At 45.9% G+C, this 72,089-nt stretch overlaps 1 protein-coding gene across 1 annotated transcript; it reads right to left on the bottom strand.

Moving 5' to 3' along the window:
• Nucleotides 1-22,876: 22,876 nt before the first annotated feature.
• On the bottom strand, nt 22,877-39,558 carry LOC129696762 (gastrula zinc finger protein XlCGF8.2DB-like). Its single transcript, XM_055634912.1, has 2 exons — nt 39,466-39,558; nt 22,877-24,810 (listed from the first exon to the last, which is right to left on the bottom strand). The coding sequence occupies exon 2, from the start codon at nt 24,679-24,681 to the stop codon at nt 23,572-23,574; it is 1,110 nt and encodes a 369-aa protein (XP_055490887.1). The 5' UTR covers nt 24,682-24,810; nt 39,466-39,558; the 3' UTR covers nt 22,877-23,571.
• Nucleotides 39,559-72,089: the final 32,531 nt, after the last annotated feature.

The raw sequence follows: 72,089 nt of genomic DNA, 5'->3' as shown, positions 1-72,089 counted from the left end.
TAAGGGGATCAGGGGGTATGGAGAGAAGGCAGGTACGGGATACTGAGTTGGATGATCAGCCATGATCATATTGAATGGCGGTGCAGGCTCGAAGGGACTATTCTGCACCTATTTTCTATGTTTCTATGTCAAGACTTATTTCTACTCACAAGCGTTTCTTGGCATCCTCTGAGGGAGCGCTGTGTGTATGTATTGTTAGATCTATGTACCAATGTATGTAGCACGTTAGTACCTGCACCAATGTAAAGCACATTGGTCAACGAGAGTTGTTTTTAAATGTGTTATAGAAATAAAATGGACTTGACTTGACTTGACTTGTGATTTTAGATTAATACGAGCATTAGGATCCTGCGTACTCTTTCCATCTCGTGCAACAAGGAGCGTTTCCATTCAGTGTTGCCCAGAGAGTGTCTGCATCGGGTGGGCGGCACGACCGATGTTGCAGCGGCCTCTGCAGTCTGTCTGTGTTTTTTAATATATTTTTTGTCCCGTTGAGGGTATAGTTTGTAGTGGGCTTTTAAATGTGTATGTGTGGGGGGTGGGTGGGGGAAACTTTTAAATCTCTTCCCTGCACGGGGACCCGACCTTTCCCCTGTCGGGTCTCCGTTGTCGTTGGGGCCTAGCACAGTGGAGCGGCCTCCAACGGAAGGACCTGGGGGCTCAGGTCACGGAGCTGGCGGAGCTGCGGACCTACCATCATGGAGCTGGCCAGCTTCGGAGCGTGGAGAGTTCGGAGCGTGGAGAGCTGCGGTGGCGAGCTGCTGCGACCCGACTCCGGTGGATGGTGACACCGGGAGCTCGCGGGTCCCCGGTGGGAGACCGCTTTGCGGGGCACCGGCAAAGGCGACTTCTCCCGCTTGAATTGTGGGGTTGAGAGTGACCTGGAGCGGGGCCTCACATCGCCCGGCGCGGCTTTAAATTGCCGCGGACTTGCTAGTGCCCGCCGGGGGCTTTGACTTTGACATCGGGAGAGGAATGGAGAGTAGGGGAGAGACAAGACTTTGCCTTCCATCACAGTGAGATGGAGATTCACTGTGATGGATGTTTGTGTAAATTGTGTTGGTGTGTGTCTTGGTTCTTTTCTTGTATGACTGCAGAAACCAAATTTTGTTTGAACCTCATGTGAGGTTCAAATGACAAATAAATGGTATTGTATTGTATCTGCTGCCATCTCCTGGTGCATATGTTTATTGCAGATTTTGGATTTTAGATTGAATTTCGAACATTACCTGTGACCAGAGGATGGTGCTAGTGAGCACTCGGTTGCCACTGATACAGATATTTTTTTCGTTAGCATAGTTTAGCTTCCTTTATTGTCACGTTCACAGAGGAATAGTGAAAAGCTTTTGTGGATAAAGCCCAGTAAACTCCACTTAAATATAGTCCAAGGGTCCCCAATAAGGGAGAGAGTAGCTCAGGCCCACACTCTTGTTGCTGATAGAATCATTCAGATCCCTGATAACAGCCGGAAATAAATTGTTCCTGAATCTGGAGTCTTGCGTTTTCTCACGTCTGTACCTCTTGCCTGATGGGGGAGGGGAGACGATATGTCGCCATACATTTTTATTCATATTTATTACACGGGATCACGTGTTACCTCACAATTGTACCTACATATGTCTCTTTTCTCCCAGGCAGCCATTCACGTTCGAGATTACCTTGCTTCCACTCTCGGCCTAGAATTATTGATCATGCCAATGTGGGAACGGGGGGATCTTTTCCAGAGGAGGCTGGAGGTGTCTGAAGGAGTGGGTAGATAGGATGTTAGTGATGTGATGTACTCCAGACAGTGCTTAAAATATATTGTCCCTGTATTTTAACGCTCAATACAGTCGCATTCCGTAGCGTGCCAGGCCCTGTGCATCCTGACGCAAACTCAAGAATTATCTTGTAAACAGTATTATCCCTGTCACCTGACATACTTGGTTTCACACATTTATGTTACAATACATATTGGTAATATTGAAACTCTCTCTGCCCGGATTAAACGAGGCTGTCAACTATTTATACGGGATTAATCCTATTCTTGTTATACTACAAACTGGTAACGTTGAGATGTCACGCTGACGGGCCCACTGCTCTTTGTGTAACATTAAGTCCCGTCTGTTTTCGTAGTCAGGATGTTAAGGGACAATTATGCCTGACAAATCTATTGGAATTCATTCAGGAAGTACCAAGCAGGATAGACAAAGAAGAGTCAGGGGATGTTGCCTGTTTGGATTTTCAGAAGTACTTTGATAAGGGGTGCACTAGAGGCTGCTAGATAAGATAGGACCCTGTGGTATGGAGGGAGGTACCGGTGTGGATCGGCTTATTGGTAGAAAGCAGAGTGAGAAAGCAATGAAGGGAGCCTTTACTGGATGGCTGCTGGTGAGTGGTGGCGTTCCGCAGGTGTCTATGTTGCGGCTAGTCTGCACATCATATGTCATTGAACTGGATGATGGAATTGGTGGCTTATTCGTCAGGTTTACAAATGATACACAGTTACGTGGAGGGGTAGGTAACTTTTAGCAAGCCGTCAATCTGCAGAAGGACCTGGACACTTGGGTCTGTGGGAATAGAAGTGGCAAATGGAATTGGGCTTTGCAACATACACGGTCTGTTCTGGATGTCAGATGTGGGAGGTCATGGAGTCTGATGGCCTTCCAGACGTCCACATCTGCGGCAGGTGCGTCGAGATGGGGCTCCTAAGGGACCGTATTAGGAACCTGGAGCAGCAGCTCGATGACCTCCGTCTGGTCAGGGAGAGTGAGGAAGTCATAGAGAGGAGTTACAGAGAGGTGGTCACTCCAAGACCACGGGAGAGAGACATGTGGGTCACAGTTAGGAAGTGCAAGGGGCAGAGACAGGGACTAGAGAGTACCCCAGTGGCTGTACACCTTGACAATAAGTACTCCAGTTTGAGTACTGTTGGGGGGACAGCCTACCTGGGAGTAGCAACAGCGGCCGGGCCTCTGGTACAGAGACCGGCCCTACTGCTCAGAAGGGTAAGGAAAAGAAGGGGAGGGCAATTGTAATAGGGGACTCTATAGTCAGGGGGTCAGACAGACGATTCTGTGGACGCAGACAGGAGTCCCGGATGGTAGTTTGCCTCCCTGGTGCCAGGGTCCGGGATGTGTCTGAATGTGTCCAAGAAATCCTGAAATGGGAGGGAGAGGAGCCTGAGGTTGTGGTGCATATAGGTACCAACGACATAGGTAAAAAAAGAGAAGAGGTACTGACAGGAGAATTTAGGGAGTTAGGAAGAGAGTTAAGGAGAAGGACTGGAAAGGTAACAATCTCAGGATTACTGCCTGTGCCACGCGACAGTGAGAGTAGGAATGGAGTGAGGTGGAGGATAAATGTGTGGATGAGGGACTGGTGCAGTGGGTATGGATTCAAGTTTCTGGATCATTGGGACCTCTTTTGGGGAAGGTGTGACCTGTACAAAAAGGACGGGTTGCACTTGAACCCGAGGGGAACCAATATCCTGGCGGGGAGATTTGCAAAGGCTACTGGGGAGACTTTAAACTAGTATGGTTGGGGGGAGGGACTCGAATTGGGAAAGCTAGCAGTCAGTGTGTGAAGCAGGGGGCAGAGAATGGTAGCACACTGACCCAAAATGTAGGGGAGAGAGAAGAAAAAGAAAATAATCAGAGAATAAGAGAGGGTGGGTTTCAGATTCAGATTCAGATTCAGATTCAATTTTAATTGTCATTGTCAGTGTACAGTACAGAGACAACGAAATGAATTTAGCATCTCCCTTGAAGAGCGACATAGCAAACGATTTGAATAAAAAAATAATAATAAGTGTCCGGGGGGGGGGGGGGGGGGGGGGGGGGTGATTGGCAGTCACCGAGGTACGTTGTTGAGTAGAGTGACAGCCGCCGGAAAGAAGCTGTTCCTCGACCTGCTGGTTCGGCAACGGAGAGACCTGTAGCGCCTCCCGGATGGTAGGAGGGTAAACAGTCCATGGTTGGGGTGAGAGCAGTCCTTGGCAATGCTGAGCGCCCTCCGCAGACAGCGCTTGCTTTGGACAGACTCAATGGAGGGGAGCGAGGAACCGGTGATGCGTTGGGCAATTTTCACCACCCTCTGCAATGCCTTCCGGTCGGAGACAGAGCAGTTGCCATACCATACTGTGATGCAGTTGGTAAGGATGCTCTCGATGGTGCAGCGGTAGAAGTTCACCAGGATCTGAGGAGACAGATGGACCTTTTTCAGTCTCCTCAGGAAGAAGAGACGCTGATGAGCCTACTTGATCAGAGTAGAGGTATTGTGGGTCCAAGAGAGGTCATCGGAGATGTTGACTCCCAGGAACCTGAAGCTAGAAACACGTTCCACCTCCGTCCCGTTAATGTGGATGGGGGTGTGCGTGCCGCCTCTGGACTTCCTGAAGTCTACAATGAGCTCCTTGGTCTTCTTGGAGTTAAGGGCCAGGTTGTTGTCAGCGCACCATGCTGCTAAGTGCAGGACCTCCTCCCTGTAGGCCAGCTCATCGTTGTTGCTGATGAGGCCAATCACCGTTGTATCATCTGCATACTTGATGATGGTGTTAGTACCATGTACAAGTGTGCAGTCATAGGTGAAGAGGGAGTAGAGGAGGGGGCTCAGCACACAGCCCTGAGGAACGCCGGTGTTCAGGGTGAGGGTTGAAGAGGTGTGCTTGTCTAACCTCACAGACTGGGGTCTGTTGGTTAGAAAGTCCACTATCCAGTTGCAGAGGGAGGGGTCGATGCCCAGGTTACCGAGTTTGGTGATCAGTTTTGATGGAATAATGGTGTTGAATGCTGAGCTGTAATCGATGAACAGCATTCTTACATAAGTGTCTCTGTTGTCGAGGTGGGAGAGGGCGGAGTGAAGTGCCGTTGAGATGGCATCCTCCGTACGCCTGTTCTTGCGGTAGGCAAACTGATAGGGATCCAGTGTGGGGGGTAGGCAGCTTTTGAGGTGTGCCAGGACCAGCCTCTCGAAGCACTTGGTGATGATGGGGGTAAGTGCAACTGGGCGGAAGTCGTTGAGGCTTGCCGCAGTGGAGTGTTTTGGCACTGGCACGATGGAGGTGGCTTTAAGGCACGTGGGGACAACTGCTTGGGCAAGTGACAGGTTGAAGATGTCAGTCCAGACGTCTGTCAGCTGCGCAGCACAGGCACTGAGCACGCGCCCGGGGATGCCGTCAGGGCCAGCAGCCTTACGTGCATTAGTCCTACTCAGTGCCACGTACACGTCGTAGGGGGTGAGTGTGAGGGGCTGGAGATTGGCAGGTAGCACAGCCTTGATGGCTGTCTCTAGATTGTCCCTGTCGAAGCGGCCATAGAAGTGATTAAGCTCCTCAAGGAAGGAGGCGTCGCTGGATGTGGGGGTGATGTTGGAGGGTCTGTAGTCCGTGATGGCCTGGATGCCTTGCCACATGCGTCGGGGGTCGGAGTTGTTGTTGAAGTGCTCCTCAATCCTGAGCTTATGGCAGTGCTTGGCCTTCCTGATGCCCCTCTTCAGGTTAGCCCTGGATGAACTGTAGGCTCGAGCATCGCCTGACCTGAAAGCGGTGTCCCGTGCTTTCAGCAGTAGCCTGACCTCGCTGTTCATCCATGGCTTCTGATTCGGGAATATGGTCACCCGTTTGAGGGAGGTGACACTGTTGATGGTGGAGTTTATAAAGTCCAGAACAGAGGATGTGTAGGAATCAATGTCCGTGTGAGAGTCAAGGGTGGCCTGGGCTGCAAACGCCTTCCAGTCAGTGTTTCTAAAACACTGCTGAAGTGTGAAGTCCGCTTCCTCTGACCAGACTTTAACTGTCCTTACAGTTGGTTTAACCCGTCTGATGAGTGGGGAGTACTTAGAGTCAGAGTCAGAGTCAATTTAATTGTCATTTGGACCCCTGGAGGTCCAAACGAAATGCCGTTTCTGCAGCCATACATTACACACAAATAGACCCAAGACACAACATAATTACATTTTACATAAACATCCATCACAATAGCTGTGATGGAAGGCCAAAAAAACTTATCTCTCCACTGCACTCTCCCCCCCCCGGTGTCAGAGTCAAAGTCAAAGCCCCCGGCTGGCGATGGCGATTGTCCCGCGGCCATTAAAGCCACACCGGGTGGTGCGAGGTCGCACACCGGGTCTTGGTGTTGGAGCCCCCGGTGTGCGCTCGCAGAGTCCGCGGCCATTCCAGCCGCGCGGGGCGGTGATGTAGGCCCCGCTCCAGGAGCTCTTCGACCCCGCAACTCGGGCGGGAGAAGTCGCCGTTGCAGAAGCCCCGAAAAGCGGTCTCTCTCCAGGGAGCCGCGGGCTCCCGATGCCGTCGTCCGCAGACCCACAGCAGCCTCCGACTCTCCGGTAGCAGCAGCAGCAGCAGCAGCAGCAGCAGCAGCAGCAGCAGCAGCAGCAGCGCTCCTCCACCGCTCCGGACTCGGCCAGCTCCGCGACGGCAACGGTGAGTAGCACCTGAGTCCCCGGCTTCTTCCTGTTGGAGGCCGCTCCTCGTTGCGGCCTCAACGACACCTGAGACCCGACGAGAAAAGGTCGGGTCTCCAGTGCAGTTAGAGATTCAAAAAGTTTCCCCCCCCCCCCCCCACCCCACCCCCGTCCCCCCACACACACACCCCAACATAAAATAACAAAAACTACATAAAAACACAGACAAAAAATAATAAAAACGCGGACAGGCTGCAGAGGTCGCTGCTGACCAGAGCCGTGCCACCTACCGGAAGGGAGCAGGAACAATGAGACGTGATCAGACTGACCAAGGTGGGGGAGGGGGATGGCTTTGCAAGCTTCAGCCATATTGGTGTAGACTTTGTCCAGTGTCTTGTCTACTCTAGTGGGGAAGGATACATGTTGGTGGAATTTGGGGAGTACAGTCTTCAGGTTGGAGTGATTGAAGTCACCCGCAACAATGAAGGCTGCCTCGGGGTTGTGCGTCTGTTGTTTGCTAATGGCAGTATGCAGCTCTTTCATTGCAAGCTTGGCATTAGCATCAGGAGGGATATAGGCTGCAGTCACAACAGTGGAGGTGAACTCTCTGGGCAGATAGAACGGTCTGCATCTAACCAAGAGGAACTCAAGGTTAGCTGAGCAGTGACTCTCGATGATGGTGGAGTCCGTGCACCATGCTTTGTTTACATAAATGCACAGACCCCCCCCCTCTGGTCTTACCAGAGTCTGATGTCCTGTCCGCTCGGAGTAAATGACGCCCCGATAGCTGGATGGCGCTGTCAGGAACGTCAGTGTTGAGCCAAGTTTCAGTGAAGATCAAGATGTTGCAGTCCTTGATCCGGTTGTGGGAGGTGATCCTTAGCCGGTTCATCCATTTTGTTTGCCAGTGAGCGCACGTTGGTGAGGAAAAGGCTAGGAATCGCTGCCCTGTGTGGGGCTAGATCTAACCTGGCCTTTAACCCACCTCTGCGTCCCCGGCGGTGTTTTCTTACCCGTCGCCGTCTGTTGGTGCTTCTGGTGGGCCGAGCTGGCTTGGTGCTCGCTGGTGTTCTGTCGCTCCGTTGCTCCGCGGCAGAACACCAGCCCGTTTCTTAAATGTGCATATTTTAATGCTAGGAGCATTGTAAGAAAGGTGGATGAACTTAGAGCCTGGATTGTCACCTGGAAGTATGATGTTGTGGCGATCAGTGAAACATGGTTGCAGGAGGGCTGTGATTGGAAACTAAATATTCCAGGATTTCGTTGCTTCAGGTGTGATAGAATTGGAGGGGCAAGAGGTGGAGATGTTGCATTGCTTTTCAGGGAAGATATTACAGCAGTGCTTTGGCAGGATAGATTAGAGGGCTCGTCTAGGGAGGCTATTTGGGTGGAACTGAGAAATGGGAAAGGGGTAGCAACACTTATAGGGGTGTATTATAGACTGCCAAATGGGGAGCGAGAATTGGAAGAGAAAATATGTAAGCAGATAGCAGATATTAGTAGTAAGCAAAAGGTAGTGATTGTGGGAGATTTCAACTTTCCACACATAGACTGGGAAACACATTCTGTAAATGGGCTGGATGGGTTGGAGTTTGTAAAATGTGTGCAGGATAGTTTTTTGCAGCAATACGTAGAGGTACCTACTAGAGAAGGGGCAGTGCTGGACCTCCTGTTAGGAAATGAGACTGGACAGGTGGCGGAGGTATGCGTTGGGGAGCACTTCGGGTCCAGTGATCACAATACCATTAGTTTCAATATAATTATGGAGAGGGTCAGAACTGGACCTAGGGTTGAGATTTTTGATTGGAGAAAGGCTAACTTTGAGGAGATGCGAAAGGATTTAAAAGGAGTGAACTGGGACATTTTGTTTTATGGTATGGGAAAGATGCAACACCTCCGTACCGTTTCGATTAAAGCTTCTGGAAAAAAGGATCAAAACGGATCATTAAACATACTCACCGGCAGAGGCTCAGCAGACCGGTCGGTAACCATATGTGGTCGCATTGTTTCTAAAATCAAAACACAGTGCAAACAGGAAGTGGTCAAGATGAGACTATTAATTATATAGATAGTCAGAATTTTCAGCTCACACCTGGTAAGGTAGGCCAAGTCCAAGATGTTCCAGACTCAGTGAAAGATGATGCCAAAACATAGATCTACTGTAACAGGCGTTGGTTTGTGGACAGAATTATCACAAGAGAACGTATCCTATTGGGTACAAAGGGGCCCCTCTAAAGTTCAGCATCGTTGTGGACCATTTTCAAATTCTAATCAGTCTACGTTTTGCACCAAAACTCTTTTTTATTCAACAAAGGTCAATGGAGAAACAATATAGCCGAGAGTGGCTTGTGTATTCTCCCTCAAAAGGCCGGATGTATTGCTTTGTTTGTAAACTCTTTCTAAACATTGCATCTTCTGCTACATATTTAGCTTCTGAAGGGAAAAACCCCTGTCTTATCCAAACTCATGAAAACTCAGAGAAGCACAGGAATGCCATGTTGACTTACTTAACAAGAAAGCGAGGGCAAACGTTAACGTCAAAGCTGCAGGAACAAATAAAAGCAGAACAGCAGTACTGGCGGCATGTCTTGGAGAGAATTATTGCTGTAATATGCACTCTTGCAGAACGAGGCTTACCATTCAGAGAAGACAATGAACAATTTGGATCTCCAAATAATGACAATTATCTTTGCCTTTCAGAGCTAGTTGCAAAATTTGATCCATTTTTACTGGCTCATATCAATCGGTATGGAAATTCCAGATCAGGAAATCCCTCTTATTTGTCAAAAACTGTATGTGAGGAAATAATTCAACTCATGACAAAAAAAGTTAAGGATGCAATTCTGGCTGACTTGGAAAAAGGCTGGATATTTCAGCTTGTTAGTGGATTCAATCAATCAATCAATCAATCAATCAACCTTTATTGTCATCTTGTACAGCAACAAGTACAGTGCAAAATGAAAAGACGTTTCCCAGTGAATAGCGGAGCCTCGCACATGAAATTTAAAACACTTCTCACATAATAACACTAAAAAACAATCCAGTCCCTGATGGAACAGAATAAATAGTTAAAATCAGGTAAAAAACACAATGTTAAAAACAGTAAACCAATCATAAAAAAATGTCCGGGGCCGCTGATTTGAGTGGCCAGTGCCAGTTATTAAAGTGTCCGTGCCAGCCGCAGAGTCAAGTCAAGTGACTGTGAGTGCAGAGTGACTGTTTAGCAGCCTCACAGCCTGTGGTAGGAAGCTGTTTAGCAGCCTCGTAGTCCGGGCTTTGATGCTTCGATATCTCTTGCCTGATGGCAAGAGATCCAGGTGTGTGTGGAGGGGGTGCAGTTTGTCCTTGGCAATTCTCTGTGCTTTCTTCAGACAGCGGCTCTGGAACAGTTCTTGTACCGAGGGTAGGGAGACGCCAATAATCCTCTCTGCTCCCCTCACTACCCTCTGCAGAGCCTTCCTGTCTGAGCAGTTGCAGGTGCAGTACCACGTATTGATGCAGTACGTGAGTACAGACTCCACCGTGCCCCTGTAGAAAGTCCTGAGGATGTTGGTGGGGAGTGAGGCCTGTTTTAGTTTCCTCAGGAAGTGCAGTCGCTGATGGGCCCGTTTGACGGTCCCAGTGGTGTTCCTGGACCAGGTGAGGTTGTCCGTTATCTGCACACCGAGGAACTTTATGCTCTCCACTCTCTCCACTGCAGTGCCACTAATGTTGAGCGGTGTATGCTCTGGCTGCGCCCTCCTGAAGTCGACAACCATCTCCTTAGTTTTTTCGACATTCAATTCCAGGTTATTTTTGCCGCACCAGTCCACCAGTTGTTCTACTTCCTCCCTGTACCTTGTTTCGTCATCTCCACTGATGAGTCCCACCACTGTAGTGTCGTCCGCGAACTTTATGATTTTATTGTCCCTGAATCTGGCAGCACAGTCATGTGTGAGCAGTGTGAACAACAGCGGGCTGAGCACACAGCCTTGAGGGGAGCCGGTGCTCAGCGTGATCGAGCCTGAAGTGTTCTTGCCAACACGGACTGACTGCGGTCTCTCTGTCAGAAAGTCCAAGATCCAGTGACACAGGGTGGTGTTGAGGCCCAGCAGGGTTAGTTTCTCCACAAGTCTCTGTGGGATGATGGTATTAAACGCTGAGCTGAAGTCAATGTACAGGATTCTGGCGTATGTGTTCTTGTGTTCCAGATGCGCGATTACTGTGTGCAGCGTGGTGGAGATGGCATCCTCTGTAGAGCGGTTGGGGCGATAGGCAAACTGTAGGGGGTCTAACGATGAGGGGAGGCTAGCAGTAATGTGGGGTTTCACCAGGCGTTCAAAACACTTCATTATTATTGGGGTCAAGGCGACAGGGCGGTAGTCATTAAGGCAGGCAACCACTGGTTTCTTCGCGATGGGGATTATCGTGGAAGTTTTGAGGCATGTGGGGACAATGGCCTGACTAAGGGAGATGTTAAAGATGTCTGTTAGCACATCTGCTAACTCCTCAGCACATTCCTTTAGCACACGTCCTGGGATGTTGTCGGGTCCGACTGCTTTCCACGGGTTGACCTTAGACAGGATTCTCCGTGTGTCCATTTTGTCTATGGTCAGGACTGGCTGGTCGGTTTGTAGGCAGGGGCTGGCTCTCCTCTTGGGTGTGGTGTTTGCTGCATCAAAACGAGCAAAGAAGTTGTTTAATTTATCTGGGAGAGAAGTGTCCGTGTCGGTTACCTGCTGCCTTGCCTTGTACCCCGTCAATGTTTTGATTCCCTTCCACATCCTCCTGGTGTCTCCTGTGTCGCAGAGGTGTCCCTGGATTTTCCCCGCGAAGGCACGTTTCGCTGCCCTGATTCCTTTTCCCAGTGCAGTCCTGGTGGATCGGAGAGCGGCTGTGTTACCGGCTCTGTAGGCTGCATCACGAGCCCTCAGCAGCGAGCGCACCTCTGCTGTCATCCATGGCTTTTCGTTACCACGTGCAGTGAAAGTTTTCATGATAGTGACATCCTCAGTGCACTTGGCAATGTAGCCGATTACAGTCTCTGTGTACTCCTCGATGTTGATGAGGTCATCATAGGATGCTGCTGTCCTGAACACATCCCAGTCAGTGTGCAGGAAGCAATCCTGCAGTGCTGAGGCTGCTCCCTCTGGCCAGACCCTGGTGTGTTTTCTCTCCGCTCTGACTTGTTTTTGCAGAGGTCTGTAGGCTGGTGTTAAAAGCACTGAAATGTGGTCCGAGTGGCCCAGGTGAGGGCGTGGGGCTGCCTTGTAAGCCTCTGGGGTGTTGGTGTAAACCAAGTCCAAGATGTTCTCTCCCCTGGTCTCAAAATCCACATATTGCTTGAATTTTGGGAGCACAGTCTTAAGGCTGGTGTGATTAAAATCACCGGCCACCACAATGAAGCTATCAGGATGTTTGGTCTGGAACTCACTGACGGCGTCATGCAGGGCTCCCAGTGCTTCGTTGGCCTTGGAGTTTACATTTGCACTTGGTGCAACATATACAGCCACAACAAAAACAACGGAGAATTCCCTCGGCAGATAGAAAGGCCGACATTTCACGATGAGGAATTCTATCAGCGGAGAGCAGTGTTTCCCGGCTATCGTAGCGTTCACACACCAGTCCTTGTTTATGTACAAGCACAGGCCTCCACCTCGGCTCTTACCAGAGCTAGCTGCCTCTCTGTCCGCATGGAACGATGTCATTCCCTCCAGCTGTATTGCCGTGTCCGGTATATTGCCGTGGAGCCATGATTCAGTGAAGACAAACGCACAGCAGTTTCGTATATCCTTGTATGTTGTCCTGAGAAGACGCAGTTCGTCAAGTTTGTTGTCCAGGGAGCGGACATTAGAGAGGAGAAGCGAGGGCACTGCAGGTCGGGTGGGGTTGGCTGTTAGCCTAGCGTGAATGCCTGCTCTTTTCCCCCGTCTCCGCCTCACGTAAGAGCCTGCTCTTTTACCCCGTTTCTGCCTCCTCTCACACCGCTTGCGTCTTCTCCTCCTCCTCTCTCTCCTCTCTCACCTCCTCTCTCCGGTCGTAGTCACATCTGCGGCCGATATGCTCGGCCTCGCAGCCGGTAGTAAAAGTCCATAGCGGCGTATTTGGTCTAAATCGCACCAAAACGCGCCTTTACTACTCCCGCGGTTTGCCCCGATGTTTAGGAGCATGTTCCTGCAGTACATATATCTTGGACAGACAGGACAAGACACACAACACTCACTTTTAAAAGCTCCGACTATCTCCCGAGGGGCCGCTGCGACTGTGCGCGCCGCCATCTTGGACACCCAACATTTCACATTCTGATCAGTTGACTTTAATTATCAGATATGTATCACCTGAAGACGGTTTACCAAGTGAGAGATTTTTAACATTCCTTGAGCTGAAAGACCACTCAGGAGAAAGCATGGTTGATTTTGTGTTTAATTATCTCACCACTGAGCTTGAAATTGCCTATAAAATGCCGAGGGCAGTCTTATGACAATGCTGCCAACATGGCTGGTAGGTACAAGGGTATGCAGCAAAAAATCATTGAAGAAAACCAATTTGCAAGATTTATTCCATGTGCTGCTCACTCATTAAATTTGGTGGGCCGTTCGGCTGTTGATTGCTGCCTTGGTGCAGTGAAGTATTTTGGAATTATCAATGAAATTTATACCTTCTTTTCATCCTCCACATAGTTCTAAAATCATTTTTGTAACCTCAGTCAAAAGTGCCTCAATATTTGTCAGACACTAGGTGGGAGGCACATGCAAAAGCCACAGAAGCTATTTTGGAAAGTTACAGCGCTATTGAGGAAATATTATACAAATAGAACCACTTGGATAGTGACTTTTATATAAGCTAGGTAATTTGCAAAAGAAAAGCTAAAAGTTTTCCTGAACCGAAATAAAGTGCAAACAGACACATACACACAGGCAAAGATGAATCAAAACATGGAGGCCTGAACCAGAACCTGCTTAGCTTAGGTTATTGTTTGGGGCAATTATAGCACTGGTGGAAATTGTATTTGATATGGCTTTGTGTTGAAGATTGAGAAGCTGAATAAGGGGCCTCTTCTTTGGTCATCTGCTCTGTCTCTGTGGCACATTTTTGAGCTCTGAATGTGACATAAAGGTGAAGAGTTATGGCTTGTTTTGCTAGGTTTGAGAGAATTCAAGGCTGAGAGATGATAGACTGCAGTTAGCTTTGGCTTTGTAAAATAATAATGTGTGATAAGGAATAAGATGTAAGTGAAAGAATAGTTGCTTTGAGAAATAATTAGATTGAGGGAGTAGTTTATAGAAGGTTGAAGCAGATGGAATTCTGACGTAATGGTCTGAGATGTAGTCTCTTGTGTTCTGCCTGGTACATGAGATTGGAAATCCTACTTCCCGATAACAGGAAAGGCACCAAACTCATATTAAGTAAATTGACAGATTTACAACCCATGTATCTTTGGATGGGAGATGGAAATGTGCGTTTTGAACTTAGAAACTGTAATTCAGCAAACTTATATAATTAATGTTTTAAAGACATAGGTAATGGTATTTCAAAATGTGTGAAATTATAGTGAAACAATTTATGAAATGTATTGGCTTAATAGAAAGGTACACTTTAGACTTATAGAAATTGTTTAGATTTATAGAAATATATTTTCTCTTGGTATAGAAAGTGTGTATGACTTGTGTGATCATTGTGTTATATATGTATCTTGTATTTTGAGGAATGGTCTTTCATAAGAGCCTACTGGGGTTTTGCTGTGTTGAAATAAAATAATTCTAAAACAGTTATAAAGCACAGGCAAACAAAGGCTGTAATGAGGCCAGGGAAGGGGGATCACGTGACTGATGTTGTAAATCACCAGAAGGACTCAGATGATTGGTTACTAGCTTGTCATACCCTCTGTATCTAAAATGTCTAATACCTATATAAATGCCATGAGTTTGTATCAAAGTTACTCCTCTCTGGACCCGCCCCAGAGCATCAGCTCTGTGTGGAAGGTTCAAGAGACTAGTCTCAGCTGAATAAAGAATTGATTTCAACAGCAACAAGTGTTTGAGTCAAGTTGACTTTAGATTGACAGAACTCAGTTTAACACATTCACTGTTGCCCTCGGTCACTTGTACTCTGGTGTTAATGTGGAGGGTGATACCAGGCTTCAAGCTAACAATCTTTTGCAGAAAAAGGAAGAACTAGAATTTGTGTTTATGCTGCATTTTTGGACCCGTCTGCTAGGTCATTTCCACAAGGTCAACAAAGCCATTCAGAAATCCTTGCTGTTATTGAGTACTTGTGCAAGTTTGTACAGTTCACTTCAGGATTTTTTATGCAAAATTAGAAAAGACTTTGATGAGCTTGAGCACCAAGCAAAGGCCACCTTGCCAGATGTTAACTACAGAACTGTCACAGGGAGACAAGAGTAAAGAAACGGCATGGAAATGATGGAAGTGCACCTGGTCCTGATGCTTTAGATAAACTCTCTTCAAGAGATAAGTTTCGGATAAAAAAAAATTTCCTATACCAGATGCACTTGAAACCAATTTAAAAAGAAGAGCTGCTGTGTACAGTGAAGTTGCACAAATATTTTCCTTTCTTGCTAATCTGACTGCATCTAAGCAGGAAATTCAGCAAGGTGTTGAACTGTTGATGGAAGCATACCCAGAATATGTTGACCTGAAACTTACTGATGGACTTTTGCACTTTCACTCGTACGAGAGACAAAGCCGTAGACATACAGAAGAGTATTCTCTGTCTCATACAGACCTTTATCAAATAATATACAAGGAAACAATTCAGATGGCCTTCCCTAATGTGGAAGCAATCTAGCAGCTCTTTCTTAGCTTAATGAGAGAGAGAGGTCTTTTTCAAGTCAAAAAAATTAAAAATGAATTAAGGGCCACAATGTCTCAAGAGAGGACATCTAGACACCTCAGACACTCTCCGCCGCCTCCATGCATTCCACTCTCTAGGCCCTCACCCCCTCATCTTCACCATGGATGTCAAGTCACTCTACACCTCCATCCCCCACCAGGATGGCCTCAAAGCCCTCCGGTTCTTCCTCGACCAGAGGAGCAACCTATACCCAGCCACTGACACTCTCCTCCGCCTAGCGGAGCTGGTCCTCACCCTCAACAACTTTACATTTGACTCCTCCCATTTCCTCCAAATACAAGGCGTAGCTATGGGCACACGCATGGGCCCCAGCTACGCCTGCCTCTTTGTCAGGTACGTCGAACAATCCTTGTTCAAAACGTACCAGGGCCCCATCCCCGACCTCTACCTCCGTTACATCGACAACTGTTTTGGTGCCACCTCCTGCGCCCACACACAACTGACTGACTTCATCCACTTCACCACCAACTTCCATCCGGCACTCAAATACACCTGGACTATTTCCGACACTTCCCTACCAATCCTTGACCTCACTATCTCCATCGCAGGGGACAGACTCCTGACCGACATACACTACAAACCCACTGACTCCCATGGCTATCTGGACTACACTTCTTCCCACCCTGCTTCCTGTAAAGACTCCATCCCCTACTCCCAATTCCTCCGCCTACGCTGCATCTGTTCCCAGGATGAGACGTTCCACACCAGGGCATCAGAAATGTCCTCGTTCTTCAGGGGATTCCCCTCCTCCACCATAGATGAGGCTCGCACCAGGGTCTCATCCAGACCCCGCAACACTGCTCTCTCTCCCCATCCGTGCACTCGCAACAAGGGCAGAGTCCCCCTAGTCCTCACCTTTCACTCCACCAGCCGTCACATACAACAAGTAATCCTCCGCCATTTCCGCCACCTCCAACATGACCCCACCACTCGCCACATCTTCCCATCTCCCCCCATGTCTGTCTTCCGCAAAGACCGCTCCCTCCGCAACTCCCTTGTCAATTCTTCCCTTCCCTCCCGCACCACCCCCTCCCCGGGTACTTTCTGTTGCAACCGCAACACCCTTCACCTCCCCCCTCGACTCCATTCAAGGACCCAAGCAATCGTTCCAGGTGCGACAAAGATTCACCTGCATCTCCTCCAACCTCATCTACTGCATCCTCTGCTCAGTCCGCAATAACCAACCTGACCTCCCGGTGGCTCAGCACTTCAACTCCCCCCTCCCATTCCCAATCCGACCTCTCTGTCCTGGGTCTCCTCCATTGCCAGAGTGAGCAACAGCGGAAATTGGAGGAACAGCACTTCATATTCCGCCTGGGGACCTTGCGTCCAGATGGCATTAACATTGAATTCTCCCAATTTTGTTAGCCCTTGCTGTCTCCTCCCCTTCCTTGACCCTCTAGCTGTCCCATCCTCCTATCCGCCCGCCCTCGAGCTCCTCCCCCTCCCTTTTCCTTCCTTCCTTCCCCCCCCCCACCCCCCATCAGTCTGAAGAAGGGTTTCGGCCTGAAACGTTTCCTTCTTTGCTCCATAGATGCTGCTGCACCCGCTGAGTTTCTCCAGCAATTTTTTGTACCTTCGATCTTCCAGCATCTGCAGTTCCTTCTTGAACTCTCAAGAGAGGTTGTCTGCACTGAGAATTTTGTGCATTGAGAGTGACAAACTTAGACAAACAAATTTGGATGAATTTCTGGATGATTTTATAATGAGGAGGCGAGAGAAAAGTGTATTTACTGATTGTAGTTTCTTTATTTCTTAATATGTATTTTAAAACCAACTGTTTAATGAGAACATACGGTGGGATCAAAGTGTCACACTGTCACTGTCAGGTGGCCATGGTCAACTTATTAACACTTCCCAGGCAATAACATTTTTAAAGCTCATGTTTTTATTTGTTGTTTTTTTTTAAATATAACAGTAAACTTACAATTTTACTCTCCTAAAAATTCCTGCTTATTCCACAAAATGTTTATAAAGTTTGGTCATAGCAAAAGCTTTTCACAGTGGTAATTTTAACATTTATGGGTGTTTTTCCCCCAATCACTACGATATTTAACATTAACATTTTATGTCCTTTAGGGAAGGAATTGCAAATTGCGGAATTTTGAACACCAGTCATCATCCTTGGCTTTACTCAAATTATTTAAAATGCTCTTCCATCTTTCTCCAGTCGTGGGGGTGGGGGATTGGGAGGTGCCTCACAAGTGGAATAGCCTAGGGCCTCTCTTCAACTAAATCCGGCACTGCCCATATTCCCTGACTCCGCTCTTTAAGAACTCTATCTAGCTCTCCCTTGAAACTATCCAGAGAACTTGCCTCCACTGGCCTCTGAGGCAGAGAATTCCACAGACTCACAACTCTCTCTGTGAGAAATTGTTTCCTCATCTCAGTTCTAAATGGCTTATTCCTTATTCTTAAACACTTGTGTACAACACTCCCACCGTGTGGTGATCCACCACATTGCAGGCCCGGCTGATATGTGGACAAAGTACTGGTTTGACGTATTCCAATACACAGCAGACAAATTGTGCAAAATAACTGGGTTCACACTAAAAATGCCCCTCAGGTCCCTATCGACCCAATATTCTACATTATATCTGCATCTGTTCCATCTCCTTGTCCACATTGTGCCTCAATCATTAATAATTATCACTGATGAACATTGTACCGCAGATAGACACAGAGTGCTGGAGTAACGCAGCGGGTCAGGCAGCATCTCTGGAGGAAAATATTTGATATTTTGTGTAAGAACTCTCCTGTTCCATCCCATCTTGTTTGTCCAGAGATGACACAGTGCCCTCTGATCCGAGACTCTCCCATTACTCCAGCCCTGTTTAGTCCTGTTGAGCCTTGAAAACCAACGGTGTAGAGACACTGCATTTAAATTCTTCTCTGTACTGTACACTTGTCATTGACACGTGGAAAGTCCAAAAGTTGACCTCTGAATCTGCGGAGCCTGTTCCTCACCATCCACAGTTTACATCAGCCAGATTCAATTTCAGTTGTGTTAAGGTTAGGACATCACAGCTTTAATAGAAGATACATCCTCTTATTCTCACACAGTGCCCTCTGATCCGAGACCATCTCCCATTATGTGGAAACACCTGTTTAGTCCTTCCCGTTTTGAGCCATTTGTTTGTGGAGACATTGAGGTGTTGCAACGGCCTCTCCAGTGTAAATCTCTTCCCCCATGTACTGTCTCTGTCGCCCCCCCCCCCCCTTTCCCCTGTTGGGTCTCCACTGCCCATGTCTACCCTAGCAACGTGGAGCGGCCTCCAACCGGAACGACCTGGGGGCTCCAGTCACGGAGCCTGCGGACTCACCATCGTGGAGCTGGCCAGCTTCAGCGGGTCAGCAACTGTGGAGAACATGGATAGGTGACGTTTCACAGAGTGCTGGAGTAACTCAGCGGGTCAGGCAGCATCTGTGGAGAGAAGGAATGGGCGACGTTTCAGGTCGAGACCCTCCTTCAGACTAGGAGTCGGGGAGAGGGGAACGAGAGATATAGATGGTGATGTAGAGAGTTTGGTTTAGGGTTAGCAGGGAGAGATAGATCAGCCATGATGATGGAGTAGACTTGATGGACCGAATGACCTAAACTGCAGCTGCATGCAAACTATAAACTTGCAACTGTGCAGTGTAGAAACAGGCCTCTGTACAAGCTCACCAATGCCTCTACTTCCCGAGACCATGGAAGTTCAACATGTCCCCTACAACTCCCACCAACTTGTACAGATGCGCCGTGGAAATCAGTTTACCGGGATGCATCCCAGCACGGTTAGGGAACAGCCCCGTCCAAGACCCACAAGAAATCGCAGAGTTGTGACACAGGCCAGACCGTGATGCACACCAACCATCCTCCCTTCCATCGCCTCCATCTATATGACACGCTACCTCGGCAAGGCCAGCAGCATAATCAAGGACCAGTCTCACCCCCTGGTCACTCCCTCTTCTCCTCTCCAATCGGGCAAGAGGTACAGAAGTGTGAAAATGCACACCTCCAGATTTAGGGAGTTTCTTCCCAGCTGTTATCAGACGGGGAGAGGGGGTCACAGGGCTGTAAGGTCGTCCCCTCCCACATCGCTCCATCGGACCGTTCCAGAGAGGGGAGGTCACCTCTCACGCAACCGACCCTCGAGGGTGAGATTCCATCCTCTCCCATCACCAGCCACTCCCACACCCTCAGGTACAGCCCCTCCAGACTCGAGTAATTGCCGAGCGAGTCTCCCCCTCCTCTTCCTCCCACTCTCCGCCCCTCAGCCTGGTCCCTCCGTCCCCCCCTCCCCCTCAGGAACCCCCTTGCACCGTGCCACCACCCCTCCACTCCCCTTCCGAGGGTCGAGTTCAGTCCAAGCTCCGGCCAAGAGGGGCGCCAAGGTCAGGAAGACTAAGAGGAGCAGGAATGGGGTTACGATGCGGTCGCTGACCCCTCACGGCAGCCATCTTCCTCTGGGGTCATCCTCCATCTTTGTCCGGGGTCCGGTGGCTGGGGTCAGAGGGCAGGGCCTGGATTAGGCTGAAGCCCAAGGTGAGAATGAGGAAGGTGAGTGGCCACGAGACTCGGACAAACAACATCGTCCGCTACCTGGGGGGAGAGCAGGGTCAGTGGAGGTACACCTCACGCTGCCTCAGCAAGGCCAGCATCATCATCGAGGACCAGTCTCACCCAGCCCACTCCCTCTTCTCCCTTCTCCCAAGAGGCATACAAGTGTGAAAACGAAGAACGCACACCTCCAGATTCAGGGAGTTTCTTCCCAGCTGTTATCAGGCAACTGAACCGTCCTCTCACCAACTAGAGCGGTCCTGACCTCCCATCTACCTCATTGGAGACCCTCGCACTATCTTTAATTGGTCTTTACCTTGTACTAAACGTTATTCCCTTTATCCTGTATCTGTACACTGTGGACGGGTCGATTGTATTCATGTAGTCTTTCTGCTGACTGGATAGCACGCAACAAAAACGTTTTACACTAACTCGGTACACAGGACAATAAACAAAACTCTCCCTCTCTCAAAGCAAGCTCAATGCTAGCATTTCTATCAAGAGGGCTTGCATACAAACACAGGGATATAACGCTGAGGCTCGATAAGGCGCCGGTCAGGCTGCATTTGGAATATTGTGAGCAGAGTTGGGCCCCGTATCTGAGGAAGAATGTGCCGGCCTGGAGAGGGTCCAGAGGTTTACAAGAATGATCCCTGGAATGAGTAGGTTAATATACAATGAGAGTTTCTCGGCACTGGGCCTGTACTCGCTGGAGTTTAGAAGGATGAGTGGGTACCTCATTGAAACTTCCCGAATAGTGAAAGGCTTGGATCGAGTGGATGTGGAGAGGATGTTTCCACCAGTGGGAGAGTCTAGGACCAGAGGCCACAGCCCCCAAAATTAAAGGACGTTCCTTTCTGTTTCTTTAGGTAGGAGATGAGGATGAATTTTTTTAGCCAGAGGGTGGTGAATCTGTGGGATTCATTGCCACAGACGGCGGTGGAGGCCAAGTCGGTGGATATATTTAAGGCAGATTGTTGATTAGTACGGGTGTCAGGGGTTATGGGGAGAAGGCAGGAGATTGGTGTTAGGAGGGAGAGATAGATCAGCCATGATAAAATGGTGGAATAGACTCGATGGGCCGAATGGCCTAATTCTGTTCCTATCACTGATGGCCTTCTGGTGAGTCCGGAATTCACAGTGCAGCTTTATAGGACTTTGATCAGGCAACATTTGAAGCATTATGGGCGGTTCTGGTCGCCCCCATTACAGGATGTGGAGGCTTTGGAGACGGTGCAGAGTAGCCTCAATGGGCCGAATGGCCTAGTTCTGCTCCTGTGTTTAGTGAAGGTCTACATTCTACAACAAGTTGTTAAGTTCCAGTAGGCGGCGCGACTCTCGTCAGCAGTGGCCTCTGCAGCCCGTCCGCGTTTTTATTATTTTTTGTGTTTCTGTGTTTTTGTTGTTTTTTGTTGGGGTGTGCGTGTGGGGGTGGGGTAACTTTTAAATCTCTCCCTGCACGGGAGACCTGACCTTTTCTTGTCGAGTCTCCGTTGTCGTTGGGGCTGCAACGAGGAGCGGCCTCCAACAGGAGAAGACCGGGGACTCTGGTGCCGAAGACTCACCTCACCGTCGCGGAGCTGGCCAAGTCCAGAGCGGGTGGAGCGGTGGTGGAGCGCTGCTGCTGCTGCAGCCCGACCTCCGGAGATTCGGAGGCTGCAAATGCGGGTCTGGCGGACGGCGGCACCGGGAGCCCGTGGGTCCCTGGAGGGAGACCGCTTTTCAGGGCTCCTGCAACGGCGACTTCTCCCGCCCGAGTTGCGGGCTCGAAGAGCTCCTGGAGCGGGGCCTGACATCACCGCCCCACGCGGCTTGGAATGGCTGCGGGACTCTGCGAGCGCACGCCGGGGGCTCTAACACCAAGACCCAGTGTGCGACCTCACACCACCCAGCATGGCTTTAATGGCCGCGGGACAATCGCCATCGCCAGCCGGGGGCTTTGACTTTGACATCGGAGGGGGGGAGAGAGTGCAGTGGTGAGATAAGTCTATTTGGCCTTCCATCACAGCGAATGTGATGGATGTTTATGTAAATTATGTTGTGTCTTGGGTCTATTTGTTTGTAATGTATGGCTGCAGAAACGGCATTTCGTTTGGACCTCAAGGGGTTCAAATGACAATTAAATTGAATCTTGAAACGGCCAGAGGCAGAGAGCGCAGCGCGGTCAATGAGAAAAAACTTGTTCTGTATGAGTGTGAATGAGAGAGATGGAGAGAGAGGGACAGAGAGAAAGATGGAGAGGGAGAGAGATGGAGAGGGAGGGATAGGTCACAGAGAGAGGGAGGGAGAGGGGAGAGATACACAGAGACAGAGAAACTCGATGGGAATGAGTGTGTGTGAGCAGGGACAGGATGTGGTCAGTACAGGTTAGAGGGAGAGAGAGATTTTGTGAGAAGCTTTGCAACTGCAGAGAGGGAGGGAGAGAGGAGGGGAGAGTCAAAGTATCCTTTATTGTCATTCAGGCCTTTCAGTCCGAACGAAAGCTCGTGCCTTGCAGTCATAACATAGAATAAAATAACAAAACACATAATACAGATTTAACATCCACCAGAGTCTACCAGGCACCTCCTCACTGTGATGGAAGGCAAAAGTCTTAAAGTCCTTGTCTCTCCCTCCTCTTTCTCCCTCTGCGTTGAGGCGATCCAGGCTTTCGATGTTGAAGCCCCCGCCGGGTGATGGTATGTCCCGCAGCTGAATCCGAGTTCCGCGAACGGGCCGGTTCAAACTCCGCGGCCCGGGGCGGATGAAGTTCCCAGTCCAGCGGACAAAGCTGTTGCCGCGGGAGCTCCGGGGAACCGGTCACCAACCTGGGACCTGCGAGCTCCCGATGTTATCGTCCTCTGGGCCCGCGGGCGAGCCTCCGAAGTCGGGTCACTGCCACCTCGGCCACAAAGTCGGGGGGGGGGGGGGAGAGTCGGGGGGGGGACAGAGGGGGGGGGGGGGGGGACAGGGGGGGGGGGGGGGGGGAGGGGACAGGGGGGGGGGGGAGGGACAGGGGGGGGGGGGGAGGGACAGAGAGGGGAGGGAGAGAGAGAGAGAGAGAGAGAGAGAGAAATGCAGAGTGTGGAGTTTCTTCCGTGCTGTTATCAGGCAACTGAACCGTCCTCTCACCAACTAGAGAGCAGTCCTGACCTCCCATTTACAAAACTGAATGAGTCAGTCACCCAGCATGGAAACAGGTCCTTCCTTCAACCCAACCTGCCCACACCGGCCAACATGCCCCATCTGCACTAGTCACCTGGCACAGAAACAGGCCCTTTAGCCCAACTTACATCGAAGGAATGGGCATCGCGACTGAAGAGGGTCTCGACCCGAAACATTACCCATCCCATCCAACATTTTGTGTCTACCTAAACAGTGCCTATCTATCCATGTTGCGATGTGCCAGCGGGCTGGAGGAGCGGGCAAAGGCCTTGCCACAGGGCGGGCGGGTGAAGGGGCGCTGGCCGGTGTGGACTCGCCGGTGCTCCAGGCAGGTAAAGCCCTTACCACAGGACGGGCAGGGGAAGGGACTCACTGAGTACGAGCAGCTTTCAATTTCACTGTACATGTATAGTGACAATAAATGGCATATCTATCTATCTATGGGTACGCCGGTGCTGCCACACTAAGGGTCTCTCTCCGGTGTGTATCCGCTGGTTCTCCCGCAGCCTCTGTGCTCTCTTGAAACGCTGCCGCAGTGGGAGCAGCCTTCGCTGGCATGGACCCGCCGGTGCTGCTGCAACCCCCGCGAGCTGTCAACCGCCTCACAACCGTAAGGGCAATCGTAGGGCTGGCTACTGGTGAGACAGGGCCTGGGAGGCCATGGTAAATCGCTCTCCACACACTGGGCTCGGGACGGGACGGTCACCGGCGTGCACCCGCTGGTGGGACAGCAGCCTGGTGGAGCTGGTGAAGCCCTTGCCGCACTGGGCACAGGTGTAGGGGCGTTCGGTGATGTGGGTGCGTTTGTGCTGCAGCAGCCTGGTGGAGCGGGTGAAGCCCTTGCCGCAGTCGCTGCAGGTGAAGGGGCGCTCCCCGGTGTGCACGTGCCTGTGTATCTTCAGGTACTTTAATGACTTGAAGCCTTTGCCACAGTCGGAGCAGCCAAAGGGCTTCTCATCTGTGTGGGTGTGCTGGTGCATCAGCAGGGTGCTGCATTGGGTGAAGCCTTTGCCACACTGGGTGCAGATGAAGGGGCGCTCGCCGGTGTGGGTGCGCTGGTGGGACATCAGGTTGCAGGACTGGGTGAAGCCCATGCCGCAGTCGCTGCAGGTGAAGGGGCGCTCCCCGGTGTGGGTGCGCTGGTGCTGCAGCAGGTGGCTGGACTGGGTGTAGCTTTTACTGCACTGGGTGCAACTGAAGGGGCGCTCGTCGGTGTGGGTGCGCTGGTGCTGCTGCAGGTGGCTGGACTGGGTGTAGCCTTTGCCACAATGGATGCAGGTGAAGGGGCGCTCATCGGTGTGGCTGCGCTGGTGCAGCAGCAGGTGGCTGGAGTCGGTAAAGCCCTTGCCGCAGTCGCTGCAGGTGAAGGGGCGCTCCCCGGTGTGCTGGAGCCTGTGCCTCTTCAGGTTCGCGGACCACTTGTAGCATTTGCCGCAGTCGGAGCAGGTGAAGGGCCGCTCACTGCTGTGCACCTGCCGGTGATACAGCAGCCCCGATAACCGTGCAAAGCTCTTGCCACAGGTGGAGCAGCCATAGGGCTTCTCGCCCGTGTGCACCTGCCGCTGCAACTTCAGGTCCTTTGCCGTCTTGAAGAGCGTGCTGCAGTCGGAGCTGTCGAAGGGGCGTTCACCCGTGTGAACCCTCCGGTGGATCTCCAGTTCGTTCAGGCACTGCCAGGCCTTGCCACACACGTCGCACTCATAACGCTTCTCCTTGTTGTGCCCAGACATGTGGTCCTCCATCGAAGCTCAGCCCCTCGAAGCTCAGCCCGCACACCAAGCAGATGGGGTGGGGGGTTCACATGCACCCTAGCCACCCTCAATGGCCGCTCACGTCCCCGTCTTTCTGTCCCCAGCAACGGCTCCTAAACCCTGCAAAAGGGAACACAGAGGGTCAACAAGCTGGAAAACAAGACATTACTAACACGTGAACATTACTAGTGTTTGGGGATCAGGACAGAAGCCTCCTCGTGGCGATCCCTGGAAGCGACAATGCGATGCACTCTGTGACGCATCGGGTGACAATTCTGTCAACATGTTGGACGATGACAGAAGCCAACAGCTCCATCGTCTGACACAAGATCAAATTAGTGCTTGGGGGGGGGGGGGGGGGGGGGGGGGGGGGGGGGGGGGGTGAGGGGGTCATGGGAAGGTGACGGAGGAGGGGATGGAGTGAGGGGAAAAAATCACCCGTTCACATGCGGCCGCGCTAGAACAAACAGTGTACATACGGTGATAACAAACGCAACAAATGCAATATCCAGGGCAGAACAGTGCAAGATTGTGTTGCAGAAAGTCCAGGGTAGCACGGACGAGAAGGGCCTGATTCCGGGAAGAATGACCGACGCTGACTGTGTGGAGCTTGCACGATTCCCCCCCCTCACGTGTAGTGCCGACCGCGTCATGGCAACGTGCTGCTCCGATTGGCGGAGAGCGGTGTCTGCCCGAGGGGCGGGGCTACGTATCAACCAATAGACCATGCTGCAGCGTCTCTGGTCCTCCGAGTGCAGTGCCACCCTGGCAGCGGGAGGCCACTGTGCAGCGCTCCGCGACTTTCCCCCCCCCCCCCGCCCCCCACTCACCCCTCTTTCACGCACTCGTAATGTTCTGTTTGCCAGCTTGTTGACTCTCTGTGTTCCCCTCCTGCAGGGTTTTGGAGCATTAGCTGTGGATGGGGAGACGGGAACGCGAGTGGCCATTGAGGGCTGCCAGGGTGCCGGTGAGCCCCCCCCGCCCCATCAACTCGGTGCGCGGGCTGAGATTCGAGGGGCTGAGATTCAGTGGAGGACAACATGACGGGGTACAACAAGGAGAAGCGTTATGAGTGCGACGTGTGTGGCAAGGCCTGGCAGTACCCGAGCGAGCCGGAGCCGGAGGTGCACACGGGCGAGAAGCCCTATGACTGCTCCTCCTGCGCTGTTATCACCGGCAGGTGCACAGCGGTGATCGGCCCTTCACCTGCTCCGAATGCGGAAAAGGCTTCAAGTCGTCCCGCACACCGGGGAGCTGCCCTTCACTTGTAGCAACTGAGGCAAGTGCTTCACCCTCTCCACCAGCTTGCAGGAGCACCAGCGCACCCACACCGGCGAGCGCTCCTACATCTGCACCCAGTGCGGCAACGGCTTCACTGGCTACACCTATCTGCTGCCCCACCAGCGGGTTCACACCGGTCACCGTCCCGTCCCTAGCTCGTTGTGTGGTGAGCGCTTTGCCATGGCGGGTACACACTGGAGACCCTTTGTGTGCTCTCAGTATGGCAAGGGTTTCACCCGCATGTCCAGCCTATGGCAGCACCGGCGTACCCACAGCGGTGAGCGTCCCTTCCCCTGCCCGTCCTGTAATAAGGGCTTCACCCGCCATGACCCGCTGGAGCACCGGCGAGTCCACACCGGCCATCGCCCCTTCACCTACCCACTCTGTGGCAAGGCCTTTGCCCACTCCTCCAGCCTGTTGGCACACCACAGCATGGATAGGCACTGTTCATGTGGACACAAAATGCTGGAGGGAATGGGTAACATTTCAGGTCGAGACCCTCTTCAGTCTCGACCTGAAATGTCACCATTTCTTCTCTCCAGAGATGTTGCCTGTCCTGCTGAGTTTGTCCAGGTACACTTCATCCACCGGCTCTCCCTTGACCATTTTCCTAGTTACTTCCTCAAAAAAATCCAGATTAATCAAACATGATTTTCCCTTCGCAAATCTTCCTGATGTAGTAGTGGCCATAGGATCTGGGGTGATGGAGGAACTGAAGGAAATCCACATTAGGCAGGAAATGGTGTTGGGTAGACTGATGGGACTGAAGGCTGATAAATCCCCAGGGCCTGATGGTCTGCATCCCAGGGTACTTAAGGAAATGTCTCTAGAAATCGTGGATGCATTGGTGATAATTTTGCAATGTTCTATAGACTCAGGATCAGTTCCTGTGGATTGGAGGGTAGCTAATGTTATCCCACTTTTTAAGAAAGGCGGGAGAGAGAAAACAAGGAATTATAGACCAGTTAGCCTAACACCGGTGGTGGGGAAGATGCTGGAGTCAATTATAAAAAGATCGGTCCGAGTCAACATGGATTTACGAAGGGGAAATCATGTTTGACTAATCTTCTGGAATTTTTTTAAGATAGACAATAGGTGTATTCCATTCAGCCATTTGAGCCGGCACCCCCATACAATGTGATCATCCCCAATCAGTACCCCGTTCCTGCCTTCTCCCCACATCCCTTGACTCCGCTATTTTTAATAGCCCTATTTAGCTCTCTCTGTAAAGCATCCAGGGATCCCGCCTCAACTGCCCTCCGAGGCAGAGAATTCCACAGACTCACCCCTCTCTGTGAGAAAAAGTGTTTCCCCGTTTCCGTTCTAAATTGCTTACTCCTTATTCTTAAACTGTGGCCCCTGGTTCTGGACTCCCCCAACATCGGGAACATGTTTCCTGCCTCTGATGTAACTAGGAAGATGGACTTTAGCTGTAACTTGGAAAATGGACAAGGGAGAGCCAGTGGATGTCGTGCACCTGGGCTTTCAGAAAGCATTTGATAAGGTCCCACATAGGAGATTAGTGGGCAAAATTAGGGCACATGGTATTGGGGGTAGAGTGCTGACATGGATAGAGAATTGGTTGGCAGGCAGGAAACAAAGAGTATGGATTAATGGGTCCCTTTCTGAATGGCAGGCAGTGACTAGTGGGGTACCGCAAGGCTCGGTGCTGGGACCGCAGCTATTTACAATATACGTCAATGATTTGGATGAAGGGATTAAAAGTAACATTAGCAAATTTGCAGATGACACAAAGCTGGGTGGCAATGTGAACTGTGAGGAGGATGCTATGAGAACTGACACTTTGGAAAAATATAAAAGCGGATAAGTCTCCAGGTCCTGACAGGATACTCCCTATGACATTGAGGGAAGTTAGTGTAGAAATAGCAGGGGCTACGACAGAAATATTTCAAATGTCATTAGAAACGGGAATGGTGTCCGGTGGCGCCATGGAGCTGTGAGAGGCGCAGCATTCAGCTCCGCTCCCGCTAATGCACTAAATCGTTAAAAAAGACGTGCTGGAAGACGGGGCCGATCCAAAAATACTTACCGGAGATGCTTGCCGTCGAGTAAGTGACGTCATCAGAAATTGCTGCTAAATAATGGGGAATAACAGTACTTTTAAATGCAAAAGAGGAATCTTCCCCATAGACCTACTACAAGACCACATACAAGACAACGTGTTAAAGAGCTGGGTAAAACTACAAACAACATCAGAAAGTTATGAAGAAGAAACTGAAGCTCAAAGATTAGCTACTGAAATGGCTAAAACGGAAAAAGCAATGGAACAATCTATAAAAGCTGCGGTAATGAAAGACTTTGCTGATATGCTACATGAGGAGATTTCTGCACTGGATACCAGCCTGAGTAAAATATGAAACTTGGGAATCGAGAAATCATTGACGAAATCGGTACTCTGAGGAAATGTATTGAAGGGGTTGAGACCGATTTAAGTGCAGAAATCGGACGGATGGGACTGCAACGAAAAGCTGGAACATGTTCTCCATACCACAAAAACATACAGCAATGCTATGAAAGAAATGGAAACTGCGATGAATGAAATGTCTGAAGAAATGAAGAGAATGAGAAAAGACCAATAGAGTGTCTCAGGGCAAATGTCCAAAATGACTGATAAATGCCTGGATTTGGAAGCCAGATCAAAAGGATAGTTGGAGTGAGAGAAGGAAAGGAGACCGGAATGGATTCCCGGGAATTCACTGCCAACTTACTTAAAAAAGTATTCAAGCTGCCTGATAAACCGAAAATAGATGTTGCACACCGGGTTCAAAGAGCTCAATCGAGGCCAGGAGCCCCCTTCAAGAGAGATTATAGTGAAATTTCATGACATTTCTGTTCTGGAAGACATTATGAAAAAAATTCCACATGGATCGAATTTGATGTTTAAAGATGAAATTGTTAGATTTTTCAGAAATTACCCAGCAGAAGTAGCTAAGAAACACGACCTGTTTACAAAGACAAGACTAATCCTGAAAGGTATTAAGGACCTAAAAATGGCATAATGTACCCTGCAAATGGTACATTATGGAAAGGATTACATAAGAATTGAGAACGTGTCTTTATTGATCCCGAAGAAGCATACAAATATGCACAAGAACTAACAAAGGAGATCAATGGATAAGTAAAACAACACGGCTATCAGGATGTTGTTTTGTCATAAATATCGGGAGAGGGGAACCTGAGAAAATATGACTTCTTAAATAACTGAAACTATAAAGGATCTCGTTAAGATGGAGGAATATTACATGTGGCAAAGTCTAGACACTTTATCTACTCTGGAATGTTAACCCAAGGTCGAACTCACTCTTTGAATGAAAGACTCAAAAACAAAAGGCAGTCGCGGAACATGAAAAAATTAAATTAAAGGGAGTTGAAAGTAACAATTTACTAAAAAAATAAAAAAACTTTCATGATTGTATACCAACACATAAATAACTGAACTAACCTAGTTATATCAATCTAAAATGAATTAGTATAACCGAACAAGGATTCACTCCTCCGGAGAGGGGGGGTTTATCTTAATTTATCAATGAATTTGTGGATCACTGATGGTGTGTTAAATACATTGATATATGTTAATACCATACTAATATACTAAAACATGTGTAACCGGTTTGGGAATGTAAATCCTCGTTATGTATAATATAATAGAAGAATTAAATTAGAGGAAGCGATTTGAACAACTGGCAATTGGCCAACAGCCAAGAGTGTAATTTTGGTTAACCCCTTCCAACCAGCAGGTTATTATTTTAAGACACTGGGTTATGATCGTGAAGTTTAATACTATAACTTTCATTATATAGTAAATATATGTTTATAGGAAGACTTAAGTAGATCTATATGTTTGATCTTTCTCTATATACCATCTGGTCTCGAACTGACTCTTCTTCCTTCCTATAATATTTGTTCAAGGGAGCGACGCTTAATGTGAATTAACATTGACGCAAGTTCACAAAACATCGACCCAAGTTCAAAATGTGATCATCGGGGGAGACTTCAACTGCGTCCTGGATCATTATCTGGATAAATCAGCACAACAAAAGAGGCTACATATAAAATCAAAATCCAATGAACTTTTAAATACATACATACATAAAAAACACAAATATAACAGACGTATGGAAGATTGCAAACCCAGCTGGAAGGGAATATTCCATCTACTCAATGGTATATAAAGCCTACTCAAGCATTAATTATTTCCTAGTGGACACGAATTCCGTTTACAACCAATCCTAAATACCACAATAGTATCATCTCGGATCACGGTTAACTTATTTTTTTAAACTAGAAGGAATGCCCAATAAAAAATCGTTCTGGAGGGTCAACCCTCAAATTTTAAACATGTACATGTCTAAAACAACAGATGGAATTTTTCTTTGAGACTAATGATACCCCAGGTATATCACCCTCCTTACTATGGGAATGGTTTAAGGCATTTATTCGAGGATCGATAATTTCATATCAAGCTTTTCAAAATAAAAAGGATAAGACTGAACAATTGCAATTGGAAGAACAAATTAGACAATTGGATTTAGACAATGCGAAAGACCCAACTATAGACAAACACAATAAGATAACAATACTGAACTTTAAATTGAACAGAATTTTATCCGCAAGAGTTATCAGACTATTTCAAATCACAAAACAGGAAAACTTTGAATTCGGGAATAAACCACATAAACTCTTGGCACGACAATTGAAAAAACGGGAAAAGGATCATACGATTCCAAAAATTAAATCAGATAAAGAGGAACTGATAATGTTACCTAAAGATATTGATAAAAGATTCGCTCAATTTTATCAAAACTTATATACATCCAAAACATCAACAGACAGCATTTACCTCAAAATTTTTTTGGATAACTGCAACCTCCCAAAACTCAATTTGCAGGAACAAGAAGAATTAGGAGCTCAAGTTTCAATTAAAGAAATAGAAGAGACAATAAACTCAATGAAGAATGGTAAAACACCAGGACCGGATGGATTTAGTAATGAATTCTATAAAAGATTTTGTGAAATAATCTCACCACGTTTACACAAACTTTACACATACGCATTCAAAGAACAGACATTACCAGAATCATTAGCGGAATCAACTATTACACTTATACCTAAAAAGGATAAACATTTAGACGATCCTGGTTCATATAGAGCTATTGCACTGTTAAATACAGATCAGAAAATACTAGCGAAAACTTTAGCAAGAAGATTAAGCAAATACGTTAGTAAATTAATAAATCCGGATCAAACTGGATTTATACCCAAGAGACACTCATTCAATAATCTGAGACGTCTTTTCAATATAATGTATTTGAGGGAATGAGGAAATATTATATAAATAGAACTGCTCGGATAGTGACTTTTATATAAATTAGCTAGGTAATTTGCGAAAGAAAAGCATAAGGTTTTCCTGAACCGAAATAAAGTGCAAACAGACATACACACAGGCAAAGATGAATCAAAACATGGAGGCCTGAACCTGAACCTGCTTAGCTGAGTTTATTGATTTGAGGCAATTATAGCACCGGAGGAAATTGTATTTAGTATGATTGTGTTGGAGAATGAATAACTGAATAGGGGCCTCTTCTTAGGCCAGAGTTCGCTTGCTCTTTTGTTTATGGACATTCTTAAGTTGTGAGGTTTGTGCTGAGTTTGAGAAATAGTTCAGGGCTGAGAGATAATAGGCCGTGTAGTTAGCCTTGGCTATGTTGAATCAGGATGTATGTGGAGAGGAGTAATTGCTTGGAGAAGAAGGTAATTTATAATATTTGTAAAAGGCCTTGTAGAGAGATTGGAAGTACAGCTCCCAGAGATAGCAGGAAAAGATGAGGCTGTAAGTTAAGAATGAAGCTGTATCCTGGAACCAAACACTTATTAACTAAGTTGACAGATTTACGACCATGTATGCTTGGATGGGCAATGGACGTTTTGAATTTAGAAACTTTAATTCAGCACTTATTTAATTAATGATTTTAAGACATAGGTAAAAGTATTTCAAACTGTGAAATTGTAGTAAAACAAATTATGAAATGTATTGTCTTAGTAGGAAGGTAAACTTTAGACGTAGAAAGTGTTTAGATTTATAGAAATATCTTTCTTCTTGGTATGGCAAGTGTGTATGACATGTGATTATTGTATTTATATATATGTATTTTATATTTTGAGGAATGGTCTTTGATAATTGGGCCTACTGTGGTTTTGCTGTGTTGAAATAAAATAAGCAAAGTTATACCACAGGCAAACAAAGGCTGTAAAGAGACCAGAGAAGGGGGATCATGTGACTGATGTTGTAAATCACCAGAATGACCCAGATGATTGGTTACTAGCTTGTCATACCCTCTGTCTGAAATGTCTAATACTTATATAAATGCCATGAGTTTGTATCAAAGTTACTCCTCTCTGAACCCGCCCCAGAGCATCAACTCTGTGTGGAAGGTTCAAGAGACTAGTCTCAGCTGAATAAAGAATTGATTTCAACAGCAACAAGTGTTTGAGTCAAGTTGACTTTAGATTGACAGAAGAACTCAATTTAACACATTCACCTAAAATAGAAGATTTATCAATTATTTCATTGGTTGCAGAAAAAGCATTCAACCAAGTGGAATGAGAATACCTCTTTAAAGTATTGCAAAAATTTCAAATGGGAGAGAATTTTATCTCATGGATAAAATTATTATATGACAAGCCTACAGCTGGAATATTAACTAATATCATACTGTCTCCGAAATTTCAACTATCCAGGGGCAATAGACAGGGTTGTGCTTTATCACCCTGATATTTGCTCTGGTGATAGAGCCCCAAGCAGAAAATATAAAAATGCATCCAAATATCCACGGTTATAACACTAAACACTCTATTAATAAAATATCATTATACACAGATTATGTAGTATTATACATTACAAAATCGCAAATTAGATTACCAAATTTATTAAACTTAATAGAGGAATTCGGTTCCTTCTCAGTATATAGAATAAATTGGAACAAAAGCGAAATAATGACGATAAAACCTCAAGAGCCAACACACCTTTTAAAATTGTCACAGAAAATTTTAAATATCTGGGTATTCAAATTACTAGAAAGTACAACTCTTTATTTAATGCAAATTATTTGCCTTTACTTACCAAATTACACGATCTGACACAATTTTGGAAAACACTTCCAATGTCTTTAGTAGGCAGAATAAATGGCATAAAAATGATTTTTCTTCCACAAATTCTGTACTTATTTCAATCAATACCAATATACCTACCTAAATTTATTTTTTTTAAACTTGATTCACAAATTACAAATTTTATATGGGACTATAAATCCCATAGAATCGAAAGACGACATCTATGCAAACCCAAAGAATTTGGTGAACTTTCACACCCTATTTTTTGTATTTCTATTGGGCAGTGAATATCAAAAACGTAATTCACTGGTTGGACAACCCAACACAACAGGCAGAATGGATAGTAATGGAGAGAGAGGATTGTTCTCCTTTTAGAAAGATAGAAAATAGGTGCAGGAGTAAGCTATTCGGCCCTTCGAGCCTGCACCACCATTCAATATGATCATGGCTGATCATCCAACTCAGTATCCTGTACCTGCCTTCTCTCCATACCCCCTGATCCCTTCAGCCACAAGGGCCACATCTAACTCCCTTATATATAGCCAATGAACTGGCCTCAACTACCTTCTATGGCAGAGAGTTCCAGAGATTTACCACTGCGTGAAAAATGTTTTTCTCATCTCGGTCCTAAAGGATTTCCCCTATATCCTTAAACTGTGACCCCTTGTCCTGGACTTCCCCAACATCAGGAACAATCTTCCTGCATCTATCCTGTCCAATCCCTTAAGAATTTTGTAAGTTTCTATAAGATCCCCCCTCAATCTTCTAAATTCTAGCGAGTACAAGCCGAGTCTATCCAGTCTTTTTTCATATGAAAGTCCTGACATCCCAGGAATCAGTCTGGTGAACCTTCTCTGTACTCCCTCTATGGCAATAATGTCCTTCCTCAGATTTGGAGACCAAAACTGTACGCAATACTCCAGGTGTGGTCTCACCAAGACCCTGCACAACTGCAGTAGAACCTCCCTGCTCATATACTCAAATCCTTTTGCAATGAAAGCTAACATACCATTCGCTTTCTTCACTGCCTGCTGCACCTGCATGCCTACCTTCAATGACTAGTGTACCATGACACCCAGGTTTCGCTGCATCTCCCCTTTTCCTAATCGGCCACCATTTAGATAATAGTCTGCTTTCCTGTTTTTGTCACCAAAATGGATAACCTCACATTTATCCACATTATACTGCATCTGCCATACATTTGCCCACTCACCCAGCCTATCCAAGTCACGTTGCAATCTCCTAGCATCCTCCTCACCGCTAACACTGCCCCCCAGCTTAGTGTCATCCGCAAACTTGGAGATATTGCCTTCAATTTCCTCATCCAGATCATTAATATATATTGTAACTAGCTGGGGTCCCAGCACTGAGCCTTGCGGTACCCCACTAGTCACTGCCCATTGTGAAAAGGACCCGTTTACTCCTACTCTTTGCTTCCTGTTTGCCAGCCAGTTCTCTATCCACATCAATACTGAACCCCCAATGCCGCGTGCGTTAAGTTTGTATACTAATCTCTTATGTGGGACCTTGTCGAAAGCCTTCTGGAAGTCCAGATATATCACATCCACTGGTTCTCCCCTATCCACGCTACTAGTTACATCCTCGAAAAATTCTATAAGATTCGTCAGACATGATTTACCTTTCGTAAATCCATGCTGACTTTGTCCAATGATTTCACCACTTTCCAAATGTGCTGCTATCCCATCTTTAATAACTGACTCTAGCAGTTTCCCCATTACCGATGTTAGACTAACTGGTCTGTAATTCCCCGTTTTCTCTCTCCCTCCCTTCTTAAAAAGTGGGGTTACGTTTGCTACCCACCAATCCTCAGGAACTACTCCAGAATCTAAAGAGTTTTGAAAGATTATTACTAATGCATCCACTATTTCTGGAGTTACTTCCTTAAGTACTCTGGGATGCAGCCTATCTGGCCTTGGGGATTTATCGGCCTTTAATCCATTCAATTTACCCAACACCACTTCCCGATTTCACTCAATTCCTCCAACTCCTTTGATCCGCGGTCCCCTGCTATTTCCTGCAGATTATTTATGTCTTCCTTAGTGAAGACGGAACCAAAGTAGTTATTCAAATTGGTCCGCCATATCCTTGTTCCCCATGATCAACTCACCTGTTTCTGACTGCAAGGGACCTACATTTGTTTTAATTAATCCCTTTCCTATCTAATCTAATAATCTAATCTCAGTGCTGGGACCCCAGCTATTTACAATATATATTAATGATCTGGATGAGGAAATTGAAGGCAATATCTCCAAGTTTGCGGATGACACTAAGCTGGGGGGCAGTGTTAGCTGTGAGGAGGATGCTAGGAGACTGCAAGGTGACTTGGATAGGCTGGGTGAGTAGGCAAATATTTGGCAGATGCAGTATAATGTGGATAAATGTGAGGTTATCCATTTTGATGGCAAAAACGGGAAAGCAGACTATTATCTAAATGGTGGCCGATTGGGAAAGGGGGAGATGCAGCGAGACCTGGGTGTCATGGTACACCAGTCATTGAAGGTAGGCATGCAGGTGCAGCAGGCAGTAAAGAAAGCGAATGGTATGTTAGCTTTCATTGCAAAAGGATTTGAGTATAGGAGCAGGGAGGTTCTACTGCAGTTGAACAGGGTCTTGGTGAGACCACACCTGGAGTATTGCGTACAGTTTTGGTCTCCAAATCTGAGGAAGGACATTATTGCCATAGAGGGAGTGCAGAGAAGGTTCACCAGACTGATTCCTGGGATGTCAGGACTGTCTTATGAAGAAAGACTGGATAGACTTGGTTTATACTCTCTAGAATTTAGGAGATTGAGAGGGGATCTTATAGAAACTTACAAAATTCTTAAGGGGTTGGACAGGCTAGATGCAGGAGGATTGTTCCCGATGTTGGGGAAGTCCAGGACAAGGGGTCACAGCTTAAGGATAAGGGGGAAATACTTTAAAACCGAGATGAGAAGAACTTTTTTCACAGAGAGTGGTGAATCTCTGGAACTCTCTGCCACAGAGGGTAGTTGAGGCCAGTTCATTGGCTATATTTAAGAGGGAGTTAGATGTGGCCCTTGTGGCTAAGGGGATCAGGGGGTATGGAGAGAAGGCAGGTACAGGATACTGAGTTGGATGGTCAGCCATGATCATATTGAATGTCGGTGCAGGCTCGAAGGGATGAATGGCCTACTCCTGCACCTATTTTCTGTTTCTAAACTCCAGAGTGTACAAGCCCTGCTGCTCCATTATCTGCATGCTTACCTTCATAGACTGATGTACAACAAACCCCAGATCCTGTTGTACTACCCCTTTTGCCAACTTGACGCCATTTAGATAGTGCTGGAATAGATAGTGCCTCATGGCAACATCCTTGTAAAAATCCTTGTAAAAATCTTCTCAAGAGCATTTTCTTTCTATCTGTCAGTTAATGCAGAATAAGAACATATTGACTGCATGATATTTTCTTTAATTTCAGATGTCAACAGTGTGTCCAGAATACTCGCTGACATGATCTCCTACACTGAACTGCAGAGTATTTGTCAAATAACTACCATCTTATGCACATTGTGTGAAATTGTGATTTGTTAGCTGCGCAAAACAATCCAAATGGCGGTTTATTTATTATTGTATCTACGATGGACGTTTGCTCTTTGGTGCAAGCAGGGGTAGGGCTGTGATACATCATTGTGATACATACGTTGAATTGTACATCACTTACACTGGTTAGCTGATATGCTGATCACTGCAACCCTGTGTAGCTCGTGCACAGAATAATGTGAATTATGTTAGACATATGTAAATCTATGCGAATTATGTAAATCTTACTATGCATGTCAGAAATAAAGTGTTAACCATGAGTCTATTATGAATTATTTAAAATTGAGTGGGTTGGTGCAATATTTGGTGCCATATGCTGCTAATAGACTTGGATAGACTTGGTTTATACTCTCTAGAATTTAGAAGATTGAGAGGGGATCGTATAGAAACTTACAAAATTCTTAAGGGGTTGGACAGGCTAAATGCAGGAAGATTGTTCCCGATGAGGGAGTTAGATGTGGCCCTTGTGGCTAAGGGGATCAGGGGGTATGGAGAGAAGGCAGGTACGGGATACTGAGTTGGATGATCAGCCATGATCATATTGAATGGCGGTGCAGGCTCGAAGGGCCGAATGGCCTACTCCTGCACCTAATTTCTATGTTTCTATGTCTATGTTTAATGTGTCGTTATCAGATATTCAGTGTTAAAAAGAGAAATAAATCACAATAAAAGCGAAAAGATGTTCCTTCCACAGCGTGCGGGGAGTCTAGCCTGGATCAGTACGGCCGAGGCACCAAAGTGAAGTTGCGGGGAGGTTTACAATGTTTTTTATTTAATGTTGTTCCTTGTCTAGTCTGAAATAAAGTTCATCATTGGATATAAAAATCGGAAGAAATGTAAATGTGTGTGTTATATTATTATATACATCTATATCATATTCATGTATGTGTGTTCTTTCCAGCACAATCGAATCAGATGTATGCTCGCTGAATAAAACCATCCCTAAGTTATACATCATTTGTAAATGTTGCTTAAAAAAATTTAATTTTGTGAAATACTTAATTTAGATAACCCCACCATTTACAGACAGATCTCATTCCACTCTCTGGCTATTGGGAAGACCAGATCCATTTTATTGTTGAGAAACAACTCCATAGACACAAAAACATTAAGTAACATTCCAGGGCTAGAGCAACTGGAATCTTCATATAGGATGATTTCACGAAAGGTCACTGGATCATAGATCCTCACCCACGTGACTGCAAAATCCAACTGGGGTACAAGCGTCACTTCCGGTACATGTTATTGATGCTGAAAACGCGCACTTTCACACCCGTTAAAAACCGCGAAAACGGCCAGTTTTTGAGCTGTAAATAACTGTGCCAGTCAGGGTGACCATGAGGCAGTTATCTTATTTTACAGTCCAGAAGATAGATTAAAACGAAGGTAAATACAAGAGGGAGCTGAAGGGGCAACAACAGCGGAAGTGGTTAGCGGACATTCGCCTTGGAGATATAAAGATCGAAAATATCGGGAATTATCGCGCTTGCTCGCTGCATTTCATCAAAAGTAAGGCATTATTGACGTTTTATCTATATTCATTTGTTATATGAAAAATAGTAAAAGTGAAAAATCGCGATAATTCCCGATATTTTCAATATTTATATGTGTTATTTATAGCTCAAAAACGGGCCGTTTTCGCGGTTTTTAACGGGTGTGAAAGTGCGCGTTTTCAGCATCACTATCATGTACCGGAAGTGAGCTTGTACCCCAGTTGGATTTTTCGGTCACGTGGGTGAGGATCTAAGATCCAGTGACCTTTCGTGAAACATAGAAATTAGGTGCAGGAGGAGGCCATTCGGCCCTTCGAGCCTGCACCGCCATTCAATATGATCATGGCTGATCATCCAACTCAGTATCCTGTACCTGCCTTCTCTCCATACCCTCTGATCCCTTTAGCCACAAGGGCCACATCTAACTCCCTCTTAAATACAGCCAATGAACTGTGTGGCCTCGACTACCCTCTGTGGCAGAGAGTTCCAGAGATTCACCACTCTCTGTGAAAAACGTTCTTCTCATCTCGGTTTTAAAGGATTTCCCCCTTATCCTTAAGCTGTGACCCCTTGTCCTGGACTTCCCCTAACATCGGGAACAATCTTCCTGCATCTAGCCTGTCCAACCCCTTAAGAATTTTGTAAGTTTCTATAAGATCCCCCCTCAATCTCCTAAATTGTAGAGAGTATAAACCAAGTCTATCCAGTCTTTCTTCATAAGACAGTCCTGACATCCCAGGGATCAGTCTGGTGAACCGTCTCTGCACTCCCTCTATGGCAATAATGTCCTTCCTCAGATTTGAAATCACCCTATTGCTATTATTTTCCCAAATACTGCAGATTTGAACAGTGTGATTAGATGAATGAATTACAGTGCAAGTGTAATACAAATCAACTCAAACACAGCATATGAGCCATTTAAAAATAAATTATTTAAGAAACATTAAAAAAGAAAATTACCAGTCAAAATTTATAAACATGTTATTCTTTAAAAAGAATTAACAGAATGATGAATCTAACCCTATAATCACACACACACACAAACTGTTCCCCCGCAACGTTGATTACACTGAGAGTCGGGTTGGGTCGGGTCGGTTACTGGAATGGACCCGGGATCCTGCAGCGCCTGCCCCCGCTGTAGCCCAGATCTGTGGCCCAGACCAACCACCCGCCCGCCGGCCCACCTCGGGCTCCAGGGGTCGCGGGCCGCAGGATCGCTATCGGGAAGGAAGGGGGGGGGGGGGGGGGGGGACAGGGCGCGGGGCCGAGCGGCGGCGGTTATTCCCACCTGAGCTCGCGGCGCTGCTTTGCTGCGCGTGGCCTCCTCCCTGCATCCGCCCGTCCCGCCGCCTCACGTGACTAGCCACCAGGTCCCGCCCCCCACGTGACTCCACTGACGGGCCGCTGCTATAGGATCTCTGGGCATCGCCAGCGACCAATGGGGGAGAGGCCCGCCTCCCCGGCCTCGCGCCATTAACGACAAGGTGCCGCCCCCTCCTTGCATCCGACCAATCACAGCCGCGTTCCCGCCGCAGGGGGGGGGGACCGCGTCTTATAGGTCAAGCCGTAGCCCCGTCCCTCGGACAGACAGCGTCCTCCGCCAATCAGAGCCTCCTATTGTCATGGCGCTACCGGCCCCGCCCCCGCGGCTCCTACACCACGTGCGGGGGGAGTAAATAATCACAGCAGCTGCAGCAAAGATCTTACAGCGGAGCAAGATGGATTACTGTCACGCAAACGTGAGGTTCGCGCATGGGCGGATTCATGGGTGATTATAGGACACAGTTTAGCAACCTGACCCCGCCATCTTGTTCCGGCCAAAGATTGGATCCGCAGCGGGGAGAGAGAGTGCGGGGCAGCGGGGCAGCGGGGAGAGGGAGTGCGGGGCCCGGGGCAGCGGGAAGAGAGAATGCGGGGCAGCGGGGTGCGGGGCAGCGGGGAGAGGGGGAGAGAGAGTGGGGGGCCCGGGGCAGCGAGGAGAGAGAGTGCGGGGCCCGGGGAGAGAGAGTGCGGGGCCCGGGAGCAGCGGGGGGAGAGAGTGCGGGGCCCGGGGCGGGGAGAGGGAGTGCGGGGCCCGGGGCAGCGAGGAGAGAGAGTGCGGGGCCCGGAGCAGTGTGGGGCGGGGAGAGGGAGTGCGGGGCCCGGGGAGAGAGAGTGCGGGGCCCGGGGCAGCGGGGAGAGAGAGTGCGGGGCCCGGGGCAGCGGGGAGAGAGAGTGCCCCAAGACAATGTTTGTTATTTAATGTCCCTTGTCTAGTCTGAAATAAAGTTCATTATTGGATTAGAAGAAATATAATTGTGTGTGTTATATACATTTATATAATTTTCATGTATGTGTGTTTATAAACATTTTATTCTTTAACAAGAATCAACAGAATTATGAATCTAACCCTATAATCACGCACAACAAGTCCCCCCCTGTCAATCACCCTGCGAGTCGGGTCGGTTCAACTCAAACACGGCTTGTGAGCCATTTAAAAAGAAATGATTTAAAAAACATTAAAAAAGACAATTTACCAGAATCAAATTTTATTCTTGACAAGAAGTTTGAACTGACAGATTTATGAATCTGACCCACACAAACTGTTGCCCCGCAACATTGATTACAGTGCGAGTCGCGTTAGATAGGCTCAGGTTGCTAAAATGGGCGTGGAAAAATGCCCATGATCCCCTCCATAGCGTACTACACGTCAGTCCATTGCATTTAGCAGGAGTAGTCTATCTTGCTTCGCTATAAGATCTTTGGCTGCAGAGGCTGCAAACCTGAGATAAAACCTCAAGAGGAGGGGCAGGCTACACAAATGCTGCACTAACTCAGCGGGATGGACGGACGCTCTGGAGAAAAGCAATGGGAGATGATTTGAGGTTGAGACCTTTCCTCAGACTGAGAGTTGTGGGAGAGATGTAGAGTGAAAAGCTTCTGCATTGAAACCTAGTAAATAGGTGCAGGAGTAGGCCATTCGGCCCTATGATCATATGATCATGGCTGATAATCTCCAATCAGTACCCCGTTCCTGCCTTCTCCCCATATCCCCTGACTCCGCTATCTTTAAGAGCCCCATCTAGTTCTCCCTTGAAAACATCCAGAGAACCTGCCTCCACTGCCTGCTGAGGCAGAGAATTACACACACTCACAACTCTCTGTGAGAAAAAGTGTTTCCTCATCTCTGTTCTAAATGGCTTACCCCTTATTCTTAGAAACATAGAAACATAGAAATTAGGTGCAGGAGTAGGCCATTCGGCCCTTCGAGCCTGCACCGCCATTTAACATGATCATGGCTGATCATCCAACTCAGTATCCCGTACCTGCCTTCTCTCCATCCCCGCTGATCCCCTTGGCCACAAGGGCCACATCTAACTCCCTCTTAAATATAGCCAATGAACTGGCCTCAACTACCCTCTGTGGCAGAGAGTTCCAGAGATTCACCACTCTCTGTGTGAAAAAAGTTCTCCTCATCTCGGTTTTAAAGGATTTCCCCCTTATCCTTAAGCTGTGACCCCTTGTCCTGGACTTCCCCAACATCGGGAACAATCTTCCTGCATCTAGCCTGTCCAACCCCTTAAGAATTTTATAAGTTTCTATAAGATCCCCTCTCAATCTCCTAAATTCTAGAGAGTATAAACCAAGTCTACCCAGTCTTTCTTCATAAGACAGTCCTGACATCCCAGGAATCAGTCTGGTGAACCTTCTCTGCACTCCCTCTATGGCAATAATGTCCTTCCTCAGATTTGGAGACCAAAACTGCACGCAATACTCCAGGTGTGGTCTCACCAAGACCCTATACAACTGCAGTAGAACCTCCCTGCTCCTATACTCAAATCCTCTTGCTATGAAAGCCAACATGCCATTCGCTTTCTTTACTGCCTGCTGCACCTGCATGCCTACCTTCAATGACTGGTGTACCATGACACCCAGGTCTCGCTGCATCTCCCCCTTTCCCAATCGGCCACCGTTTAGATAATAATCTGCTTTCCCGTTTTTGCCACCAAAATGGATAACCTCACATTTATCCACATTAAACTGCATCTGCCAAACATTTGCCCACTCACCCAGCCTATCCAAGTCACCTTGCAGTCTCCTAGCATCCTCCTCACACCTAACACTGCCCCCCAGCTTAGTGTCATCCGCAAACTTGGAGATATTGCCTTCAATTCCCTCATCCAGATCATTAATATATATTGTAAATAGCTGGGGTCCCAGTACTGAGCCTTGCGGTACCCCACTAGTCACTGCCTGCCATTGTGAAAAGGACCCATTTACTCCCACTCTTTGCTTCCTGTTTGCCAGCCAGTTCTCTATCCACATCAATACTGAACCCCCAATGCCATGTGCTTTAAGTTTGTATACTAATCTCTTATGTGGGACCTTGTCGAAAGCCTTCTGGAAGTTCAGATACACCACATCCACTGGTTCTCCCCTATCCACGCTACTAGTTACATCCTCGAAAAATTCTATAAGATTCGTCAGACATGATTTACCTTTCGTAAATCCATGCTGACTTTGTCCAATGATTTCACCACTTTCCAAATGTGCTGCTATCCCATCTTTAATAACTGACTCTAGCAGTTTCCCCACTACCGATGTTAGGCTAACTGGTCTGTAATTCCCCGTTTTCTCTCTCCCTCCCTTCTTAAAAAGTGAGGTTACGTTTGCTACCCGCCAATCCTCTGGAACTACTCCAGAATCTAAAGAGTTTTGAAAGATTATTACTAATGCATCCACTATTTCTGGAGCTACTTCCTTAAGTACTCTGGGATGCAGCCTATCTGGCCCTGGGGATTTATCGGCCTTTAATCCATTCAATTTACCCAACACCACTTCCCGACTAACCTGGATTTCACTCAATTCCTCCCCCTCCTTTGACCCGCGGGCCCCTGCTATTTCCGGCAGATCATTTATGTCTTCCTTAGTGAAGACGGAACCAAAGTAGTTATTCAATTGGTCCGCCATATCCTGGTTCCCCATGATCAACTCACCTGTTTCTGACTGCAAGGGACCTACATTTGTTTTAACTAATCTCTTTCTTTTCACATATCTATAAAAACTTTTGCAGTCAGTTTTCATGTTCACTGCCAGTTTTCTTTCACAATCCATTTTTCCTTTCCTAATTAAGCCCTTCGTCCTCCTCTGCTGGTCTCTGAATTTCTCCCAGTCCTCCGGTATGCTGCTTTTTCTGGCTAGTTTGTACGCATCATCCTTTGCTTTGATACTATCCCTGATTCCCCTTGTTATCCATGGATGCACTACCTTCCCTGATTTATTCTTTTGCCAAACTGGGATGAACAATTTTTGTAGTTCATCCATGCAGTCTTTAAATGCCTTCCATTGCATATCCACCGTCAACCCTTTTAGAATTAATTGCCAGTCAATCTTGGCCAATTCACGTCTCATACCCTCAAAGTTACCTTTCTTTAAGTTCAAAACCATTGTTTCTGAATTAACAATGTCACTCTCCATCCTAATGAAGAACTCAACCATATTATGGTCACTCTTGCCCAAGGGGCCACGCACAACAAGACTACTAACTAACCCTTCCTCATTACTCAATACCCAGTCTAAAATAGCCAGCTCTCTCGTTGGTTCCTCGTTGGAATATGATCTCGTTGGTTCCTCGTTGGAATATGATCTTAAACTATGGCCCCTGGTTCTGGACTCCCCCGACATCGGGAACATGCTTCCTGCCTCTAGTGGATCCAAACCCTTAATAATCTTACATGGTTCAATCAGATTTCCTCTTATCCTTCCAAATTCCATAGTACATAGAAACATAGAAATTAGGTGCAGGAGTAGGCCATTCGGCCCTTCGAGCCTGCACCGCCATTCAATATGATCATGGCTGATCATCCAACTCAGTATCCCGTACCTGCCTTCTCTCCATACCCCCTGATCCCCTTAGCCACAAGGGCCACATCTAACTCCCTCTTAAATATAGCCAATGAACTGGCCTCAACTACCCTCTGTGGCAGAGAGTTCCAGAGATTCACCACTCTCTGTGTACACAAGCCCAGCCGCTCCATTCTATCACCATAAGACCGTACCGCCATCCTGGGAATTAACCTACACTCCCTCAATAGCAAGAATGTCCTTCCTCAAATTAGAGGACAAAAACTGCACACAATACTCCAGGTGTGGTCTCACTAGGGACCCGTGCAACTGCAGAAGAAGCTATTTGCTCATATATTCAACTCTTGTTATGAAGGCCAACATGCCATTCGCTTTCTTCACTGCCTGCTCTACCTGCATGCTTACTTTCAGTTACTGGTGAACAAGGACCCCCAGAGCCTGTCGTACTACCCCTTTTCCCAACTTGACACCATTTAGATAATAATGGCTTCATCCACTGGCTCTCCCTTGTCCATTTTCCTAGTTACATCCTCAAAAAATTCCAGAAAATTAGTCAAGCATGATTTCCCAATCGTAAATCCATGCTGACTCAGACTGACCCTGTACTGCTATCCAAATGTGCCGCGAGTTCATTTTTATAATTGACTCCAGCATTTTCCCCCACCATCGATGTCAGGCTAACTGGTCTATATTTCCCTGTTTTCTCTCTCCCGCCTTTCTTAAAAAGTGGGATAACATTAGCTACCCTCCAATCCACAGGAACTGTTCCCTAGTCTATAGAACAACTGATCCTGATCTATAGAACACTGGAAAATGATTACCACCCCATTCCTGCTTTCTCCACATGTCCTTTGATTCCATTAGCCCGTAGGGCTATATCTAACTTTCTTGAAAATGTCCAGTGAATTGGCCTCCACTGCCTTCTGTGGTAAAGAATTCCACAGATTCACAACTCTCTGGGTGAAAAGGGTTTTCCTCATCTCAGTCCTAAATGGCCTATCCATTAAGGCCTGTCCCACTTTGGCGACTTTTCAGCGGAATGCCTGCGACCTTCGAGGCACTCGCCTGAAAAACCGCGAACTGGAACGACGACTGTCAGAGCTGAACACACACACACACACACACACACACACACACAGACACAGACACAGACACACAAACACATGGCAAAGGCAGGGGCCTGGGAAAGCGGGGGAGTGCTGTCTGACGGTGCAAAGCCAAGGTGATACAGATGCACGTGCCGATGAACAGGAAGGTTAAAGACGGCTAGTTCTGTGTATGGTAAGTCTTTTAAAAGAGCGGGGGGGGGGGGGGGGGAGATGGATGGGGAGAAGGAGGGGGAGAGGGGGGGGGGATTAGAGAAGGGGCTTAGAGAAGGGGAGGGGAGCGAAGGGGTGGGGGGAGAGGGGGGAGAAGGGGGTGCGAGAACAGGGAGGGGAGCATGGGAGAAGGGTGAGAGGGGGGAGAAGGGTGAGAGGGGAAGTGACACTTTTAAGAAGCCAAACAACTTTGAATAAGCCAGAGATACAGAGCTGTGAAGTTTACCGGGCATTTAACATTACCGGTCGGTTTTCCTTGGTTCTGACAAGGGGGGGTAGAAGGGTGGGGAGGGGGGGGAGAAACATTTTTTGGGTCATGACTTCTTCAGACCTGAAACATCGTCTATCCATGTTGACTAGAGATGCTGCCTGACTCGCCGAGTTACTGCAGCACTGTGAAACGTCACTTATCCACATTCTCCACAGATGCTGCCTCCTGCACTTTGTGACTTTTTGTGTATGAACCCACATCTGCAGAAGGGCCTCGACCCAAAACATCACCCGTTCCTTTTCTCCAGAGATGCTGTCTGACTTGCTGATATTCTAGCTTTTTGTGTCTCTCCCCTTTTTATACCTCTCTCTTCCCTGTGCCTGAACTGAACGGTACCCGTTTCCCCCTTTTCCCCTTCACTTTCACCAATATCCCTTTCTCTGCCTTCACATTCTGCTCATCGTCTCTCTCAACCTTTCCTGTTCTTCCCATCTCTGGCCTTTGTCCACCCATCTGCCAATCACCCCGCTCCCCCTCTATTGCTTAAAGATGGACACAAAATGCTGGAGTAACTCAGCGGGACCAGCAGGCAGCATCTCTGGAGAGAAGGAATGTGTGACATTTCGGGTTGAGATCTTTCTTCAGACTGGTTAGGGATAAGGGAAAGCGAGAAGCTAGTTCGACTGGGGTGTGGGAGGGATAGAGAGAGAGTCAATGCCGGGGCTCCTGAAGTGACAGAGAAATCAATATTCATACCACTGGCCTGTAAGTTGCCTATGCGAAATATGAGATGCTGTTCCTCCAACTTGCGTTTAGCCTCACTCTGACAGTGGAGGAGACTGAGGACAGAAAGGTGTGGGAATGGGAAGGAGAATTAAAGTGTGCAGCAACCGGGAGATCAGGTTGGTTTAGGTGGGCTGAGTGAAGATTGTTCCCCGCAACGATCGTCTAGTCTGTGTTTAGTCTCGCCGATGTATAAGAGTCCACATCTTGAACAATGCATACAGTGGATGAGGTTGGAGGAGGTGCAAGTGAAGCTTTGTCCCACCCTCACCTCCGTTCCAGCTTCCTTCCCCAACTACAATCAGACTGAAGAAGGGTCCCGACCCAAAACCTCACCAATCCATGTACTTGCATTAAACATTATACCCAATATCATGTATCTGTACACTGTGGATGGCTCGATTGTAGGACCCCCACACCGTTCCCTGTCTGTCTCACACTCTGTAACAAGCTAAAAGTTTCTATCAGCAGAGTTAAGCAATGTTCATCATTCAAGGCTGAAATGGTTTCAAATAGTGAGGATTGGTGAAGAATAGCCTGAAACAAAATGTAACATTGTTTGCGATCAAAAAAGTATGTTATGCACAGTGTGTATAATAGTTGCTCTTTTTCCTCTGCAACATCAGTGACGGCTGTATTGGAAAAAGGTGACAGTGTTCACTAGGATTTGAACACAATTGAATCAATGGGTCTTATTTTGTACAGCTAATCCATTATTTGTCAGTCATACCTTGCAGTACAAATCATCACTCTGTTCATAAAGGCAAGATTGGGCATGTTTCTATACAAACTCCTCAGAGGAAAGACCCTTGTAAGAAAGGAAACATTTCCTAATCTAATCAAATCCATTAAACAAATAAAATACAACAGCGGCCAAACGATATTACCAGCTGCAGGAACTATCCTTGAAGTAGTGGGGAGGTGTCCGACTGCCCTACGGCTACACATATGCATGGAGGCGAGAATCATTTCTAATCGTTTCTGGAGATGGTTGGTGTAGATGGTTATGCATGCAACCATATATGTAACTACCTCATTAGCATATTGTCCCTCCCACATTCTATAGTATAACTGTAGTATCTGCATGTTCCCTCCCTGTTAGGTTCCAGTACGTGTGTAGACCAGTTGTGGTTAGTACTGGAACGTGTGTTATTAGTGCTTGAATAAAGACCTAGTTAAAGGACTATGGACGACGTCTAGTTTCCTTTACAGTTGGCATTTTCTTTCATTATTGATAGTACAATATGAATTCTGCAGAATTCCGAAGAACACAGTGAGGTCAGGATAAACTTGCTTTATTTGTTACGTAAGGCACAAATGTGTCAAGACTTTCTTTAATAAAAACCACTTTAAAATGCCTTTAAGTATTTGGGCCAGTGGCAGTCAGCTGGTACTGTGAGACAATAGACAATAGGCAATAGACAATAGGTGCAGGAGTAGGCCATTTGGCCCTTCGAGCCAGCACCGCCATTCAATGTGATCATGGCTGATCATCACTAATCAGTACCCCGTTCCTGCCTTCTCCCCATATCCCCTGACTGCTATTTTTAAGAGCCCTATCTAGCTCTCTCTTGAAAGCATCCAGACAACCTGCCTCCACCGCCCTCTGAGGCAGAGAATTACACAGACTCACCACTCACTGTGAGAAAAAGTATTTCCTCGTCTCTGTTCTAAATGGCTTACTCCTTATTCTAAAACTGTGGCCTCTGGTTCTGGACTCCCCCAACATTGGGAACATGTTTCCTGCCTCTAGCGTATCCAAGTCCTTAACAATCTTATATGTTTCAATGAGTTAACCTCTCATCCTTCTAAACTCCAGAGTGTACAAGCCCAGCTGCTCCATTCTCTCAGCATATGACAGTCCTGCCATCCCTGGAATTAACCTTGTGAACCTACGCTGCACTCCCTCAATAGCAAGAATGTCCTTCCTCAAATTAGGGGACCAAAACAGCACACAATATTCCAGGTGTGGTCTCACTAGGTCTCTGTACAACTGCAGAAGGACCTCTTTGCTCCTATATTTGATTCCACGCTATAAAGGCCAACATGCCATTCACTTTCTTCACTGCCTGCTGTACCTACATGCTTACTTTCATAGACTGATGTACAAAGACCCCCAGATCCCGTTGTACTTCCTTTTCCCAACTTGACGCCATTTAGATAGTAATTTGCCTTCCTGTTTTTGCCACCAGTGGATAACCTCACATTTATCAGCATTAAACTTCATCTGCCATGCATCTGCCCACTCCCCCAACCTGTCCAAGTCACCCTGCATTCTCATAGCATCCTCCTCACAGTTCACACTGCCACCCAGCTTTGTGTCATCTGCAAATTTGCTAATGTTTCTTTGAATCCCTTTATCCAAATCATTGATGTATATTGTAAATAGCTGCGGTCCAAGCACCGAGCCTTGCGGTACCCCACTAGTCATGGCCTGCCATTCTGAAAGGGACCCTTTAATCCCTACTCTTTGTTTCCAGTCTGCCAACCACTTCTCTATCCATGTCAGCACTGCCCCCATACCATGTGCCCTAATTTTGCCCACTAATCTCCTTTGTGGGACCTTATCAAATGCTGTCGGCTGTGAGCAGTCGGCTGTGTGCAGCTTGACTCACTTTTGCATTTTCACTTGGGTACAGTATGAATGGAAAGATGTTGATTGGCTGCTCCTTGACATGGCCAAGGAGGGCTTACATTAGGAATACTTTGCCCTCCGTTTCCCACCACGGATGGCTGACCTGCTGCGTTCTACCGGCACTTTGGAGGGGAATGGAGAATAGACAAAAGACTTGGATCATTGTGGCCAAATGGCCTCCATGTGCTGCAAATTCTGTGTGGGGAAAAATGCAAATCTGACTGCACCTGCACATGTTTGAAATACATAATTTCATAATACATATATATTAATGATCAGGATGAGGGAATTGAAGGCAATATCTCCAAGTTTGCGGATGACACTAAGCTGGGGGGCAGTGTTAGGTGTGAGGAGGATGCTAGGAGACTGCAAGGTGACTTGGATAGGCTGGGTGAGTGGGCAAATGTTTGGCAGATGCAGTATAATGTGGATAAATGTGAGGTTATCCATTTTGGTGGCAAAAACGGGAAAGCAGACTATTATCTAAATGGTGGCCGATTGGGAAAGGGGGAGATGCAGCGAGACCTGGGTGTCATGGTACACCAGTCATTGAAGGTAGGCATGCAGGTGCAGCAGGCAGTAAAGAAAGCGAATGGTATGTTGGCTTTCATAGCAAGAGGATTTGAGTATAGGAGCAGGGAGGTTCTACTGCAGTTGTACAGGGTCTTGGTGAGACCACACCTGGAGTATTGCGTGCAGTTTTGGTCTCCAAATCTGAGGAAGGACATTATTGCCATAGAGGGAGTGCAGAGAAGGTTCACCAGACTGATTCCTGGGATGTCAGGACTGTCTTATGAAGAAAGACTGGATAGACTTGGTTTATACTCTCTAGAATTTAGGAGATTGAGAGGGGATCTTAAAGAAACTTACAAAATTCTTAAGGGGTTGGACAGGCTAGATGCAGGAAGATTGTTCCCGATGTTAGGGAAGTCCAGGACAAGGGGTCACAGCTTAAGGATAAGGGGGAAATCCTTTAAAACCGAGATGAGGAGAACTTTTTTCACACAAAGAGTGGTGAATCTCTGGAACTCTCTGCCACAGAGGGTAGTTGAGGCCAGTTCATTGGCTATATTTAAGAGGGAGTTAGATGTGGCCCTTGTGGCCAAGGGGATCAGAGGGTATGGAGAGAAGGCAGGTACGGGATACTGAGTTGGATGATCAGCCATGATCATATTGAATAGCGGTGCAGGCTCGAAGGGCCGAATGGCCTACTCCTGCACCTAATTTCTATGTTTCTATGTCTCGACCCAAAACGTCAGTCTGAAGAAGGGTGTCTACCGGAAACGTCATCCATTCCTTCTCTCCAGAGATGCTGCCTGTCCCGCTGGGTCACTACAACATTTTGTGTCTATCTTTGGTTTAAACCAGCATCTGCAGTTTCTTCTTGCACAAGAATGCAGTGAAGATTTATGAAGAAGTTGCCAGGACCAGAGTGAAACATAGAAACATAGAAACATAGAAAGTAGGTGCGAGAGCAGACCACCAGGTCCATCGAGCCCGCACCGCCATTCGCTCATGGCTGAACACTAAACAGACACACTTACCCACAAACAGTAGACACAAGACACAGAACACAAGACACTACCCTCCCCTTTATACCGCTATCACCCCTCTCCACCCCAAGAACCTCGTGATCTCCTGGGGGAGGCAAAAAACCGGATAAAAACCCAGGTCCAATTCGGGAAAAAAAAACCGGGAAATTCCTCTCCGACCCCAATCTAGGCGATCGACACTTGTCCAGGAGATCACTCAGGTCTTACTATACTAACCATACCTAGGTCCATATCCCTGCCCTCTCCCCGTAGCCCCTTATCCCCTTGGCAGCTAAAAAAACATCTATTTTAGTCTTAAATATATTTAAAGTTTCTGCTTCCACTGCTCCCTGGGGCAGTGAATTCCATAAATTAACCACCCTCTGGGTGAAGAAGTTCTTCCTCATCTCAGTTTTAAAAGAGCCCCCCCTTATTCTGCAACTATGTCCCCTAGTTCTAGTTTCCCCGATCATTGGGAACATCCTCGGTGCATCCACCCGATCAAGGCCCCTCACGATCTTATATGTTTCAATGAGATCGCCTCTCATTCTTCTAAACTCCAAAGAGTAGAGTTCCAGCCTACTTAACCTTTCCTCATATGTCAATCCCCTCATTGCAGGAATTAATCTTGTAAACCTTCGCTGCACTGCCTCCAGGGCTAGTACATCCTTTCTTAAGTATGGACCCCAGAACTGTACACAGTATTCCAAATGTGGTCTCACTAATACTGTGTACAGCTGCAGCAAGACCTCCGTGTTTTTATACTCAATCCCCCTAGCAATAAAGGCCAAAACTCCATTGGCCTTCCTGATTGCTTGCTGCACCTGCATACTAACTTTCAGTGATTCATGTACTAATACCCCTAGATCCCTTTGCGTTGCATTACAACGCAGCTCCTCTTCATTTAGAAAATAACTTGCCCTATCATTTTTTTTCCCAAAGTGAATGACTTCACATTTATTAGTATTAAATTTCATCTGCCAAGTTGTTGCCCACTCACCTAGCTTATCTATATCCTTTTGCAGACTCTTCCTATCCTCCTCATCCCCTACTTTTGCTCCCATTTTTGTATCGTCCGCAAATTTTGATATATTACACTTGGTTCCCTCCTCCAAATCATTTATATAAATTGTGAACAACTGGGGTCCCAGCACCGACCCTTGCGGAACCCCGCTAGTTACCGGTTGCCATCCCGAGTATGAACCATTTATCCCCACTCTCTGCTTCCTATTTGTTAGTCAATCCTCTACCCATGCTAATATATTACCCCCAATCCCACAATTTTTTATTTTTAGCAATAGTCTCTTATGTGGCACCTTGTCAAAAGCCTTTTGGAAGTCCAAGTATACCACATCCACCGGTTCCCCTTTATCCACCCGGGTTGTTACTTCCTCAAAGAATTCGAGCAGATTCGTTAAACAGGACTTCCCCTTCACAAAACCATGTTGGTTCTGTCCGATGAAGTCATGTTTATCCAAGTGCCCCGTTAGTGTTTCTTTAATAATTGTCTCTAACATTTTACCCACCACCGATGTTAGACTAACCGGTCTATAGTTTCCCCGCCTTCTGTTTACTTCCTTTTTTAAATATAGGTGTTACATTGGCCATTTTCCAATCCACTGGGACCGTTCCTGCCTCCAGGGAGTTTTGGAAAATTATCACCAATGCATCCACAATCCCCACCGCTATCTCCCTCAAGACCCTTGGATGTAATCCATCAGGCCCAGGGGATTTATCCTCCTTCAGTCTCATCAATTTCCCTAATACCACCTCCTTGGTGATCTTAATAGTATTAAGCTCCTCCATTCCTACCGCCCCCTGTTTATCCAGCGTTGGAATATTTTTTGTGTCTTCTATGGTGAAGACTGATACAAAATACTCGTTTAATGCCCTTGCCATTTCCATGTTCCCCACCAACAACTCTCCAGTCTCACCCTCCAATGGACCAACGTTCACCTTAGCCACCCTTTTTCTTTTTATATAGCTATAAAAACTCTTACTATTAGTTTTTATGTTGTTCGCTAAATTCCTTTCATAGTCTATTTTCCCCGTCTTAATTAATCTCATTGAGTGACATGAGTTTTCGGGAGAGTTTGGGCAGGCTAAGGATTTATTTCTTGCAGTGTGAGAGACTGAGGTACAGAGATATATGGAGATATAAAAATCATGAGAATAGAGAGGGAGAATGCACTGTTTTCTTTTTCCCAGGTCTGGGAATCAAGAACCCCAGAGGACATAAGTTTAAGATAAGAGGGGAATTTTTTAATAAAAACCTGAGGTGCAACCACAACCAGTGGGTGCTGGGTCTATGGAATGAGCTGCCAGAAGAAGTAGTTTTAACAACATTTAAAAGGTAAGACACAAAATGCTGCAGTACCTCAGTGGGTTATGCCCTGGAGAACATGGATATTGTTACGTTCAGGGTCAGGACCTTTAAGTCGGCTTTCATCAGAAATTTGCCGGGAAATCTGCTTTTCTGACTCTGACAGTTTAGATGTTGGGAGTACACTCTACAAATGTTCATTAGGCAAACCTATTTAATGGTCTTTCCAACATATTCCTTCTCACAATTGTGATTGTATCAGAACAATCTTGCCATTTACCCTATTTTATACATCGATTAATTGTGTAACCTAACATTTTGTTGCCATTTCTGTCCCTCTTTTATTCACTTTTACATAATTTCTAACATATCGTACTCAAATCAAATTATCAAACCAGTTAGGTTTAGCATTTGTCATACGTTCTAATTTTCTGCCTTTTATTTCCATTTCTGCTTTTGATTTACTGAATCTTGCTGATGTTCTTATTGCCCTGCCAAGTAAATTTAAACCCTCTTCGGGAGTACCAACAAACCTGCCTCTTCCTGGCCTTGTCGAGGTGCAGCCTATATGGCCTGCAAAGGTCCCACCCTCTCCCAAAACTGGTCCAATTCCACAAAAAAAAATCTAAAGTCTTCCTTCCTGCAGCATTTCTCTACCATGCATTATTTTGTCCTATCCTATTTCCATGCACACTGATTTAATTATATTGCTAACATGAGCTTGCAGAAAGGCATAGACATAGCTCTGACCATCATGCACACCGACCTCCCTCCAATTGACTCCATCAACATTTCACGCTGCCTCTGCAAGATAGCAAGCATAATCAAGGACCAGTCTCACCCTGGCCACTCCCTCATCTCTCCTGCCCATCAGACGAAGAGGTACAGACATTTGAAGATGCATACATCTAGGTTGAGGGACAGTTTCTTTTCAGCTCTTATCAGGCAACTGAACAGTCTTCTCATCAAGTAGAGTGCGGTCTGACCTCCCATCTACCTAATTGCAGATGTTTGAACTATCTTTAATCTGACTTTATTAGACTTGACCTTGCAGTAAATGTTGTACTTTTTGTCTGTGCATTGTGGATGGCTAGATTGTAATCCTGTATAGTCTTCTTTGACAGGATACCACACAAACAAAAGCTTTTCATGTGCCGTGATACACGTGACAATAATGAACTTAACTAAAGGAAGAGAAGATGAGCAAAGAGAGATCCTTATGTGTCATTGTAGGTTTAGTTTAGTTTAGAGATACAACCCAGAAACAGGTGCTTTGGCCCACCGAGTCTGTGCCGACTAGTGACCACTATGAACATATGAACACTATCCTACACTATCCCACTAGTGACAATCTTTAAATTTACCAAGCCAATTTACCTACATACCTGTACGTCTTTGAAGTGTGGAAACCAAAGATCTCTGAGAAACCCACACGGTCACGGGGAGAACGCACAAACTCTGCACAGACAGCACCCGTAGTCAGTATCGAACCTGGGTCTCCAGCGCTGGAAACACTGTAAGGCAGCAACTCTACTGCTGTGCCACCATGAAGGTGATGCATAAGCATGAAAAGTTGTTACCTATGTGCACTTGTGATTTTTGGATAAGTATGCACCATGGTGGTCTCATTGACTGGAAAAGTCTGGAAGATTATTGTGTACGAATCAGTAAAACAACCAAAAGCAGAAAAAGCTGAAAACACTCAGCACACCAGTTCCGTGTAATGATATCCATATTTAATGTTAACTAAGTTTTCTCTCTACACAGATAGTGCCTACTTTTGTTGACAATAGACAATAGACAACAGACAATATGTGCAGGAGTAGGCCATTTGGCCCTTCGAGCCGTTCAATGTGATCATGGCTGATCATCCACAATCAGTTCCTGCCTTCTCCCCATATCCCCAGCGCTATTTTTAAGAGCCCTATCTAGCTCTCTCTTCAAAGCATTCAGAGAACCGGCCTTCTGAGGCTGAGAATTCCACACTCACAGACTGTGAGAAAAGGTGTTTCCTTGTCTCCGTTCTAAATGGCTTGCTCCTTATTCTTAAACCAGTTCTGGACTTCCCCAACATTGGGAACATGTTTCCTGCCTCTAGCGTGTCCAAACCCTTAACAATCTTATATGTTTCAATGAGATAGCCTCTCATCCTTCTAAACTCCAGAGTGTACAAGCCCAGCTGCTCCATTCTCTCAGAATATGACAGTCCCACCATCCCGGGAATTAACCTTGTAAACCCATGCTGCACTCCCTCAATAGCAAGAATGTCCTTCCTCAAATTAGGGAACCAAAACTGCACACAATACTCCAGGTGTGTTCTCACTAGGGCCCTGTACAACTACAGAAGGACCTCTTTGCTCCTATATTCGATTCCTCTTGTTATAAAGGCCAACATGCCACTCTCTTTCTTCACTGCCTGCTGTACCTGCATGCTTACTTTCATAGACTGATGAACAAGGACCCCCAGATCCCGTTGTACTTCCCCTTTTCCCAACTTTTGTGAGAAGAATTTTCTCGGCAATTCTCAGCCTTCTCCTTTGGTTTTGCTTTTCTACAACAGATGTTACATGTAACAAATGAAACTTGTACAAAGAAGGCTCAGGACCAAAAACATTGCCTTTCCATTTCCTTCAGAGGTGTTGCCTAACCGCTGTGTTACTCCAGCATTTTGTGCTTTCCAGATCTGAGATTCCTGGAGTTTCTAACCTGTATTTCACAGCTAATATTTCCTTTTGTTTTCTCCCTGAATGCAGTTTCCTCACTAAACTATCAACTGGGGAGCTCTGTAATATTGGTGTTGCCTCAAGAACCTGACCTCACCTTTTCAGGGATATTCTGTTTGTCCTATCTAGTCCTCATGAAACTAACTTGATCTTTCTCACTCTCAGTTCTGAAAGAAGAATTGTGGAGTGAAACATTGAATCTGTTTCCCTTTCCACGGATGTTGCACAACCTGCTTTGTGTTTCGATCATTTTTCACATTTATTTCACATTTCTAGTATGTACAGTGCTTATAGCTTTTCCAGTATAACAAAAAAGATAGTGACTATTTAGGCTTCTAGGGAACCGCTTAGTATTTTGAAATGCAGAGAAAATGAGGAAAATCTGAATTTAATAATAATATATTATATGGTTATATGGTTAATAGTAAAATGAATACAAAGCTGTGATTTCCTTAAAGTTTTAGCATTTCCTTCATAGCCGATTAAGGCAGATGTGAACCAAGACACAAAGTAAATGCTCAAACCTCCTGAGGAACAGTGCAGGTGAAAGAGGTTTAATCAATCTAACAGATATTAAACAGGTGAATCTAAGGAGAGCAAAACAGACAAACAGCTTTCTTTAACACAATTTTAATATTGTTTGTGGGGTAAGAAATTGCACATTTTAGCAAGCCTGCACAAAACTGTCATGGAGGAGGGGCAATAACTATGCTGTGGATTTTCGTTGTACAGGTATTAACATTTTTCACCAAATGAACACCCTTGACATTAACAATTATGTTCTGGTCTTTAGAAATACTTGCTGAGCAATTTAGCCCACCTTAGTACAGCTGTGGAAGACCACTTTTTTTTTATCAATGAGAGCATCTTCCATGTCAGGTATGTGAATCATTAACCATTGATTTTAAATGCTGAAGTAACAAAATCTGATGTGTGTGGTGAGACTTAAATAGAGTGTCATTTAACAATAGTTCCTTTCCATTGATGGGACATACGTTGATGAAAATGTTACTTTTAAGAACAGTGTACTAATATTGTAACAGGGATTTACTAATACAATATAGTCGGTGTGTCCCTTCAATGTCACAGGATTTATTGTCTGTTAACATGCAGTTGCTGAGGTCAGTGAGAGTATATGCTTTTATATTTGTTGTCAGATATGTATAAGTACTATGCTCCCTCAAGAAAAGAAACCCCAAGAAGAAATAACATCTTTCTATTAACAGATGAAACTGTAACATCCAAAGAGTGATTAGCTACCCCTCAGGAGAGTTACATTAACAAACTCAACTAATGTACAACTTATAGTTAGTTGAGCAATGTACTTACATAACAGCAGAGCAGTTTGCCACATTGTATTCTGAAATTGTGAAATTAAGCTGTGTTTAACGTAGCCCACATATGTTACACATCACGAGTCACTTTGAGATGGCGTGGAGAACATCTAATAAGCAAGGGATTGCTTCCTGCTTTGTTCTTTCCAAACCTGAAATTGGAAATGTGATATGGGACCATTTAGGATACTGGTCTTAGATAATGTTGTTATAGCACATACCAGGTGATGTTTACAAAGTTATTGTTCTGCTATGACTCATAGTTTAGACTAAGTAAATGAAATATTGATCAGTCTGACAAAGGATCCTGAGACAAAATATTGTCGGACCCTTTCCCTGCACAAATTGATAAGTGTGGGTGTCAGAGGTTATGGAGAGAAGGCAGGAGAATGGGGTTAGGAGGGAGAGATAGATCAGCCATGATTGAATGGCAGAGTAGACTTGATGAGCCGAATGGCCTACCACTCCTATGGCATGATCTTTAAACCCCACTGGGCCTCCAGCAGCATAATCTTCCTCATCCCCTACAATCCTCCAACTCAGGCCACATTTGTTCTTCCCACTCAAACTCTTCCAATGCTTTCCCTGGCAGCTTTTATTTGTATTTGAGCATGTACGGAGTAGGCTACAAAAAGGAAATCCTTCCTCTCTGTTTAAGAAGGAACTGCAGATGCTGGGGGAATCACCAGCTCTCACCAGGGTCTCTTCTATACCCAGTGACTCTGCTCTCACTCCCCATCCCCCCACTCGTAACAAGGGCAGAGTCCCCCTTGTCCTCACCTTCCACACTACCAGCCATCACATTCAACAAATAATCCTCTGACATCTTCGCCACCTCCAACGTGATCCCACCACTGGCCACATCTTCCAATCTCCTCCCCTGTCTGCTTTCCACAGAGACCGCTCCCTCCGTTACCCCCTGGTCAATTCGTCCCTTCGCACCCGAACCACCCTCTCTCCGGGCACTTTCCCTTGCAACCACAGGAAATGCTACACTTGTCGCTTTACCTCCCCCCTTGACTCCATTCAAGGACACAAGCAGTCTTTCCAGGTGTGGCACAGGCTCACCTGCACCTCCTCCAACATCATCTATTGCATCCGCTGTTCTAGATGTCAGCTGATCTACATCGGTGAGACCAAGCGTAGGCTTGGCGATCGCTTCGCCGAACACCTCCGCTCAGTTCGCATTAACAAATCTGATCTCCCGGTGGCTCAGCACTTCAACTCCCCCTCCCATTCCGAATCCAACCTTTCTGTCCTGGGCCTCCTCCATGGCCAGTGTGAGGACCACCTCATATTTCGCTTGGCCAGTTTGCACCCCAGCGGTATGAACATTGACTTCTCTAATTTCAGGTAGTCCTTATTTTCTCCTCCCCTTCACAGCTCTCCCTCAGCCCACTGGCTCCACCTCTTCCTTTCTTCTTCCCGCCCGCCCCCCCCCCCCCCCCCCCACACCAGTCTGAAGAAGGGTTTTGACCCGAAATGTTACCTATGTCCTTCGCTCCATAGATGCTTCCTCACCCGCTGAGTTTATCTCCATCATTTTTATCAATCCTTCCTCTTTTATATTTTTGCACAAAACATTTCATGAAGTGGAAAAGAAACCACAGAACAAAAACATAGAAACATAGAAAATAGATGCAGGAATAGGCCATTCGGCCCTTCGAGCCTGCACCGCCATTCAATATGATCATGGCTGATCATCCAACTCAGTATCCTGTACCTGCCTTCTCTCCATACCCTCTGATCCCCTTAGCCACAATGGGCCACATCTAACTCCCTCTTAAATATAGCCAATGAACTGGCCTCAACTACCTTCTGTGGCAAAGAATTCCAGAAATTCACCACTCTCTGTGTGGAAAATGTTTTCCTCATCTCGGTCCTAAAAGATTTCCCCCTTATACTTAAACTGTGACCCCTTGTCGTGGACTTCCCCAACATCGGGAATAATCTTACTGCATCTAGCTTGTCCAACCCCTTAAGGATCTTCAAGGATGGTATAATCTCCAGTTGAGATACAACCGGTATGTAACATTCTCTCAAACAGTACCTTCTCCGATTAAGCCCAAGTTCCACTCATTCCACATCCCCCCCCCCCCCCCCCCCCCCCCCCCCCCCCCCCCCCCTTGGTTAAAGGCAATGGTTTAAAGTTATGCTCCATATGTAAAAGTGCCTTTCTTTTTAAACTCAAACATATTCAGTTGTAGTGACTTGGGTTTAATGATATTTGTGGCTATTATTGAATCTGCCAAAATCTCTTCTGTGTAATTGGCGCTTACATTAATGAACCATATGGCAGTGAAACTGCAGAGGATCTTCTTCAGTTGATGTCTGCAAATCATGATAAACTTGGATTTAAGGTTCAGCTTCAGAATCCGTTTCAAATCAGAACCTGGCAGCTGTATTTTGTTTATATTCCAAGCATTTCTGTTTTGGTTGATGTGTTGTTAACCAGCTAATAGCCAGGATGTAAATGATGTCTGAGCCTGGCAGTGGTGGTGCGACAAGAGAACATAATAAGGGGTCGGCCATTTAAGACTGAGAAGAGGAAAAACGTTTTCATCCAGAGAATTGTGAATCTGTGGAATTCTCTGCCACAGAAGGCAGTGGAGGCCAATTCACTGGATGTATTTAAGAGAGAGTTAGACATCGCTCTTAGGGCTAACGGAATTAAGGGATATGGGGAGAAAGCAGGAACCGGGTACTGATTTTGGATGAAATGCCATGATCATATTGAATGGCGGACCAGGCTCGAAGGGCCGAATGGCCTATTCCTGCACCTATTTTCTATGTTTCTATGCCTGAGTATATGTCAATAAAACTCAACCACTTTATTTTGAAGCATGCATGCATGGTGGAGGTATAATGTAGTCATAGAGTGATACAGTGTGAAAATAAGCCCTACAGGCCCTAGAAATGTTTCTATTTCCTGATTTGACTGCAGAGTCAGAGAGAGAAATCAGTTGGCCTTTATCTTGTTAGCTGTGAACTGTTGGCACTCAGCCATCAATATCAGGCAGTTCTGGACTTGCACACACATGCTGTGAATAACTATCTGAATGGCAGATGTTGCTGCACCCCTCACAATGCTCCATGTAATGATTTAGCATGGAGTGAAATTGTGGGGCACAGTCCTGCTGAGATTTCTTAACACAGCTCCGGTGAGGTGCCACTCCGATTCTGCACCAGCCAGACAGTTTGGGTGGGAAGGGAAGAATTGACCAGTCAGTTACGGAGGGAGCGGTCTCTGCGGAAAGCCGAAAGTGGAGGAGATGGGAAGATGTGGCCGGTGGTGGGATCCCGTTGGAGGTGGCGAAAATGTCGGAGGATTATTTGTTGTATGTGACGGCTGGTGGGGTGGAAGGTGAGGACAAGGGGGACTCTGCCCTTGTTACGAGTGGGGGGATGGGGAGTGAGAGTAGAGTTACGGGGTATAGAAGAGACCCTGGTGAGAGCCTCATCTATACTAGAAGAGGGGAACCCCCGTTCCCTAAAGAATGAGGACATCTCCGATGCCCTGGTGTGAAACACCTCATCCTGGATGCAATGCGGTGTAGACGGAGGAATTGGGAGGTGGGGTTGGAGCCCTTACAGGAAGCAGGGTGGGAAGAAATGTAGTCCAGATAGCCATGGGAGTCAGTGGGTTTATAGTGGATGTCGGTCTGTAGTCTGTCACCTGCGATGGAGATAGTGAGGTCTAGAAACGGTAGGGAGATGTCGGAAAAGGTCTAGGTGTATTTGAGTGCCGGATGGAAATTAGTGGTGAAATGGATGAAGTCGGTGAGTTGTGTGTGGGTGCAGGAGGTAGCACCAAAGCAATCGTTGATGTAGCGGATGTAGAGGTCGGGGATGGGTAGGTATGTTGCAAAACCTACCTGAATCGTCGTTGAGAATCTGCCTAAATCGAAAATGTTCAGCCTAGTAAATCATTAACGAAAAATCGCTGAAAGACCCCGTCGCAAAAGGTAATATTAGTTTTTATGGCCTTGTATAATAGTTATAGTAGTTTAAAAATCACTCTCTAAACCCGCGACCTCTCGCAGCCCCAGGGTTTTATAAAGCAAACAATTAAAGGAATGTACCTTATTTTTACATTAAAAAGGGCTTCTTTAGAACCCTTTATACAAAGTTATTATTGCGAGTAGCTAATTTTGGGCTCTTTATATCCCGCAGTATTTTTCTGGGCATTTGAGGGCACAAATCCAGTGCAATGTGAACGTTGCCATAGAGGGAGTGCAGAGAAGGTTCACCAGACTGATTCCTGGGATGTCAGGACTGTCTTATGAAGAAAGACTGGATAGACTTGGTTTATACTCTCTAGAATTTAGGAGATTGAGAGGGGATCTTATAGAAACTTAGAAAATTCTTAAGGGGTTGGACAGGCTAGATGCAGGAAGATTGTTCCCGATGTTGGGGAAGTCCAGGACAAGGGGTCACAGCTTAAGGATAAGGGGGAAATCCTTTAAAACCGAGATGAGGAGAACTTTTTTCACACAGAGAGTGGTGAATCTCTGGAACTCTCTGCCACAGAGGGTAGTTGAGGCCAGTTCATTGGCTATATTTAAGAGGGAATTAGATGTGGCCCTTGTGGCCAAGGGGATCAGAGGGTATGGAGAGAAGGCAGGTACGGGATACTGAGTTGGATGATCAGCCATGATCATATTAAATGGCGGTGCAGGCTCGAAGGGCCGAATGGCCTACTCCTGCACCTAATTTCTATGTTTCTATGTTTCTATGTTCTAAACCAGCGCGTTCACAGGAACCCACTAGAAAGCTGATTTAAAATGGACTTTAATTTACAGCAATTGAACACAAAATTCCTTCCATTTGGCCTATAAATTAATGTAAATGAGATTTCAAAATCATGTTTTATTGAGAATTATTTATGAATATTATTTGGACACTTGGGCTATTTAAAAATGTTAATCGTTTATTAAGAAATGGATAGATGTTTAGATCTAGTAATTGAAGTTTGAAATTAGCTACACTTGGGTAACTAACTAATTATATGTTTTAATTTCAGGTCATCCAAGTAAGATTATTTTATATTTGTTTCAGAATGGTTCAATCTACGATAACTGAAAATTTCATTCAGTTCTCTTAATTTTTCAGAAGGTTATGGGCTTTTGACTGTCCATGATAACAGCTTTTTTGTGGTCGAGGAAGAAGCTTTAAGACCCTCCTGGTGGGGGATGGAGTTGTAGAGTGAAACTGCAGGTGTTGGCAGAAACAATCAATCCCCGACTTTTTCTTTTGTTGTTAAAGTAATTATTCTAATTTCAAATTTAATATCGAAGCGGGGTCCAGTCGCTGTTTTTTCAGTGACCTGCTATGACTGACAGTCACCGGCAGTCGCACAAAATTAGCCTAAGTGGGACAGGCCCATTACAGTGCTTACAGCGCCAGAGACCTGGGTTCGGTCCTGGCTATGGGTGGTGGTTGGTATGGAATTTGTGTCGTCTCCCTGTGACCTTTGTAGGTTTACTCAGAGAACTTTGGTTTCCTCCCACAATCCAAAGACATGCAGGTTTGTAGGTTAATTGGCTCGGTATAAATGTAAAAATTGTCCCTAGTGTAGGATAACATTAATGTGCAGGGATTGCTGGTCGGTGTGGATTCAGTGGGCTGAAGGGCCTGGTTCTGCGCGGTATCTCTAAACTAAACTAAATAATAAATTAAACTAAACTTATGAGGAAGTAGATGACTCACTCTTCTTTCTAATTTCAAATTTAATATCGAAGCGGGGTCCAGTCGGTGGGGGCGCTGCACTGGCAGCAGCCCTGTCAGCAGCGTGTTAGTCTTTTCAACTTTTTTTATTTTTTTAGTATGTCTTAAAGTCTGTTTTTAGTGTTTCTTAGTGTGTTTTGTGTGGGGGGTGGTGTGGGGGGGTAAGGGGGAAACCGTTTCAGCCGTCTCCTCCATGGAGAGGCGACTTTTTCCAGGTCGCCTCCCCCGTGGCCTAACAGCGAGGATCGGCGCGGCCTTTCCCGGAGACGCGCCCGGGGCTCGGGGCTCCGGTGGCGGGTGCAGCGTGGACTGTCAGCACGGAGCTGGGGCTCGCTGGAGGGGAGCGCTCCGTTCCGTTGGCCCGCAGCAGACGGCAGCCTGAAGCCACGCGCGGTCTGCACAGCTCCAGCTGGCGCGGCGTCTATAGCCCGGGATCCCTCGGGGGGGACCCGGGGGGAAGAAGAAGCTTCCACTGCCGGCCCGCGGCCAACTTCTACCGCGGGTCCGGTATGGACTTACATCACCCCTGGAGGGGAGCTTCGACCGCCGGCCCTGCAGCCTGCGGTGCTTATGGCTGCGACGTGGAGGGAACTTTAAATCTTCGGCCGCTGGCCTGCGGCCTACACCAACTAAAAGCCGCGGTCTCCGGTGGGGAGGAGCCGACTCTGGACTTACCTGGACTTGTACCTTGTCCTTTTACCATCTGGACGCCCGCAGCGACTGCTGCGGAGGGTTGAGGTCCCGACCACGGGGGAAAATGGAGGAGGACTGGCCAAATTGTGTGCCTTCCACCACAGTGATGAATGCTGTGGTGGACGTTTATGTTAAAATTTTATTGTGTTTTTGTGTGTGTTCTTTGTAATTGTACCGCTGCTGACATATTCATTTCACTTGCACTTTTTGTGCAATGTGACAAATAAACCGTTGTATTGTATTGTATTGTATCTTTGTATTTACACTAAAGTGCTGGGCCCAGGACAGATTATCAGAGGAAATGTGTAAAAAGGAACTGCAGATGCTGGTTTAAACCAAAGATAGACACAAAAAGTTGGAGTAACTCAGCGGAACAGGCAGCATCTCTGGAGAGAAGGAATGGGTGACATTTCGGGTCCAGATCCTTCTTCAGTGTCAATTCAGAGGTAATGTGTTTGGTTTGCAGGTGTTTTCCATGTGTAATGAATTTTAAAAATACCTTTTTTTGTAAGGTTTTAGCAATATTGTTCATATTCTGAACATGAAAAGCAGTCATAAAATTCAATACCTTGATAACACTGGCAGCTGTGAACCTTGGCATGGGACAGTTGTTCTTGGAGCCATTCTGTGATTGGAGCAGGGCAACTTTCTGGGAGCTACACCTCCTGCAGAAATCAATCCCCAGAATAACACTGGAAGAAGCAGCATGACCCAAGGGCAGGTGGACAGCAGCTTCAAAGTGATGGTAGATACGACCCATTATGAATGGGAATAAGAGTAGTGAGTTCCTTTGGGGATCCATAGAAATTGAGTCCCATTAAAGTTCTTAAATACACAGGAAACTAAAATATATTTGTACAGTTAAAATTATTGCTGATAAATAACATTTCTCACATTTTAATTTTTCATAAAATAGAGTTCATTCAGTCGATCAACCGATTGCTGGATTTTAGAACACTCACATTTGTCTTATGCCCCAACTTATCTCCTGTAAATCTATTCTCTCTGACATATGTATTAACTCATATACTGACCCCCCTCTCCCCTAATGATTCTCCTGTTTCACACCTACGCCAGGGGAAATTTACAGTAGCCATCTATCTCCACTCTTTGGGATGTCGGAGGAAACTGGGGCACCCAGGGGAATCCCAGGTGGTCTCAGGTAAACTCCACCCAGTAGCTGGAGGTTGCTGGTGCCTTACACCAGCAGCTCTAATTGCTGTTTAAGGCTAATTCATAAGCAGCTAATCAAACCACGGTAATATCTCCGGTACATAGAAGAAGCGGAAACCACTTTTGACCATTAGGGAGGCTGACAAAAACCTCTGGGAACCTCCGGGAACCGCAGGGAAACCTTGGGTGGGGCGCAAAGTCTCCCAAGTGGGACAGGGGCATTATTGCTCATTCAGATATCCTGAAAAAAAATAAAATAAAGAACAATCTTCTGAGATATTCCTTGGCTTACTGATTAATATTGTAAGCATTAGTGGAGAAATATTTCATGAAATGATGGAAAAGAAACATTGTGCACCGTAGGTTCTGCTGCTTTATTTGGAATCACTTTGAAAAGGTGTTGGTTGGAAGTCTCAAAGAATGTGGAAAGTTTAATGAAAATGGACACTAAGTATAAAACAATCCAAAATTGAATCTTTCCACCCCTAACACCAACATCTCATCAATTTGATAATTTCAAAACTTCTTACGAATATATAATGGTTTAAGATAGTATAGACTGAAAAATAGAATACTTTAAATGGGGTTTTTAATTAGTGATGCCGATGATGGATTTAAGCCTATATTTGTGGAAGATTTATCTTTTCAGGTCTATAATAGTTCAGCATTACTACATTACAAACCTCACAAAGGGGTTTTGTAGTCTTTAAGAGCAACCCTGAGTTTCCAGTTGCCTGTCATTTTAATTCTCCATCCTTGCCTGTGTCTGACCTCTCTGTGAAAATCAAACTAGTTTCCCAGTTCTATAACTTATTCCCATGGTAACCCTGGCTTCACAATTCTCTGTTCTATCTATTCCTTCTCCACCCTCTCTACAGCTTAAAACTAATTTATTTTACCACTTTCCCAGTTCTGATTAAGAGTCTATGATCCTAAACGTTAACTCAATTTGTCTTTCCATAGATGCTGCCTGACATGTTTCAAGCATTTTCTTTCTTTTTATTCCTCACCTCTCTGTCTTTGGCTTCTTACACTGTTCCCAGAAGGCCCATTGTAATCTCCAGAAACAACATTTCCGCTACTAACTAGTAATTTTGCACCCCCTGGGACTTAACCAATTTGAGATAACCAGCCTTTCCAGTTTTTGAGAAAGGCTTTCAATCTGTATTGTTAACTCTGACTTTCTCTCTCCATAGTTGCTGCAACCCTCTCTCGGTCAGCAACACCATTATTTTTACCATATAATCTCATCTGGTCTTCATCCCATTGTTCTCCCCACACCTCCCCCTTTTCTGCAATTTATAATATGTTTGATGTCTACCTTTTCTTAGTTCACATGAAAGTCATCAAGCTAAAATAATTTTTTATTTGATTTAAATATGATTCTGTTATGAGGAGATAAGATATCATGTTGCTTGAAATGAAAGCAGAGTGAACATTTGTGGCACCCAAAAACAAATTTTGTAACCTCTATTATGTGATTTGCTCTTGGCCAGAATTTATGTTAACTCCTGTAAATGAAATGAGAATACATTAAAAAAGTAATTATAAGATTGATAGAGAAGTTGCAGACTTTCCTAACAAGGAAAAGCTACGGAAAGATTAATTTTGCGCATTTTACACCCGAGTTTTAAAAATTAAGTTTTTCATCCAAGTGAATGAACCCATCCTCAGCTATTCATCAAGAAACCCATTTCAGTTCCTGACTATCAGTCAATTCTACAGATGTAATAGTAGCTATGGTATATGGAGCCCAATGAATGAATATGGTTAGTTATGTATTCATAAAAATCAATTTTCATTTGTAATTCTTTGGCCAGAGGAGGTTCTTTGATATAAGATTCAAGACTGCAAGAACCCATTTTTCTTTATGTTGCACAAGAGATTGAGAAACGCTTCAAAGCTAGAATTATATTGAAGATATAAATATTTGCCAGATGTAATTTAGTTTCAGGCATGCTATCAAGAGCAACTCCTCAAAATAAAGGAAGTAAGAAATAGTGTTTGGTTCTTTAATACTAGAACTGTGTCATCAATGGTTGTATTTTTATTCTACAAAAATCTGCAGTTTTATCATAAATGCAGCTGAAGTTTGAAGTCTTAAATAAAGATACATGGCAACAAGTCAAGTTAGTTCTGAGACCATTTGGATGTTCTAGTGACTTTTCCACAATCTACTCATCAGATATTGTTAATCAGATCCATACCCTTTAATGTTATCTTTCCAACTTTTTTGAGGTATTTGCCTTCTTCATTTATACACAGCACCTCAGATGATGTTGTTTGTATTTCAACCAATGCATCTTTCTACTTACATGTTTGAATAATGATTTCTCTGCTGAATTTCTGTCCAAGTTAATCATTCATAGATTTGTTTGCTTTATGTGCAGCGTAAGCTATCTTTCTAATACTTTAGCGAATGTCCAGGTCCTGCAGCAGGAAGATAGTGAAATGATAACAGCATTTAGTATATGAAGTTTCATTTATATTGTGGTGTTGCTGCTAGTCTTGATCCTATTCAGTTGCTCTTCTTCAAGTTGTCTAATGCCGGTGGTCAATGCTCGATGTTTCTTTTAGCTCTTTTACTAATAGATCGGGGTTATATCCAAAATAGTTTTTAAATTTGAAATGTGCTATTTTATTACGAAGTCACGTGAGTGACTATGTGAAGAGCCCACCAGCCCGCATGCACGTCAATACGTCTAACGCATGGCACACGATAGGCTCGGAGGAGGGTCGGTTCCTCCAGCAGTACGTTTAAAGCCTCACAGGTAAGTGTGCCACTTACTCTGAGGTACTTTGGTGTATGTATTTTTTCTTAACAATAGTCTCTAGAGTGATGGAAAAATCTAGGACCAACAAACCTAGACGGGCCGCAGGAAAACTGGCTACGGATGACCGCGGGAGTGCGAAGCCGGTGGGCCGTCTGTTTCGTCTTCAGAGTCACTGGCAGTTTGCTCAGCTACTTCAGATTTCGGCCTGCTCGGAGCTAAAAAGCAAATTGTTATGGGCTATTTGGATGATATCCTGATCATAGGGAGAACACTACATTTGGTTAAACTAACTGTTTCAGCTACAAAGCTCATATTTGAGAAATTGGGGTTTCTCATCCATCCAGTCAAATCCAGGTTGATACCAACAAGGGTTATTGATTATTTAGGGTTTACTATTAACTCTATGGAAATGTCTGTGACCCTGCCCAGGGGAAAGAAATTAGATTTAATGGAAGCCTGTAATAACCTTCTCATTACAGAACAGCCATCTATTTGCCAGGTGGCTAGAGTAATTGGTAAAATAGTGGCTGTCTTTCCAGCCGCTCGATTTGGCCTTTTGCATTATCAAAATCAGCAGCATGCAAAAGAGCAGGCACTTAAATCCCATTTAGGTCATTTTGACAGACCTATGCAATTATTGTCTAAATCTATAGTGGAGTTACAATGGTGGACGACCAATATTGATTAGTAAACCCTTGATTACCTAAAATTACCTAAAAAACCCTTAGTAAACTCCAGCGACATTTTGATTAGTAAACCCTTAATTGTATTACAGAGTGATGCAAGTGCACTGGGATGGGGAGCTACTAACACCATCTCTAGTTGCGGTGGCAGATGGGACATGCACGAGTTACCATTTATCTGTCAATATGGTATCAATTACCTGGAGATGCTGGGGGCATTCTATGGTTTAAAAGCTTACTGTGGGAAGCTACTTGATGTGCATGTTCAACTTCAAATCGATAACACTACAGCGGTGGAATATATTAATCATATGGGTGGAATCAAATCAGTATCCTGTGATGATTTAGCTAATCTCTTTTGGAGTTGGTGTATAAACAGGAGGATTTGGATCTCAGCTGCCTACTTGCCAGGTAGATTTAAAACGGTGGTAGATACTAGATCTCGTAAATTTAATCACCACACGGAATGGATGTTAGATCACAAAGTGTTTAACGACATTATTGCTCATTATGGAACACCTGATATTGATTTGTTTGCATCCAGGCTTAATCACCAAGTGCCAAGATATGTAGCATGGGAGCCAGACCCAGGGGCGGAAGCTATAGATGCATTCTCATTAGACTGGGGAGGTATATTCTTCTAAGCCTTCTCTCCATTTTCCTTCATCGGCCGATGCTTGCAAAAATCAAGCAAGACTGTGCTTCTGTATTATAGTAGTGCCTGACTGGCCTACGCAACCATGGTTCCCTTTGCTATTAGGAATGTTAACAGAACCACATATGGTTGTTCATAAACGTACATACTTGCTTCTTCATCCCATGTCTCAGGAATCTCATCATCTGCATGACAAAATCAACCTATTAATTTGCCGAGTCTAAGAAGACTTTTTCTGACCGGATTATCCGACCGAAAGGTGGATGCAATCACTGCAGCTTGGCGGGATGGCACTAAGAAGCAGTACATTTCTTCCATTAAACTATGGGAAGTTTTTTGTGTTAATTCAGATATAACTTACGGTACGGCAGATACAGCCGATGTGTTGGAATTCCTTTCAACGTTATATTTTGATTAAAAATTAAGTTATAGTGCTATTAACACTACTCGGTGCTTTATTGTCATACTTGCTGCTGGGATCAGGACACCATCCTGTCGGCTGTCACCCATTGGTATCCAAATTTATGATGGGTATCTTTAACAAAAACCCTCCCAGATATACGGAGGTATGGGACGTTAACGTAGTGTTAACGCTGCTTCACAGTTGGCCTCCAGCCGCATCTTTATCATTGGTCCAGCTCACCTATAAATTAATAATGCTCATGGCGCTCATTTCAGCGCAACGTGTCCAGTCATTGCATAAATTAAGGCTGGATAAGGCAGTTATGTCTAACAATAGGGTAACCTTTTACACAAATGAGTTAGTTAAGCAAAGTAGACCAGGTGTGCTAGGACTTAAGCTGGAGTTTTTGGCATATCCACCTGATTGTAGGTTATGTGTTGTCACGTATATTAAACAATATATAAAGGTTACAAAGGACCTTCGAGGCACCGAACTGGCAGTGTTCATCAGTCACAGAAAACCACACAGAAGGGTATCGGTGCAAACCATTTTTAGATGGTTGAGACATGTATTAGCATTCGTAGGAGTGGACACTGATGTATTTAAATCTCACTCTACCAGGGCTGCAGCAATGTCGGCAGCAAGATTCATAGATGTTCCGCTGGACCGCATCCTAGTGACAGCAGGATGGTTGAATGAGCGAACCTTTCAAGCATTTCATAATAAGCCTATTGCCAGGCCTGGTTCGTTTGCTAGTAAAATTTTAAGTTCTGTTAATTAATCTATTCTTTATCCCTGATGTCTTAGGTCTTGGTGAGACCACACCTAGAGTATTGCGTACAGTTTTGGTCTCCTAATCTGAGGAGGTTCACCAGACTGATTCCTGGGATGTCAGGACTTTCATATGAAGAAAGACTGGATTAATTCGGCTTGTACTCGTTAGAATTTAGAAGATTGAGAGGGGATCTTATAGAAACTTACAAAACTCTTAAGGGGTTGGACAGGCAAGATGCAGGATGATTGTTCCCGATGTTGGGGAAGTCCAGAACAAGGGGTCACAGTTTAAGGAAAAGGGGGAAATCTTTTAAGACCGAGATGAGAAAAACATTTTTCACACAGAGAGTGGTGAATCTCTGGAATTCTCTGCCACAGAAGGTAGTTGAGGCCAGTTCATTATATTTAAGAGGGAGTTAGATGTGGCCCTTGTGGCTGAAGGGATCAGGGGGTATGGAGAGAAGGCAGGTACGGGATACTGAGTTGGATGATCAGCCATGATCATATTGAATGGCGGTGCAGGCTTGAAGGGTTGAACGGCCTATTCTTGCACCTAATTTCTATGTTTCTATGTAAGGGACCATTATTATTCTTTCCATTAAAAGCATGGACATGTTTAAGTCAATATCATGTTTTAATGCAGTATGTTTTTTCAGCCATGTCTGATCAACTGAGGCAGTATGTTTGCATGGACTCTGGTTCACTGCATGAAATCACAGAGCTTTGAAATCTTCACGTAGTCACTCACGTGACTTCGAAATAAAATAGAAAGATTAAACGAGAACTTACCGTTTGAAGTTTGATCTTTATTTTATGAGTAGTTGAAGTGAGGGATTACATGCCCTCCACTCCCAACCCTATTTTCGTAAAGATCATTCGGTAGTTCTAGTTCGTAATCTTCTTATAGTTTAGGTCAGCAACTATTCTGTGATTTCATACCCCTTTAAAGGTTGACGCGCATGTAGGCTAGCGGGCTCTTCACGCAATCCCTTACTTCAACTTCTCATAAAATAAAGATCAAACTTCAAACGGTAAGTTCTCGTTTAATCTTTCTAACTTACTTTGGTGATATATTCTTGGGTAATAAAAATGTTTTGTTCCTGCTATAAATAAATAAGAATGTAAGAAGATAAAGAGAGGTGTAGACCATAAGACACTTTAAAACTGCAGTCCTTTTCAAAAAGATCATTGTTGATCTCATCTGACTGAGCAAGTCAAAACGAATTATGAAAGAAAGTGGGAAGAGTAACGTGATGGTTGCCATGAACACGGTGGGCTGAAATAACTTTTTTCTGTGCTATAGAACATCTATGACACTAGGCCCAGCGGGAGCAGGCTTTGAACAGAGAGTCACACAGCATAGAAACAGGGTCCTCCAGCCCAACTTGTCCATGCTGGCCAAGATGCTCCATCGACACCGGGGGGTCAAATGGGTTATTCGAGGACGGAGTTAAAGGGAAAGAGAGTAAAGGGATAGTTAATGACCCCAGAATTAATGGGAAAGGAAGCTCCCAAAGGGATAGGAGAGTATGGACAAGTGTAATAGGGATCGATGTGAAAGGTGAGATGCGTAAGGAATTAAAAGTATTGTATATGAATGCGCAAAGTATAAGAAGTAAAGTAGATGAGCTTGAGGCTCAGTTAGAGGTTGGTAGATATGACATTGTGGGGATTAATGAGACGTGGCTGCAGGAGGATCGGGCCTGGGAACTTAATATTCAGGGTTATACATCCTATAGAAATAACAGGCAGGTGGGCAGAGGAGGGGGGGGGGGGGGTAGCTCTGCTGGTGAGGGATGGAATTCAGTCCCTTGCAAGAGAAGACATAGCGACTGACGAGGTAGAGTCACTGGATTGAGTTGAGGAATTGTAAAGGCAAGAAGACACTAATTGGTGTTATCTACAGACCCCCAAATAGTAGCCCGGATGTAGGGTGTAAGTTGCAGCAGGAGTTAAAACTGGCATGGAACAAAGGTAATGCCACTGTGGTGATGGGGATTTCAATATGCAGGTAGACTGGGAAAATCAGGTTGGTTCAGGACCTCAAGAAAGAGAGTTTGTAGAGTGCCTCCGAGATGGATTCTAAGAGCAGCTTGTAATGGAGCCGACCAGAGAAAAGGCAATTCTGGATTTAGTGTTGTCCAATGAACCAAATTTGATAAGAGAACTCGAGGTAAAGGAACTGCTTGGAGGTAGTGATCATAATATGATTAGTTTTAATCTGCAATTTGAGAAGGAGAAGGTTAAATCGGAAGTGTCAGTGATGCAGTTGAACAAAGGGGACTATGAAGGCATGAGAGAGAAGCTGCCCAAGGTAGACCGGAAA

Source organism: Leucoraja erinacea, chromosome 4, assembly GCF_028641065.1.
Source record: "Leucoraja erinacea ecotype New England chromosome 4, Leri_hhj_1, whole genome shotgun sequence".
NCBI lineage: Eukaryota > Metazoa > Chordata > Chondrichthyes > Rajiformes > Rajidae > Leucoraja > Leucoraja erinaceus.
Note: the sequence above shows the minus strand (reverse complement) of the source record. Positions and strands in the feature narration are given on the sequence as shown.

What these genes read in the sequence shown, in the direction of transcription:
- LOC129696762 (XM_055634912.1), bottom strand. Translation starts at nt 24,681, where the DNA reads ATGGAGGACCACATGTCTGGGCACAACAAGGAGAAGCGTTATGAGTGC.